This window comes from Astyanax mexicanus, chromosome 8 (assembly GCF_023375975.1).
Source record: "Astyanax mexicanus isolate ESR-SI-001 chromosome 8, AstMex3_surface, whole genome shotgun sequence".
In the NCBI taxonomy this organism is placed as follows: Eukaryota; Metazoa; Chordata; class Actinopteri; order Characiformes; family Acestrorhamphidae; genus Astyanax; species Astyanax mexicanus.
The window spans coordinates 9,607,260-9,668,207 of NC_064415.1; the positions used below are offsets into that span (position 1 = coordinate 9,607,260).

The 60,948-nt window shown below is 36.7% G+C and overlaps 1 protein-coding gene across 2 annotated transcripts; it reads right to left on the reverse strand.

Annotated features, from left to right (window-relative positions):
- Nucleotides 1-22,959: 22,959 nt before the first annotated feature.
- Nucleotides 22,960-46,094, reverse strand: mylk4a (myosin light chain kinase family, member 4a). Of its 2 annotated transcripts, XM_022678164.2 has the most exons (15): nt 45,263-46,094; nt 38,117-38,257; nt 37,720-37,816; nt 36,357-36,729; nt 34,892-35,151; nt 32,981-33,086; nt 31,145-31,238; nt 30,094-30,203; nt 28,502-28,643; nt 27,434-27,504; nt 27,200-27,328; nt 26,904-27,056; nt 25,682-25,760; nt 25,512-25,566; nt 22,960-25,415 (listed from the first exon to the last, which is right to left on the reverse strand). In XM_022678164.2, the coding sequence occupies exons 1-14, from the start codon at nt 45,773-45,775 to the stop codon at nt 25,513-25,515; spliced, it is 2,322 nt and encodes a 773-aa protein (XP_022533885.1). In that variant the 5' UTR covers nt 45,776-46,094; the 3' UTR covers nt 22,960-25,415; nt 25,512. The 2 variants fall into 2 exon arrangements, with proteins under 2 accessions (XP_022533885.1, XP_022533886.1); XM_022678165.2 differs by lacking the exon at nt 38,117-38,257.
- Between the last annotated feature and the right edge of the window lie 14,854 nt (nt 46,095-60,948).

Genomic DNA, 60,948 nt, shown 5'->3' on the forward strand with positions numbered 1-60,948 from the left:
TCACTTGCATGTAATGTGATGTCCAGCACACATTCTTGTCAGTATCTCCTCTGGACACTCTTCCCACTTACGCTCATCCATCACATCACTCCATCAGCTCAGTGAAATACAGCACAGGCTCAGTGATAGAGAGAGAGAGAGAGTCTGGAGCCGGGAACAATGGCGTAACGCAGTGAGGAGAAAGCAGGGATTGTGAGAGGGTGTTTGTTTAGGGTCTTCTGGACACTTTCGGACAGGATGTGTGTGGGTCAGTGCTGGTCACTTGGCACACCGCTTCCTCTACTGTGTGGAGACCACCGGCCCACACACACACAGACAGATTTAGACTGAAGGGGTGATTCAGTTAAATAGATATATCCTCTATAGACAACTTATTTTCTCATATTTTATTACACCTCTAATACACAGATCCTGTTAAATTATGAATTAAACACATTCAGGGAAAAAAATAAGGTTCTACTTTAATAACCATCCATGTAAAAACTGCTAGTGTAACTACTGGTGAATTAAACATTTTTATAGCTATATTACATATAAATGAAACATGTAAATTTATATAATTAATCTGTAACAATCAGTGTACTTCATCAGTAGTTAAACTGTTATTACATGATTGTAAATATGCAACTACACAGTTATTATATACACTTATTATAAAGAGAAAACCAGAAAAAAAAAATGAAAAAAATACGTTTAAAATATTCACAAACATTATTTTCACAGAATGATACTAAATCATTGCATATACTGATTTATTTTATATTCATACTTATGTATTTTCCAGAATTTTTATTGTATGTCTATATTTTTATTGTCTCTATTAAGCAAAAAAAAAATGTTGGTTCAAAATGGGATCTTTAAAGGAAAAGGAAAACAAATCTGTAAGTGTAAAAAAAAAAAAGTCAGTTTAGAGCATTTGTGTAATTTTGTTAAAAAAAATTGAGATACAAAGTTTTACTCTGACAGTAAAAATATACATGTTTATTAAATAATTTCATACACTTTTGTTAGAGTTACACATTTTGTTAATTTTCTGAATCAAAATGAATAAAAATTATATTTGCTAAATGAGTATTACACACTTCTCCATTCATTCTAGGTGGGAAATCATCAAATACATGTAATGCCTATAATATAAGGTTCTATTATGTTTGTACTCACCACATCATTTTAACATATTTTGAAAAGAAAGAATACTAATAATAATTTGCTAAAATACATATTTATTGACCAAAGGCTGATTTTTGCAAAAGGCTGTACTGTATATATGGAGTACAATTTTTGTTTTTTAAATATTTTAATATTTCTATTTAAACTCTTTCACAGTGCTGTCAGACAGAGTGAGAGTTGTTAGATCAGTAATTGTGTTGTGAATGGTTGACTTGTCTGCTGCTTGCTGTCTATTAGCGTTCCTCTCCATTACAGCTTACATTACACAGAGCTCCAGATGTTCCAGTGGTGTGGCTCAATGACGCACAGTATAATTGAGACTCACTGAAAATAAGAAAAGGTCAGTGGCTCCTGAGACACTCTGAAAAAGTCAGAAAAATATGGTTAAATATAGTACAGTATAATATGTGCACTAAAAGAAGTCCACTGGAAAAAGACAGACTATATATATATATATATATATATATATATATATATAAATTGAGATTTATATGCTTATGTTAACCAAAAATCTAAATGAATGAAATAAGACTTAAATCAAGGAAAAATCACATTTTTCTGGCTTAAATTTGGAATTTGTGCTTATTTTGATGTTAAATTACTTAAAATTTACTTTAAATGACTTTAAATGAAACTTCTCTCTGACCACTCATTATTTTACATGTTTAATGTAAATTTATACATTTACAGTATGTTCTGTTTAGCATGCCAAAATACAACTCACTGATGATGATACATAGTTTTAAAACCTGTGACTTTTTATCATAGTAACATATACAACTTTCACAGCGTGTGGTTATGAGAAGTAACATTTATTCTTCATATTGTAAGTAATGATAAATGAAAAAAAGGTATATTTAAATTTTAAATGTAAAAATAATATGTTATGTATAAAAATAATAATGTATTAAAACAAAAATAAGAAAGAGATATTTAAAAAACATATATTTTCTATTTTCTAATCTGCTATACAATCTAATTTAGCAAAAACATCTTTTTTAGCAATAGTTTTTAATAATTATTAATTTTCTTTATGTTTTTTTTGCTTCACGTTTTGCCTAATTAACTGTAATTTTTGTTTTAAAAAATCTAAACAATTGCAAAAACAATTTTGCATTGCAAAGCATTCATTTGAATGATGATATGAACAATTTAATAATAAATATAATATAAAAATATTAAAAATATTATAAAAATACTGTATATGTGCATAAATAAACGAGAATTACAAAAACTACAAAAAGCATATCTTTTGAACTAAATATACCATTACCATACCAAAAAATACATATAATTTGTTCAAAGATTTATTTTTTATGATTAGCTTGATTACATGTTATACTGTATATGATTTCATATACTATTATTATTATTATTATTATTATTATTATTATTATTATTATTATTATTATTATTATTATTATTATAAGCATTTCAACAATTTAGGTAAATTTAATATTCAGTTCTAATCAGAATCGAGTCTCAGAAACAGAACAGCATCCTAACATGCTTATCATCATCATCATCATCATCATCATCATAATCATCATCATCATCATCATCGTCATCATCATTCTGTCCGTCAGTGAGGATATTCTGAAATGCTGTATAACTGTAATCTGTGAGGATAAAAACGATAGCATAATAACTAACAAGGAAAGAGAGAGACGTATAAAACATCACCCGCTCTGACCCGGCTGCAGTAAATCAGCAGGGCTCTGCGGCGGCGCAGCCCGTAAACAGGAGTGTGAGACAGTCTGTCTGTGGGTCTGGAGGAATGAGCCGCAGAGCCGCGCGCTTCCTGTTTTCGCCCGGTCGGCGTGGAGGTGGGACTCGGCCGTACGGGGGAAATGCCGCTCTAGGAAAAGAGCAGCTATGAATCTTTCTGGCTCGGCCCAACATGACAGCGTGGTCAGTGACTGACAGCCCCACACAGGCTAAACGGATCTGTACTGTTATGTCTTTCATCATTTACATTATAGAGTGGTATTAAAACTCTATAAGTACACCTTGCTGGTACCGGGTTGAACCCCCTTTTGCCTTTAGATCTGCCTTAAACCTTCATGGCACAGATGTAACAAGGTACTGGAAACATTCCTCAGAGATTCTGATCCATATTAACATGAGAGCATCACGCAGTTACTGCGGATTTTTCTGCTGCACATCCATGATGCAAATCTTCCTAAACTCCACCACATCGTGTTGTGCTGATGTTCAGAGATGCTCCTCTTCTACAGACCTCGGTTTGAACGAGTGGTTATTTGAGTTACTGTTGTCGTTCTGTCAGCTGATTCTTCTCCATTCTGATGCTCTAATGGTTTGAACTGCAGCAGATCGTCTTGGCCGTGTCTACATGCCTAAATGCATTGAGTTGCTGCCATGTGATTGGCTGATTTGACATTTCCGTTAATGTGCAGTTGGACAAGTGTACCTAATTAAGCATTATGCATTGATGAAAAATAATCATTCCAAAACAAACACTTTACTGCTCCCCACAGTAAAATCTGGTGATGGTTCCATCATGCTGTGGGGCTGTGTGATCAGTGCAGGTACTGGGAATCTTGTTAAAGTTGAGGATCTCATGGATTCCAGTCAATATCAGTAGATTCTTGAGAACAATGTTGAAGAATCAGTGAGAAAGTTGAAGTTTGAAGAGCTGGGGCTGGATACTTCAACAAGACAATGGGGCTGTTCATGATCAGAAACCTGAATCAAACCTGATTGAACTGGAGATGTTTAGTAAAGAAGAATGATCCAAAAATACCTTCAACCAGACTCTCATTGGAAGCTACAGGAAGAGTTTAGAGGCTGTTACAGTATTTCTGCAGAAGGAGGATCTATCTATTTAATATTGATGTATTTGTTTCTGTTGGGGTGCCCAAATTTATGCACCTGCCTTTTTTAATTTAATGAATTATTGCACACTAACTCTTAACTTAACTAAAATATCACTGTATTCATCTGCTATGTGATATTCTGTATTTAACTGAAATTGCTGATTTGAACCAATGATTTATGAAGGAAAATCATGAAAATTATCAGAGGTGCCCAAACTTTTTTTTTTTATACCACTGTAGCAGATCACTTCAGGACCTTTGTGTTGTTATTATATGGACGTATTCATGCATTTCAAGGAGGCCACGTTGCTTGCTACGTTGACAAGCAATAAGCAGACTACCACAATGCTACAAATTGGACACCGCTGGCTTTGTGCCAAAGTTACCACACCAAAGTGAATGTTGATAGTCGACATAATTTGGCCCGCATGCTCTTGTTTGACTGCCGGTGAGAGTTTATTGTGATAAACGTTGATAAAACGCAATTTCCATCTTCACTAAATGGCGTATCATATTTATCACTGTAGTTCTCAACAAATAAAGACCTGTATCGAGTTTATACACAATACAGAAAGCTTTTAAATGATCGCACACTTGAGACAAACACACACACACACATATATACACACATACACACACACACTGATACACACACACACTCACATTCGGGCTCTGTTTTATGGCCTGGTCATGGCGTCCATCCCGGCCGCTGCAGAGAGGCTGTCCGTGCTTGTCTGGGCCGCTTCGTGGGAACATTTCGCACGACAATAGCGGCGCTTTGGGTGCAGTGTGGGGTGTTTGTGTTGGCCCGGGCCAGTGTGTGTGTGTTCTGGGGTTGGGTGGGGGGGTGGGGGTGGTTAGACAGAGCGCAGGCTGCACACACTAGTGGCTGTGCTGAGACCTGGAGCCCCGCTCATCCATCATAGAGCAGAGCCCTGGAATCAGGCCATGACAGAGACAAGAGTGTGTGTGCATGAGTGTGTGTGTGCGTGTGTGTGTGTGTGTGTGTGTGTGTGTGTGTTTTGCAGACTGAGGGATGATGACATGTTAAATGATTGAGCTGAATTGGATATAGAGAGAGAAATCTGTTGTTGTTAAAAATAAAGTGCTGCGATCTGAGTCTGGACTTTGACACTGGGTGTGTTGCTTCTAAATTTGCTGCAGAGTGTGTGTGTGTGTGTGTGTGTCAGTATACATATACAAGAACACACATACACAATATACTGTATACACTGGCATATATATATACACCTGTATAAGAAGATGTGTCAAGTAATTTCTATCACTTCTATCACTTTGTTACCGTACTCAACCTTCATTTAAGTCCCTGTGTCCACATATGAGGACATTACATTTCATTATTAGTGATCTGTACTATGATACTTATTTTTTTAAATTGTTGACCATTTGGCCACACATGGAGACACTGCCCATACCCTCTAGTGGTCACATGATAACACTGCACTCAATAGATTAAAAAACAAGATGGTAAGAATCCCAATCAAAGGTTTTTACAGCCAGTCCAGACAGAAACATGTAGCCATGTGACCAGGTAACAATTCTTATTGAATTGTCTGTTTGAAAGATAGATAGATAGATAGATAGATAGATAGATAGATAGATAGATAGATAGATAGATAGATAGATAGATAGATAGATAGATAGATAGATAGATAGATAGATAGATAGATAGATAGATAGACAGACACACATACATACATACATACATACATACATAGATACATAGATACATACATAGATACATAGATAGATAGTAAATTATATAATCCCAGGATTTAAATTGATCTATCTGGATTTATTCTTGTTTTCCAGCTTTTCATAAAGTTTCTTTGACATTTGTCAGTACAAAACAAAGAACAATGGATCTTTGTATTATATATTTATTTAGTAATGACAAAATGACATTATACAGGTGTTGTTATGAGAAAAAACTTGAGTGAATGTCTTATCAAAGCTCTTCTGATTTATACCGTGTTTTTACACATTAAAGCAACACCACCCACACCACCACGCTGGTAATGAATTTCCACAAATTGGTCCCTCTAGAAAATGAATCGCCTTTCTGAAACATAAATTACACAGATGAATACATCTCATGAAAGAATCTGTGATTTGTATTTTTAAAAGATGTGTTTTTGTTCTTTTCTGAGTTCAGGGAGATTACAGGGTAATCCCCGTACACCAAAGCACAGTAGATAGAGATTCAGATAGAAATTTAATAACATTTCCGTGTGAGACAGTCATTTTTCAGATCAACTGTTCAATTAAAGCCGCTGAAAAGCTGTTAGATTCTGCATCGAGGATCGTAAAGCCTTGATGAAGCCTTTATCAAGCCAGTAGTTGGTGGTTAACTGCAAGTCTGCCTAAAATGCTTATTAAACGCAATTTATACTGCAGATTAGTAGTAGTAGTAAAAGGCTGTTAGTTCAGTTCCTGGCTTCAGTTGTTGACTAGAAGATGATCTTTTTAATACAAATAAATATGTTTAGGATAATGCTGAATTTAGTGAAATCAGAACCCACCAGTCACCAGTGTAGGAAAGAGTGGAATAGAAACAGCAGTGCTGCTGGAGTTTTTAAACACCTCAGTCCCAGCTGAACTGAGGATAGACCACCAACCAAAATTTTTCATCATCCTGTGGTCAGCTGTGGAAGACAGTGAGTGATTAAACACTTCCGATAAGTATAGATAACCATTACTTCATTATTTGCACTTGTATTTGTACTACAGTGGCGTGCAGTTAATATAGTAGGTACCCCTTCTGCAACAGTCGTCTTCAGGTGAAACCTGTGCGTTTTTTGAGCATTTCTGCTTTTTTTGCTTGGTGGTGTTGGTTAGCTAGCTGGTTAGTGTAGCTTGCTTTAGCTCAGCATTAACTTAGCCTAGCCTGGCTGGTTAGCGTTCTGGCTGTCAGACGGCCGAGCGATTTTCTTTCCCTTTTTTCCATAAAAGACAAGCCAGCGCTGCGGGCGAGCGTGCCGTGGTTGAGCGCTAGCCTGTGCTAAGCTAATACTGCTGCTGCTGCCACTGCTAGAGGTAATGATTCAAAACTTCCCTGTGTATATACGCCGTTACTTAGCAACGTGTAGGCAGAGTGATACAGGTTTAGTGTAAGAAGGCCATGATGTTATCCCAAATATCAGCACAGCTAGAACACTTCTCAACCAATCAGATTGTGAGGTCGGAACTAACTGTTGCATAATATTTGATATGACACAATATTTGTGTAATTTCCAGTCGCAATTCCATTATAGTTAGCTAACTATCGAATAACACCTCCATCAGAATGCTGCAGAGAAGGGGTAAGACAGCCATGGCCCTGCCCCCGTAATGAATAACCAATCATGAATCTGATTGGTTAGATTGTCCTATGACTTTATTAATAGCCACAATACCACACCCTTCTCAAAATCAGGAGAAGGGTCCACGCAGACACAAGGGGGCATAAGCCTTTTTAAAAAGCAGTTTTGATTGGTTAGAACCGCTGTCAGTCAGATATGTGTCCTATAGCAACTGAAAAACGCAGAGTAATGCTTTGAATTAGTTGCTGTTTTTTTTTAGTTAATTTATGAAATATACAGTATACTTACAGTTTAAAATAACCATAATATATATATTTCCTAATTAAATATATATACAACACCACTGGTACTTCATTGCTTGACACCTCTGCCACCATCATGCCAGTACATTCACTGCAGTGCTGAAAATTACCTACTGGTGCCGAGTGGTCCAGCGGTCTAAAGCGCTGCCACTAAGTCGCGGGAGGTCGCAGGTTCGAACCCCCGCTCATGCAGCTTTGCCATCAAGCTGCCGGCGCTCAGAGAGAGCAAAATTGGCCTTGATCCCTCTGGGTGGGTAGACGGCGCTCTCTCCCCACATCACTCCTAGGGTGATGTCCGCAGCACAGGGCGTCTGTGAGCTCATGTATCGGAACTGAGTTGCTGAGCTTTCCTCCAAGCACGCTGGCTGCTCGGCAATGCGCGATGCAGCAGCTCGAAAAGAAGCGGTGGCTGACTTCACATGTATCGGAGGAAGCATGTGTTAGTCTTCTCCCTTCTGGTGTGTTGGGGCATCAATAGGGGGAGTCCTAATGAGTGGGTTGGGTAATTAGGGAGAAAATGGAAAAATATTAGAAATAAATTTATAAAAGAAATTGACCTACTACCCAAATAATACCTAATAAAGTCTCTAAATAGATTAGAAAAGGATGTATTGGTTTTAATGTTGTGGCCGATCGCTGTATGCTGTATATATTCAGCATCTATCCAGTGGTTTCTGGCCGAGTACTCCCCCATCCTCCCTACAATTGTCCGAGATCAGGCTCTGGAAGCATGCGGGCGTTTTTTACGGTCCTCCTCCTCATGCTGAGTAATTAATTGCGGCTGTAACCGGACTCGCGGGTCCTGCTGAGCCCCAGCCTCCCACCATCCTCTCCACCATCCCGCACATTCCGCCTTCACCCCATCCGTCAGATGTGACTTATGAAAGCCAAACAGTCCGGCGTGGCCCGAGCCGCCGGCCCAAGCGCTGGAGTCTTGCTGTGCCGCTGTTTTCCTGAGCCCTGATCAAACGGTCCTGCAGGATCTGGACCACGCCGGCCCGGGCTGAGACCCCACTGACAGCCGCCCAGTGTGTGCCTGGAGCAGGACCACAGCCAGCCTGCTGGGGCCGAGCATGTTTACACAGCTCCAGGGGTCAGCGCAGCTCCCTGTGCCCGGGCCGAGGCACCGCGAGATGGGTTGGATGGCTCGGAGGGGCCGGGATGGGTGGGCCGGTTTAGGGCAATAGGCCTATTATTCAGTCATCAATCATAAGATGAGACATTGCAGGTGAACAGGGTTAAACATTAACCGTTAGAGTCAAACCCTGACAGCAAATATATTGATATTATTACACATTTGCCCAAAAGTATTGGGACAGCTACTAGTGCAGTTAAAAAATAATGAGTTTGTTTTATTTTACCAAATTGTAAAACTCCAGAATATAATCAAAAAGGAAGATGGTTGATCACAAGTCATCAAACCAAACTGAACTGCTTAAATTTTTGCACCAGGAGTAAAGCAGCATAAAGTTATTCAAAAGCAGTGTGTAAGACTGGTGGAGAGAAACATGCTAAGATGTATGAAAAATGTACTTAAAAACCAGGGTTATTAAACCAAATATTGATTTCTGAACTCTTAAAACTTTATGAATATTAACGTTTTTTTGGCATTATTTAAGGTCCGAAAGCTCTGCATCTTTTTTGTTATTTCTCATTTTCTGCAAATAAATGCTCTAAATGACAATATTTTTACTTGGGAATAGTTTACAGAATAAAACAACAATGTTACCTATAAATAGCAAAATCAGAAAAAAATGAATTTTTTCTCTTATTTTTGTTTCCAGAGCTGTATTATACAGAGGTTTTAAACACAGAGTGATCTATTTTAAGCTTTTATTTCTTTTATTGTTGATAACGATTATGATTACGGTTTACAGCCAATGAAAACCTAAAAATTGGTCTCTCAGGAAATTAGAATATTATATAAGACCAATTGATACTTTTGGCAGTGTGGGCAGTGTGCCAATTCCTGCTGGAAAACGAAATCCGCATCTCCAAAAAAGTTGTCAGTAGCAGAATACCATGTGTCTGATACATGTTTGTATAAATAGTAATTATGTGACTTTGTTTAAAACTTAAACAATAAATAGATGCACATTTAGGGGGCATAAATTCAGTAAAATGAGAGTCAAAATCTATATATTTTTTTCATCTGCATGTTTCATTGCAAGTCCTAAAAAGGCTCAAGTTTAAAAAAAAAAAGGATCCAATGTTTTTAAACTTTAAAACTGGTTGGTCAAATTTACTTATGATATAATAGGAGGGTCAACAGAAGAAGCAATTCTGTGGAAAGTGCTGTCTATCTTTTGCTATTCTCTATATCTTATTGTTCTACTCTAAGAAATCTATACAGTATCATCTATTCTTCCAATCTGCCTCTACATTGGTCTGGTTCCTCTGTATGGCATCTCTGAGGAATCTTCACCTCACCCACCCAGAGAAGCATCGTCCACGAGAACATAAGCCCCATGCCGGTGGAGGTCCCATCCTGATAGGAACTCCTGCGGTATTTGTTATCTTTACGTCTCGATAAGTCCATCTGGATCTGATTGTGCTTTCAGAGATCACCCCTGGAGATGGAGTGAGAGAACGGCAAGAGAGAGAGAGAGAGAGCGAGGGTGGGGAGGATGGAGGTGGAGGGGGTTAGAAAGATACAGAGAGAGAGAGAGAGAGAGAGAGAGAGAGAGAGAGAAAGAGAGAGAGAGCAAGGCAAAATTGAATTTCTCACCATTTCAAACTGGGCCCTGGACCAGGGCAGGGGGGCCAAAGCTGTCACACAGAACTCCATTTAGTTTGAAGGCCCCGGGGGCTCCCAAAAAAACCCCGCAAAATGAAAAAACGAGGGGGAGTGGGAGAGGTTAGGGAGCGAGAAGGTCTTTGGCAGAAATCAGTTTCACCTGTTTGGCTAAACGACTGCATGTTCCGAGTAATAAGGACTATTAGTGGGATCGGGTTCTCTCGCTCGGGTCGTGTGGGAACGCGGGGACAGCTAAACTCGGGTTGACCCCACAAGCCATCACTGGCCTCTCTGTTCCACCGGTATGAATCTAAAGCTCTCATTCATACTGCATTCACTTTAGAACTGCTACAAAAGTAGTGTATATGCCTAAGACTATAGTGTACTGTAACAGTAAAGAGTTTGGACACACGTTAAATTCAGTGGTTTTTCATTATTTTAAAATGTTCTGCATTGTAGATGAATACTAAACTCATCCAAGGTATGATGAAAACCGTACAAAGTTATTCAGTAAACATTTCCATTTCCTCAGTCAGATTTATGAGGTAGAGTCACCTGGAATTCAGTCCAATAATTCATGATGCCTTGCCATGAACATGCTGACCAATGTTCAACTTTACTCACAAGATTAATCCTCACAACTTATACAGGTGTGGATCCGGGCCCAAAAAATTCAGCCCTACCTAGCCCGAGCCCATGCACGTTCTTCCCAAGCCTGACCCGATCCGCCCTAACTGTTTTTGTCAGCACAAGCCTGATTTAAACCTAACTAACTGTTAAAACTAGCTATTAAAAAAAAAAACATTTTTAGGCTGTTTAAATGAGCAAAATCTGTTCAGAATAATGTTAATTAACATTGCAACACTAAAGAAGCATTTACCTATTATTTAAGAAAAATGTTTATTAAGAACTGATCTCCCAATCTACTCCAATATAATTAACAATGTTTAAGAATACAAAACCTTACAACACCTTCTGAACATTTTTTTTTTTTTAAACATAGCCTTAGTACTAAACACATAAAATAACAATAAGGCTAAGCACTGCACACTTATTAAACCGAAATAGACCAAAAATAATAACATAATTTACAATGACTTCCGTCTACTCTAATGTATTTAACAATGTCTAAGAATATAAAACACTTTCTGAACAAATTATTATTTTTTTTTTTTATTTTGAACATATAGCAAAACTCATAAAACAACAATAAGGCTATGCAGGGATACGTAGAGGAGCTGTGTGATTATAACATTCTTGTCACGCCGCCTCATTCTCCTTCCACATTACCGGACTCCATTTCCCAGAATCCTGTTGATTATGACACCAACAGTATCCGTTCTACTTCACCCAATCACATTTCGCTCCGACGCTCTGATTCACCTGTGTTCTGAGTTAGTTCCGGTTCATACCCATCTAGCTCCGGTATTTAAGTCTGCAGTATGTAAACAAACACCGCGAGGTATTGTTAACTTATGTTGCACACTAAGCGTTATCCTATTGTTTCTCGTTTTGGCTTTATGGTTACGACTCTCTTTTTGGATTATTGGTTTATGTCTTTTGTCTTGCCCTTATTGGATTTATGGCATGGTTGGACTGATACGCGGTTACGAACTCGGACTGTACTTTCGACTACGTCTTTGGTTTTCGGTGAGATCTTTGTTTGCCTGGCTTTACTGTTTTCTGTTATACTGCCTGTTAATAAACCTGTTTGCTTATTTCACTCGGCTTGCGTCACTCCTCACTACCTGGCGTTACAATTCTAACTTGTGCAACCTTTTATTTAAAACACAGTTTGATTTGTCATATACATTGTGATTATCATGCCATAGCTTTATATAAAATAAAAATAGTGTTAAGAAAAGTGAAGGGAAATCTTCGGGTATGGTCGGGCCTTGGGTCAGGTTGGGTTCAGGCAGAGAATCTAAGCTCTAGTGTGGGCATTTCAAAGTGTTTCCCTGAGATAACACTTCATGATAAATTTATGTACTGCTATCTAACAACTGGTCAAGGGTTCAACTGTCTAATATGTGCAGGTTTTAGTCAGTTCAATTTAAACTGGCTATCCAAACTATTTCAGTATGCATTTCTGCACATTGTGTTTTATCTGTCATGTTCTTTCAGGCATCCACTCGCTCAGTTTGCTGCAAGTGAGGCTGTCTGACCCATAAAGATACTGGAGTGACCAACAAAAGCAATTTGGAAAATGTTTTAAAACGTTATTTCAAAGTTTTAAACCATATATCAGGATAAATGTGTGCCGTATTAAACACACTGACAAAGCTGCGATGACATAATGTTCACTAAATGCCATTTCTGCTACTGTATATTTGGCCAAGTATGCTTCCACCGAGAGACCCTCTCTGCTTTGAGTTACGACCACCCACAGCAGCTAATATCCACACAGCGCCTCGGCTCAGACCAGACTTAACATCTCACAACAAACAGTACATTAACTCCCATCCAGCTCTCTCTCCCATCTCTCTCTCTCTCTCTGTCTATCTCTCTCTCTCCCGAGGTGTTCTACTTTAATTTAATCAGTGTGTGCTGACATCACTGCAGTTCTTTAGTTCACAGTCTAATCAGTAGTGTCTGGGGAAGGGACTCTAGCTGTGGGAAATTTTAGTTTGAGAAAAACAGAAGAAACTGTGCTGTTTTTGCCTCTTAGTAACTGCTGTGTATCTCCTGATATGACTGTGTAAATTATATACAGCACTAGAGATGCCATAAAGAATCGGCCTGAGTTCGGCTGGTGTATATGGCAGCATCATATGATCAATTGAACTAAGCATTAACCATGCGGAATTGGGACAAATATGGTTTATACTCAGCAACCGGGGTGTTGACACAAGTATCTTTGGTCAATTCCTATACTATACTTAGCAACTGGGGTGTTGACACAAGTAGCTTTGGCCAATTTCTTCAATATACTCAGCAACCAAGGTGTTTAAGTACCTTTGGTTGATTTCTATATTATACTCAGCAACCTGAGTGTTGGCACAAGTTACTTTGGCTTATTCCTATATTACACTCAGCAACCGGGTGTTGGTACAACTAGCTTTGGCAAATTATTATATTATACTTAGCAACCAAGGTTTTGGTACAAGTAGCTTTGGCCAATTCTTATATTAAACTTAGCAACTGAGGTGTTGACACAAGTAGCTTTGGTCGATTCCCCCATTATACTCAGCAACTGAGGTGTTTATACAAGCAGCTTTGGCCTATTCCCATATTATACTCAGCAACCGGGGTGTTGACACAAGTAACTTTGGTTGATTCCCATATTATAGTAGGCAACTGGGGTGTTGGTATAAGTAGCTTTGGCCAATTCCGATATTATACTAGGCAACTACTAAGCACCTGTAGGAATGGACTCTGAAGAGTGACTGTTGTAAGGGTTTATTTCAGTCAGTGGCGCACCTGGGTTTTCCATCGTCAAAAAGAAACGCGCCAGAAATTTACCTAGACACACCTCACTTCCAGACCACCACACCCATCAGTGTAGATTTATTCCTAAACTCCAATGCTATTTTAAGAAACACGAGGGCAAGGCGTGAAATTAGATAGTTGATGCAGTGGAAGATATCAATGAGCATCGTGATGCGCCTTGCACAAGACCCCATATGTCTAAAAAAAACGGTAGATACGGGTATACTATGATATGTATAGAACATCCAAGAGCTTAATATATATGGATACATTGTTAAAGAAAATGGAATTGTGTTACAATGTGTGTGTTGTGTGTGTGTGTGTGGTGTGTGTCTGTGTGTGTGTGTGTGTGTGTGTGTGTCTGGTTGTATCTCCCTCTCTTGACTCCTGACCCTTGTCTTGGTGTTGATTGTTGTAGTTTGGGCTGGGCTGTGTGTGTGGTATGATTAAAGAGGGATTGGTGGGCTTTGGGCTGATCAGTCCATCATAATCCCACCAGACTTTCTCACACACAGACACACACACACACACACACGCCACGATCCCCCACAGCAGCAGCACAGATCACTAACACGAGGAGTGTAAGCAGTGCTGATTTACCTTATCAAAACAGCTAACATGGTGGCACGTTATCAGGTTACATGAGTTGAGCTGGATAAACATTTATGGTCAACTTGAAATGAATTAGTTTGATAAATAAAGCATTATGGTAATATGGCTTTGTCACAACCAGCCACACACTATCTCTATGTAATTCATTACTTTCCAACTCTGGTCACAACACATTCAAAAATACATTGTAAATGAATACTGAAGTGATCTGGGGAGCTGTTAACTTGTGGTTTCTGAGGCTGGTAGCTCTGATATGAACTTATTCTGTGCAACAGAGGAAACTCTTGCTCTTCCTTTCCTGGGGTGGTCCTGATAAGTGCCAGTTTCAACATGCCATTTTTAATAATCTTTGCGACTGCATGTTAGACTACCTCAGATGTTTTTGAAAGGTTTCAAAGACTTCAGGGGGATAAATTGCCAGATTAAAGCTGTTAAAACAGGTAAGTCTGTTGTTAAATGAGGCTCTCTCTGAAGCTTTAAATGCACTAGCTCCTCTAAAAACCAAAACTGTGTCCTTTTCCACCCCTGCTCCCTGGTATACCCGTGAGCTTCGTAGTATGAAGCAGGTCGGTCGCCGTCTGGAGTGACTTTATAAGAAGTCAAAGCTCACCGTTCATGGTGAGGCTTATAAACAACATACATCTAAATACAGAGACGCCTTACATACAGCTAAGTCAACTTATCTTTCCAGCCTCATCAATAAACAACATAGCACTAACTCCCGTCATCTTTTTTCAACAGTCACCAAGCTCTTTAAACCCCCTGATGAGAATGTAGCTGCTTCCTCTGAACTTTGCAACACATTCTTACATTTCTTTGAATCCAAAATTGCAACTATTAATAGCTCTCTGACAACTGCTACTTCTGCTACCCCTCTTCAATCTTCTCCTTCTACTCTTCCTTCTGGCTCTAAATCATTCACTTCCTCTCTTTCTGCCTTTAACACTGTCAACTCTTCCTTCATTGCTAATATCATAACTACTTCCAAGAACACAACCTGTTCTCTTGATCCACTTCCTACATCCTTAACTAAAGCCAGTCTACCTGTCCTGGTCCCTCACCTCACCATCCTTATTAATCAATCTCTGCTCCTCGGCCAGGTTCCTTCAATCTATAAGATTGCCGCAGTAACTCCTATCCTTAAAAAAACGGGCCTCGACAGATCTGATCTAAATAATTATCGTCCTATCTCTAACCTTCCCTTTCTGTCTAAAGTTCTTGAACGTACTGTTGTCAGCCAGCTACAGGAGTACCTTTCTCTTAATAGTCTTTTTGAACCCTTCCAGTCTGGTTTTCGTCCATTCCACAGCACAGAAACAGCTCTAATCAAGGTCACTAATGATCTCCTTGTGTCTGCAGATGCTGGTGCTTTAAACATTCTGTTACTTCTTGACTTAAGTGCCGCCTTTGACACAGTGAGTCATTCCATTCTCCTGTCTAGGCTGCACGAACTGGGAATTGATGGTACTGCCCTCGATTGGTTTACATCCTACCTGACCAATAGGCAGCAGTTTATCACCCTCTCTGGTCACACTTCCTCTACCTCTGTGGTCTCTCAAGGTGTCCCTCAAGGATCTGTCCTTGGACCTCTCCTCTTCATTGTTTATATCCTTCCCCTTGGGCACATACTTCGTCGTTACAACCTGCATTTTCACTGCTATGCTGATGACACACAGATTTACCTTGACACCAAATCACTTAAAAACCCACCCCTTTCTCACTTAGAGGCCTGATTGTCGGAAATCAAGAGTTGGATGAATCAGAACTTTCTTATGTTAAATAGCTCCAAAACTGAACTCATTCTCATTGGATCCAAGTCTATCCTTAAGAAAACTCCCACTCTTACTCTTTGTATCGATGGTGTAGCCATATCTCCCTCCTCACTTGTCCGTAATCTAGGTGTTATCCTTGATTCAACCCTCTCATTTAATGCTCATATTAACTCTATTGTCAAAATTTAATTTTTCCACCTGCGCAATATTGCTAAAATCAGATCAGCTCTCTCTCAGTCAGCTGCTGAAATCCTTATTCATGCTTTCATTTCCAGCCGTCTAGACTACTGTAACTCTCTCCTTTTAGGTATCAACTCTTCCTCCATTCACAAACTTCAAATGGTTCAGAACTCTGCCGCCCGTCTTCTCACACACACTCGTGCACATCACCACATCACCCCTGTCCTCCAGCGTCTCCATTGGCTTCCTGTGCAATATCGCATTCAGTTCAAAATTCTTCTGCTCACCTATAAAGCCCTGAATAACCTCACCCCTTCTTACCTGTCTGATCTTCTTTCTCCCTATACACCCTCTCGCTCTCTCAGGTCATCCTCAGCTGGACTTCTCACCATCCCTCCATCTACCCTCCGAGGCTTTGGTGACAGAGCCTTCTCAACATCTGCCCCTAGACTTTGGAACCATTAGTGGTTAAACAAACCACCTCACTCTCCATATTCAAATCTAATCTGAAATCTCATCTCTTCTCACTTGCCTACAACCTCCCTCATGCTTTCAATGTCTGACTGCCATTGTACAGTGTTCACTCTGTAAATCGCTCTCTTATCTCAGTCTGTTTGTTCTTCTATTTAATCTGTCCACATACTCTCTTGTATTCTTGTGTTTTTGTTGCTCTTGTTGATTGTAGTGTGTGTTCTACGTACCCTGTACTGTAAGCGTCTTTGGGTTCTTGATAAAGCGCTATATAAAAATAAAGAATTATTATTATAAGTCATGTATTTGACTTTATTAATACGTTCAATTATTATCTTGAACTCTTTTAGAAAGTCTCCTAGTTTCATGTAGATTTGTAAAAATTCCGATGAGTTACGGCTGTTTAAATGTGGTGCTATGGCTGAGGGGCACTATTTTTGGGTGCAATATCGCCCAATTTACGGGTCTGTATCTCAGGTTCCACAAAACCTGTACTTTACTGTACTTACTGTGGAATAAATGTGTTTAAATTTGGAACACATATATCATATGTAACAGCAAAGTACTTACACAGTACTTACATAATAACTACACAGGAACAGCCCACTTATTTTAAAGTGTTACATTTAATGTACTTACTGTGGAATAAATGTGTTAAACTTTGGTACACATATATATCATATGTAACAGCAATGTACTTACAAAGTACTTACAGAATAACTACACAGGAATTGTCCACTTATTTCAAAGTGTAACATTTACTGTACTTACTGTGGAATAAATGTGTTTATATTGAGTAAAAATATATCATACGTAACAGCAATGTACTTACACAGTACTTACATAATAACTACACAGAAACTGTCCACTTATTTTAATGTCTAACATTTACTATAGTAATTAAACAGTCACTATCTAATAGATCACTTCACATACAGACACACAGAACAAATTAGAAATGTTTATTACAATAGAATTAATATATTATAAATAACACATTTCAAATGAATCTCTATTTTTTCTACAGCAAAAGCGGCAAACTAAAAAAAAAAAAGCTCATGAATTAATTTAAAGTAAAACCAACAAGGGCAAACAAACAAGGTGGTGTTGAAAAAAGCTCTTTAATAATCAGTTTAATTTTGTCATTTTAATTTTCCGTTTGATTAGATTTTTCCAGTGAACAAATTTTGAATTTAATCGATTTTGAATTAAAATTTAAATCAAGCTCCACAGATGGAAAATTCAACACACTCACACACACACACACACACATATTTATACTGTAGACACATACCCCCACCCCCCCCCTTCACCAGCCCTTCTCCTGACCTTGGTGTATAATCCTCTGACCTTGCATTTTTCCCAGCATAGCTGAGCTCCGGCCCGGCCTCGCCCGGCCGCCCCTCCCTCCCTCCTCCAGCGTCTCCGTTTATTTTTCCAGGTGAACAAACTGTATCGAACACGCCGGCCGCCTCAGTTGCTTTTAATTAAGCTTCTGGAACCTTCTGTGCTTTCAAGTGCAGACCGGGGGGCTGCCGGGGGGCTGCCGGTTGCCCGTACGTCCATCCTCCGCCGGCGAGTGCGAGCGTTTTAGGCTGAGGGCTGGAGGTGAGGGCCAAACGTCAGACGCAGCTCAGATCCAGGCCTAATTGAGTCCCACTGCACGAGCAGAGGTCTCTGGAACAGAGCCCTGATTATACAGACCTTTAACTGCAGCCTGGAACATTTAAAATGTCAGCAGTCAGCCTACACTGTCCAAGGCACGCGGCACCGAGGCGTGTGTGTGTGTGTGTGTGTGGTATACACATGTGCCCATGTGTGTGTGTGTCTGTGTGTGTGTTCCAGACTTGTTCCTGGAACAGGAGAAACCCATGCTTTCCTCTTTAGGAGGAGGAACTGCAGACTTGTATGGTTTTGGATGTTATAGATCCTCTACACTGAGGCTGCTGGTGATGATGCCTTTATATGGGAGCTATAGTATTACTAGTGTACATACAGATACAGACAATTAGCAAATTATTAATAAGTTTGAATAGCAGTTATATTTTTTGATATCTAAACATTTTTTTTTACATTGTATCAAACTTAAAAGACCAATAGAAAATAAAAAAAATGTCCTACGTATTTTTTTCCTTGCAATTTTTATATTTAAGATTGGTTTTAGTATGGCACTGACAATTTACTATAACTATGCAATTTAAAATATAACTATATCACAATCTGAATACTGTAAATAAATGGGAGATATTTAAACAAATAATCAATAAATCCGACAAACAGTTATCAATAATTTCTTCCTTTTCTGAAAAGTTTAGATTTTTTTTTTATGTTTTTATATGGGAGCTAGTATTACTAATATCGATATAGATACAGATAATTAGCAAATTATTAATACGTTTGATGAGCAGTTATTTTTGATATCCGATACTTTTTAATATTTTTTTACATTGTATCAAACTTAAGAGGGCAATAGAAAATAAACAATTTCCTACATATTTTTTTTTTCCTTGCAATTTTTTGATTTAAAATAGATTTTAGCATGGCATTGACAATTTACTATAACAATAAAATTTCAAATATAACCATATAACAATCTGAATACTGTAAATAAATGTAAGATATAAAAACAAATAATCAATAAATACAACAAACAGTTATCAACAATTTCTTCCTTTTCTGAGAAGTTTAGTTTTTTTTATTTATGTCTTTATATGGGATCTAGTGTTACTGATATCGATACAGATACAAATAATTAGCAAATTATTAGTTTGATGAGCAGTTATATATATATATATATATATATATATATATATATATGTTACCTTTGAACATATTTTGCAATGTATCAAACTTAAAAGACCAATAGAAAGTTAACAATTTTCTAAGTATGTTTTTACCTTGCGATTTTTAGATATAAAATTTGTTTTAGCATGACATTGACAATTTACTATAACTATACAATTTACAATATAACCATATAACAATCTGAATACAGTAAATAAATGGGAGATGTTTAAAAAAATAATGACATTTTTTTGGACATTTTTGTTAAATAAATAAATTATTAAATAAATAAATACATTGAGCTTTACCTAGGTGTTTATTTCCTCATTCATTAACCTACTAAAATGTTGATAGATCAGTTTATGTCATTCGTATGTATGTTATTTGTTGTAAGGGCTCATTTAAGCTAATTAAACCGTTAATATTGCAATAATTTTACCACCTACATCCAAAAAAAAGGTTAAGGGTGCAGATGTTTTGCTATTATTACATAGTAAATGAGTAGGAATAAAATGATATTACTTAGTAATGAAAATCTATCAAAAATAACCATAACCTTTATATTCCTGAATTTCTTTTCTGTTATTTTTTTGCTTTTTGGCTGTGTCAAAATGTTGTGATCAGCGGAAGAATAGAAATGCTCCAAAATGATTTTTTTCATTCTACTGTAAATTTGAATAATTTTGGAGATTGTATGTTTTTGCATCACATTAATTATACATACATTTTACTTGAATAAATGTATTTCTAAATTTTTCACATTTCCTCTTAATTTAGCTAGACCAATTGTCCCACCCACTCAGCCACTCACTAGTGATGCCACAACACAAGGAGGGTGAAGACTAGCACATGCCTCCACCGATACACGTGAAGTCAGACTGACGCAGCATTGCTGAGTAGCATCACAGCGCACTCGGAGGAAAGCGCAGCGACTTGGTTCTGATACATCAGCTCACAGACGCAGCCTTGTGCTGATTGACATCATCTTTTGGTGTGATGAAGGGAAAGAGAGTCAGATGATGGTAAGCTGCATGGCTGGGATTCGAACCTACTGTCTCCTGATCATAGTGGCAGTGCTTTAGAGCGCTAGACCATTTGGAGCACCAATAAATTTTCACTTTGAAACAATTTGAAAATTATGGACGTATTTGTTTTGCTTGTTGAAAACAATGGACTAAGAGCAGAAGCTTTGTCCAGAGGGACGTGGTGGGTGTAGTTTTACGATCTCTATATAAAACGAGTGGTTTCACAAGGTTACATTCTTGGCTGAAAAGCTCCATGTGTCCCAGAGAGCGCTGCTGTTTTTCCCTTTCAGTCTGAAGTAGGAGTGATACGCTCTTAATGGCCACCTCAGTCCTGACCTTACACATAACAGTAGCCGAGGAGGAGAGTGATTAAAACCAGTCCACTATAAAAACAGACTGACCTGTTTACTGCTGCTCTTACTGCCCTCTGCTGAACACACTCACACACTACATCTGCCTGAAGCTAAAGCCCTGTCTACGACCAATAAAAATCCTTAAGCTTCAGTAAATGGAATACAGTATGATTACCATCTACACCATGTACTCACTGTATATAACATGCATTTCACCTGATGAAGAGGAGACTGAAGGGAGTAAAACCCCCAAACCCCCAAAACAAACTCCTGAAACAACTGAAAGAGATTACAAAAAATAATTAAAAGGTTTAGTGATGTAAATGAATTGTACTTTTCCTAATTATGTTTATTTTTAGTAAAGACTACACCATTATTATTAATGAATCGGTATACATTTATATTTAAAGATTTACAGAAAAACAACCTGTTATAATCAAGATTTTCTATGGTTAAATATATGTGATTTGTGATGCTGCGCATAAATGATTTTATTTGGCTTGAGTGTTTAATTGTTATCTGGCATTCTTTACTTACTATGTAATTATAACCCATATTGGCTCAACTGAAGTGGAGACTAAAGGGAGTAACCCCCCCCAAAAAACAAACATCTGAAACAACTGAAAGAGATCACAAAAAATTATTAAAAGGTTTAGTGATGTAAATTCAAAACAAACTCTTGAAACAACTGAAAGAGGTGATGAAAAGGTAAAAGCCTAGAAAAGCATCACAAAAGAAGAATTATTTTTAGCAAAGAAAGACTTATAAAAAACTAGTGTTATTATGCATTTATCTTTATACATTTATATTTAAAGAAAAAATACCTGTTTTATAATCAAGATTCTCTGAGGTAAAATATGTGTGATTTGTGAAGCTGCATGTAAATTATTTTATTTGGTTTTAGTGTTTATTTGTTATTTTACTACAGTAATCAACAAAATACTGTAAAGGCGCAATGCCTAATATAACTAATTCTGGCATTCTTTAAAACTATGTAATTATAACTCTATATTGGCTTATAATGGCATTCCTAGAGCATCTATTATTGTGATTATGCCAAAGTCTTCGCTGTTTTAGTTTAAATACTTTTTGTTGCATGAAAAGTTATTTTATTTCAGTAATTTAGTTCAAATTGTAACTCATTTATTATAAAGATGTATTACACACAGAGTGATCTATTTTAAGTGTTTATTTATTTTATTGCTGATGTTTATGGCTTACAGCCAATGAAAATTAGAATATTATATAAGATCAGTTGATACTTTTGGCAGTGTGGGCAATGTGCCAAGTCCTGTTGGAAAATGAAAACAGAGGGAAGCATGAAGTGCTGTAAGATTTTGCAGGAAAACAAAACTGCACTGACTTTAGATTTGATAATAAAACACAGTGGATCAACATCAGCAGATGATCAGCATGTCTCTCCAACCATCACTGATCATCAGTAAATTTTACATTTTATTTGTAAATCAAGGTAGCAGAGTCTGGAGGAAGAGTGGAGAGACACACAGTCCAAACTGCTGGAGGTCTAGTGTGAAGTTTCCACCAATCAGTGATGGTTTGGAGAAACATGTCATCTGCTGGTGTTGATCCACTGTGTTTTATTATCAAGTCTAAAGTCAGTGCAGTTTTTGTTTTCCCACAAAATCTTACAGCACTTCATGCTTCCCTCTGCTACTGACAACTTTTATAATGGAGATGCGGATTTCATTTTCCAGCAGGACTTGGCACACTGCCCACACTGTAGCCAAAAGTACCTAATTATAATAAGTCTTTTTGGGTTTTCATTGGCTGTGAGCCATAATCATCAACAATAAAAGAAATAAACGCTTAAAATAGATCACTATGTGTTTAATACATCTATATAGTATATGAGTTTCACATTTTCAACCGAATTACTGACATAAAGTAACTTTTCAAAGATGACGTTTAAAGCTAAAAATGTATAATAAATTAACAAGACAAAATAAGACTTAAATGACTTTAATGTATTGTAAAAATGTATATATTTTTTTTCTTCGTCATTCATTCACACATAAACAATATGGAAAGTTACAGAACTACTGGCTTACAAAACACACATCCTCTAAAGTGTATTGGCTTTTACAATCTATCTGATCAGTCAGTGGACATCATCTGTTAAAAAATAAATAACACAGTAAAGTGCACAAAATGCAGCATAATAGGTGAACACATGCAGGTATGTCTGTAACATTCACAGAAATCATATATATATATATATATATATATATATATATATATATATATATATATATATATATATTGGGGTTATGAATTTGTATGTATTGTCAGTTCACATTGCAATCTTTCTGTTTTTGTGCCAGATTATATAATTATTGATCAGACAATTTATAATCCAATGTGATTCAGGGCAATACAGAGATTCCTCCAAATTATTTTTAACACCTCAGAAAAATGACATTCGCTTATTAATACTATAATTCTACACCTGTATCAGATTTAATGCTTCAGTCAATTGGAAATACATGATTGGTAAAATCAACCGTTACAGTACTCTCAGTCGAGTCGACCCTTATTGGACAGCTTAACACAGAACTGGCAAAATTGGGGTTTTAACATAAGGCAAAATTACAGAACTAAAGAAAACACAAATTATATTATATTATATATATATAAATATGTATGTATATATTGCTGTACGTATATATACACTGCAAGAGATCATGCTTCCCTAAAACATCTCTAAACTGTTAACTATAATCTGCTCTGTTCTGTTATAATATTAATATTTATGTACATTTATAAAACTAGAAGAGATCCCATCAGAATAAACATATAAACATATTATAACTACCGTACCTAAACTACATGAAGGTTCTCTCATAACTCTCTTTGGCAGTCCTTTTGATCATCAAACCTGGGTTTACACACAGAACTAAAGACACAATACTCTGCAATACTCACACACAACATCATTAAAACACCTCAAAAAAAAAAAAAACAAGCTCATCCTGCTGCACAGTGGCGTTCTCTTCACATCTAGACAGTCTATCAGTGGAACAGACCCATACGGTGCCTTCTGGTCACTATTACAGTCACACGATGTCTGTAAATCATTTATACTACAGTGATGATACTAATAAAAGTGTTTAAATGCTAAAAATCAGATCTGAACAGTAATCAGATCAATGAGTTTACTTACACTTGGGTAATTAGATAATGCACTGAAAAAAAACGATGAGTAAAATTAACTTAGAAAAAGTTTCGCAACTTTCTGCATTTGCTTTTTTTTAAGTAAATTTAATTTCAGATAAATTTAATTTAACTTCAACTCGTTTTCAAGACTTAAATGTTACAAAGAGTAAATAAGTGAACTGAACTACAGTCAATCCTTTCTTTTAGTAAACTTTACTTCATTTCTGCATACAATATTACCTAATTACATTTACTTCATTTATACAATATTGCTCAAATAATGTATGATACATAATATATTATAATTCCTGAAATTTAAATATTTTTTGGTTAAAACACACATATTACACTGTCTCAGCACATGGATGGACTGTAACACATTCTTTAAAACAATATTTAAATTTCCGGAATTATAATTATATTATGAATACAATTATTTGAGTAATATTGTATACATTAAGTAATTGTAATTAGGGAATATTGTATGCAGAAATTAAGTAAATGTTATTAAAAGTGACTGAAGTTCAGTTAACAAGTCTTGAAACCGAGCTGAAGTCACTTAAATTTATCTGAAATTAAATTTACTTAAAAAAAAAACAAATGCAAAAAGTTGCAAAACTTTTTTAAAAATAAATTTTACTCATAATTTTTGGGTGTGGTTAATTTTGCGTGTAACGTGAAATCAGTGTGTTGGTTGTCATTCTCTTTAAGAACCAGGTGAGCTCTGACTTTGGCGCTTTCATATCTTTACAGCGTGGGGCTTTTGTGCATCTTAACAGAGAAGATACACTAGCTGATCATTTAAGAGACCAGCAGTGTTATTTTATTCTTTATATTGTTTATTGTTGATGTAAAAGCTGGATTTGCACTTTGTAGCACATTTATTTGTGTGTTTAACAAGTGGGGGTGTACATGGTTTTAGTCAGTCAGTGGCGCACCTGTGTTTTCTGATACCAACATAGAAACACGCCAGAAATTTACCTGAACACACCTCACTTCCACTTCAGACCACCACACCCATCAGTATAGATTTATTCCTAAACTCTGACGCTATTTTAACAGTGCAGGCACAAGGTGTAACAAGCAAAGTGACTGCAGTTACCAGGAAGGCGATAAGTTGTGCGATTACTGATCCAGACAGTGTAGCTAACAGGTAGGTAAATGTGTACAAGTAATGTCCAGGCACAGCAGGCTTGGTCCAGATGGCCTCGGCTGGTAGTTAAAGCTGGCCAGGGCGCTCCTTTACCTACGAGACAGAATGAAACCTGTTAGTCTTGTGATATTAACTAATAAAACTGATTTACAGTGTTGTGTCTATTGTAGGGGTGGGTGGGGGTCTTACATTAGCTCTCGGGGAGAGGAACGCAGGAATTTCTCCGCGATCTGCACATGTTCTTCTGCATTACAAACACAGCACACAAGTGAATTGACTGGTTACGTTGTGTTTGTGAGTGTGTGAGTGTGTACAAGTGTGTGTAACTGTGTGTGAGTGTGTGTGTAAGCAGAATGTACCTTCATGCGCAGGCGATGATGGACTGCTGGGTCTGAGAGCCAGGGGTGCTTCAGAGCTTCAGTAGCCCCTATTCTCCAGCTGAACACACAACCAAACACATAATTAGATCAGAGAGATGGATGGATGGATGGATGGATAGATGGACTGGTAAATGATTGACTAGACAGTGGAATGAATTGGTGAATGGAATAATCAGTGGGTTGTGGATGGATGGACAAATGGATGGATGGATGGATGGATGGATGAATGGATGGATGGATAGATGGACTGGTAAATGATTGACTAGGCAGAGGAATTAATTGGTGAATGGAATTATCAGTGGGTTGGTGGGTGGATGGATGGATGAATGAATGGGAGGAGAGATGAATTGCAGAATAGATGGATGGATGAATGGATGGATGGATGGATGGATGGGAGGAGGGATGAATGGTAGAATAGATGGATGGGTGGATGGATGAATGATCGAATGGATGGATGCATGGATGGAGGAATCAATCAGTGAATGGAATGCACGAAAGGTTGGTGAGTGGATTGATGGTGATTGGAATGGATGGCTAGATGGATGGCTGGCTGGATGGATGGATGAATGCACTGGTAAATGATTAGCTAGACAGGGAAATAAATTGAATACATTAAATGTAATGATCAATGGGTTGGTGGATGGATGGATGGATGGATGGATGGATATATGGATGGATGGATGCACTGGTAAATGATTGGCTAGACAGAGGATTACATTGATGAATGTAATGATGGATGAATGGATGGATTGATGAAGGTATGAATGGATGGATGAATGTGTGGAGAGATGAATGGTAGAATAGATGTATGGATAGATGGATACATGGATGGATGGAGGAACAATACGTGATAGGAAAGCACAACAGGTTAGTGAGTGGATTGATGGAGATTGGAATGGATGGATGGACAGGTAAATTATTGAAATTGATGAATGGAATGATCAATAGGTTGGTGAAAATATGGATGAAGGTATAGATGAATGAATGAATGAATAAATGGATGGATTGAGGTGTGGGGTAATAAATCAATTCATGAACTGCACAATGGTTTGATAAGTGGATTGATTGATGGGTTGGTGTATGAATGTACAGATTGATGGACATGTGTAGGCATGAATGATAGAATAGATGTATGGGGTAATCAATCAACTAATTGAATGCACATATATGTATGTATAGAGATAAATGTAAAGACAGGCACCCTTTATTGATGAGGAGCAGTTTGGAAATGAAGTCCTTGGCCTCCTCTGAAATCCCCAGAAACTCATCTTCCTCAAAGTTCCACTGGCAGGACAGGATGTTGTTCAGGGTCTCGTTATCGTCGTCTCCGAGGAAAGGCGACAGACCGCTCAAACTGTTACACACAGTCAGGTGTGTTATTCAGTGATACTTTAAATATCATTTAATATTTAAAAATTTTATATCTTGTTTTTTCATTTAAATCATGTGTTTTAAGGCAGTAAAATGTGTATATGTGGTAATAGTGCTGGTTCTTACAGCATGTATGCGATCACTCCCAGACTCCACATGTCCGTGTTGAAGGACACAAAGTCGTAGTTGATGACCTCCGGAGCCAGAAACTCCGGAGTGCCGAAATTCACCCGTAACTTCTCTCTGGGCTGATACCTACCAGACCACAGGAACCAGAACACTCATTTCTAATACTACACAGTATTTTTAATTACTAATAAAATTTTATAGAACTGAAACTAAACAAGATGAAATACGTACTTCCTTGCGAGCCCAAAGTCGATGATCTTGATTTTGTTTGTCAGTCTGCTAACACACAGGATATTCTCTGGCTAGAAAAAAAAAAAATATATATAAGCATTTTGTTAGTTGTTTTAACTCATTTTATAATAAAAAAAAAAACAGGAGTGAGAAAATATGTAGAAAATGCACTATAGTAAAAATATGAATAGTTTGCCAAAAGCTTAGTATGGAACCAAAAATGTAATTAAGTACATGTACAGTACAAAACTTCTTTTCTTTCTTTTTGTGTTTTTTTTTACATTGTTTTGGTGTCTTTTTTAATATTAATCTACAATGTAGAAAATAAATTAAATAAAAAAAGGATAAAGAAAAGCATTGAATGAGAAGGTGTGTCTAAACTTGTGATATATATAAAATAGTACTAGATATATTTTATAGTCTCCCTAAATCCTTGTATTTCCATTATTGCCATTTTTTTGCTTTTTGACATGAAATAAATATGAAACAATTCAAAATGCTTAGAACATATTCTAATTGACTTCTATTAAAATGTAAGTTTTTTCCCCTCTTGAAAAGTCATTTTATTGAGATATGAGGTTCTTTTGGTGATGTTCTTTAATATTTTATTAAATAATTGTGTAACATATATACAGTATGTTTATATGTATTAATATGTGGCCGAAATATGTCATATTTGAAAATATACATATTTATTGTTATTTTATTTATTTATTTATTTTATTAGCCAGTTTTTTATAACTTTACATATCTGTCACATACATTTCCTTGTGTGATTATTATTATTTTTTAATACAAGTAAATCCATATGTTATTTGTATTCATAAAATATTTGAAAACTGTATTTTGCAAAAAAAAAACCCAAAAAAAACTGTGTAGGGTAAAACACAATAAATATTAGTACTCATTTTTTTTAAATAATTAGTGTTTTTTTTCTTTTTCTTTAATTAAATTGCTATAAATAGACACAGACAATCTGAACATCTGAACCTAAAACCATGTTAAAATCTATTCTACTTAGATTAGCTCTAATATTATTATATTCTCAGGGTTTTGAGATAATCACACCTTCAGGTCCAGGTGAAGGATATACATCTTGTGCATGTGGCGCAGACCCTCACAGATCTGTCTGATGAACATGACTGAGTCCAGTTCAGTCAGCTTATAGTTCTCATCAATAATCCTGTCGAAAAGCTCCCCGCCGTCCACACTGCCAGCAAACAGCACAGAGAGACAGATATTTAAAACCATCTAAACATCATTTATAACATTTAACGTATGATTAACCCTCCTGTTATGTTATGGGTCAAATTGACTTGTTTTAATATTGAAAGATATAGGATTTTCTTCATTAGTGTAAATAACATATAATATAAAAATGGCTAATCTCACATATTTGCAACCACCCTCTGTAAAAACTAAAATTAAATCAAAATTGCAATATTTAATGTTATGTAAAACTATTGTGTTTTATTTGTTGGTCTTTTAAAAGTAAAAACAAAGTAGTGAAACATTAAAAAAGTTTGAACAGTTTTTTTTATAGAAATGAGTGAATTATACTAATTGAACCATTACCTGTTAGAGGTAAGGAGGTCCCACTTTATAATAAGTGTCCCTAAGTACTATGTAGTTACACGGTAACAATCCATGTAACTACAGTGTAACTACTAATGAAGTACACATTGTTACAGATTAACTACAGAGGTACAGGTTATGTAATTACTCATGTGTAACAATGTGTGTGTACTTACACATGTGTAATAGTGTTTGTGATAAGTTGAGTATAAACTTATCCAACAGCTATTGTCTAGTATGTAATTAGGGCTGATTGAGTACACACACGTTGTTACACATGTGTAAGTACACTTGCTCTATTACATGTGTAAGTACACTCTATTACACAAGTCAAAATTAACCTTAATACACATGTGTAATTACATAACCTGTACCTCTGTAGTTAATTTGTAACAATGTGTACTTCATTAGTAGTTACACTGTAGTTACATGGATTGTTACAGTGTAACTACATAGTACTTAGGGACCGGTAAGGAACACCGTTGCAGTAAATATTGAAAGAATAACTGGATAATTGGATAGTAATGGAGTTAATAATTAAATATTCACACTGCTTGTTAGGATTTTTTTGGTTTCAGACATCTTTTGGATAGTTAAACATGAACCGGGTCAAACTGACCCAGGAACATCATTGCTGTCCCTGAAAAATGAAAATAACAGGAGGGTTAAATTAAGTACAAAAATAAATGGAAACCTACAGTATATACTGGTATACTGGTAAATATGGCCTCAAGTGGCAATTCCAGGGGCCCAAGCACATTTTAGCTCATTTTAGGCTTAATGCAGTGAGTCAAGGAGTAAATGACCATTCATAAAATAGAAGCCACAATATGTACAGTAGTTTGTGTGCAATAAATAATATAGTTCCAATAATCATGATTTACATTTTGCATTCAGTATATTCAGTACATCCAGTAGAGTGGCCACTAGAGGACACCACAGAGTCTTGCAGATGCTCCAGTCTAGCCAGGGCACAATTTAAGATGCCAGAAAGGTTGTTCATAGAAAGAAGAGACAAGTGCTTCTGTTCTCACTCTTAAATATAGCCATACTGCTGTAAAAATAAGCGCATGGCTTGTACATACTATTCAAGGACGAGGATGATGTCGTTCCGGGACTCGTAAGCTGCGTAGAGCTGGATCAGGTTGGCATGGTCCAGTTGGTTCATGACCAGAATTTCATTCTTTACCACCTCCTGTTAGAGTAAATAGCACATAACATGGTGAGTCTGGACTCACGTTCTGCTTACTAAACTTGACAGTGGTTGGTTATCAATCAGAAGGTTGTGGGTTTGATACCAATATATTTTAAGCTTCCTGGAAAATTTTAAGAGAGCACTTCAGTTTCTGAATCAGTTTCTCTGATTCTACTATTTATAGGTTTATGTTTGAGTAAAATTAACTTTTTTTTGTTTTATTCTATAAACTACAGAAAACATTTCTCCCAAATTCCAAATAAAAATATCGTCATTTAGAGCATTTATTTGCAGAAAATGAGAAATGGCTGAAATAACAAAAAAAGATGCAGAGCTTTCAGACCTCAAATAATGCAAAGAAAACAAGTTCATATTCATAAAGTTTTAAGAGTTCAGAAATCAATATTTGGTGGAATAACCCTGGTTTTTAATCACAGTTTTCATGCTTCTTGGCATCATGTTCTCCTCCACCAGTCTTACACACTGCTTTTGGATAACTTTATGCCTTTACTCCTGTTGCAAAAATGCAAGCAGTTCAGTTTGGTTTGATATTATATTCCAGAGGTTTTCAATTTGGTGAAATCAAAGAAACTCATCATTTTTAAGTGCTCTCTTATTTTTTTCCAGAGTTTTATATAAATCTCAAGCTGTCTACTCTGCTCTTTTTAGTAGCTTTGCTGATCATACTTAGTAGCGGTAGATTAGAATAGGTTTGGGTCATTGATTACAGGGTTGTGGGTTCTAACTAAGTTTTCTAAACATCTGCAAATATTCAGATATAAGTTACATTAAGTATTAATTTAATATTTAATATTGTTTTTAGAATGGTCTTGTTCCTTTCTGATGTGTAAAAAAACTTCAATAAAATAAAACCCCTGTCTTTAGTCATATTTAAAGACTTTGCATGTAATTCAGATGTAATAATTAAAGGTTGTTCATACCTTTTCCTTCTCAGACCTTGCTTTGATGATCTTTGCTGCCAGTGTGAGTCCAGAGGAATTTTCAATACACTTGTGAACCTGACCAAAACGGCCTCTGTGAGACAAAAATCAAAAGAAAATTGGAGAACCGGAAAAAAGAAACGTTACTCAAATTCTCTGCATAAATCTGACATTTCCTTGGCTAGAAATGATAAACTATTATATGTGTCTACATTACCTTCTGGCCCCTTTCTTTTAGTAAAGCTGTTATAGTCAGATGTGTTTGATAGCTACACTTTGACAATCTGATCTGATCAAATTCTCAGTACTTTATAAATCCATTTAAAACTATCATATCTGTCATATATGTACTTTTTACCAAGTTATATGAATATCCTCCTGTTAAGTGGGCAATTAATCAAATGATAGATTTGATTTGATATCCCAGTCTTTTGTAATGGTCAATCTTTCTAATAAAAAAAAACAAAAATCAATCTGTTGATACCATAGACTGTGTATAGCTGGACAGAGCATCGTCTCTCAAAAGTGAAGCCACCACAGGTCGGGCGCCCCCTGCTGTTCGGTTTCAGAAAGCTGTGTAACCCCACCCATCCCCATAGGATTCAATGGCAAAACAGACAACTTTCAATCACGTTTTTTTTCTAATATACTGTAATTCTACCTCCATTATTTAAATGCAGCAGCTAGTGTAACCTCTGCTTATATTGTACAATTTTTATATCCCCACAGAATTCGTTTTTTAAAGCGTTATTCAGCTCTATTCAAAAAAGGTGTGGTTATTGTAAAAGGGCTGGTTATGGGCGGGACTAATAACAGACCGTCAGCTCCGCTCCGCCCCGCTCTGCAGCCTGTGACCTCGAGGCAGCCCTCAGGGGCGGGGTTATTCAAATGAGTAGGCTGTCTCTCCACAGTCTTTCTCCCTCCTCTGGTCTCTACTGCGCTCTACAGACTCGGGTATCAGGATCGTCAACATGGCGGAAGATTTTGGCTTCATTTTCATTGAATGAATGGGAACCGCGACACGGCGTCCATCTTTTTTACAGTCTCTGGTTGATACTATTTAAAGTTATTACTTATATCTTATTAAGATGAAAAAACATACATGTTTTACCTACTCACAGTGTGCATACTGTCACACAAAACTTTTGTATGTCCAAAAGAGTAATTTTATAGAAGGAAAAATATCAAATCTAACTTTTTAATGGGAATTAATTGATTTTTTTTTATTTCAAGTAGTTTTGAAGCATTCCTTTTTTTCAATTTCTCTTAAAATGTTGACACAATGTAAAGAACATCAGACAGATTCATTATGTCAAAAAAATAAAAATAGCAAAGAGCAAAAATAGAGATACAACATTTTTGCATGACAGGGACAAGATGCTAGATCTCACAGTGATGCTCAGCAATAATAATAATAATAATAATAAGCTCTGAGAACTCCCACAGTGGTGCATCTGTAGTACTTTTCCAAACTGTTCCATTAACAGCAAGTGGGGGCGCCTGTTTGAAGCACTAGATTAACACTTAGTGATTAGCCTCCAGCTGGCGGGGGGGTTCAGTTTCACATACCCAGAAAGCCTGAGGTAAAAATAACCGCCCCTGACTCTGTAGCTATGAATGGGGGTAGAGGAGAGGAGAGGAGAGCAGGTCTCAGCGGTGGGAGGGGGTTATGCAACGCCTCTCCGCCAGGATTAGAGGACTTTACTTTCTGCTGTCACACCGTCTCACCGTCTCACCGCTTCATTTCATACATTCTGTCCTCTGCTTTTAATCTGATTTCCACAGTCGAAGGTGAGTGAAATGATTAGAAAGCAGAAGAGCATTAGCTGAACTCACCCTCCCAGGACTTCCTGCCGGTTGATGGTGTAGAAGTTGTTGATTTGGTTGGGTTTGGCTGAAACCACGCGGTGGTTGAAGGGAGCTCCTGGCGGTGGGGTGCAGTCTAAATAATAGAAAAGCAGAATAAATAACAAATATATACATTTATATAGTTTACCTTGTATCTCATGCTACGTTCCATTTAATTCAATAATTAACTTTATTAAATTTCAACTGGAACGTCCCCACAAGTCAGAAGCACAAAATCCAAGTACAAAATCCAAAATGGCTACTGAACACATCAACTTTAATAAAGCAGTAGAATTATCCAATTTATTATCACTTATATCTATGAGTGGCTAAAGCTGGACAATACTAGTGCATCTCAAAAAAAAATAATTATCATTGAAAAATTACTTTATTTCAGTAATTCAGTTCAAAATATGAAACTCATATACTATATAGATATATTAAACACATAGTGATCTATTTTAAGCATTTATTTTTTCATTTTATTGGTACTTTTTGCAGTGTGGGCAGTGTGCCAAGTCCTGCTGAAAAATGAAATCTGCATCTCTATAAAAGCTGTACGCAGAGGGAAGCATGAAGTGCTGTTAAATTTTCAAAAAACATTGCACTGACTTTGTGGAGCATAAACACTTTTTTAGCTGTTTAATAAGTAATTCCACATGTAGAAAATAAATTAAAAGAAAAAAGAAAAACACTAATTGAGAAGGTAAAACCACTGAGAATGTCACGGTTGTGCAGGGAGCAGGGAGAAAATGCGGAGAGCAGACGAAAATGCGAGTGATTTTGTTTAAAAATGAAGAAAACAAACAAACAATATACCAAAACAAAGTAATAAATAAAGAAAGAATCACTGAGAACATAGGAATACGGAAAACAAAGAAAAACCTACAACCTAACAGACGTAAAACGTACAAGAACCGACAAAGAAAACGGGAAACGCTGGGGTATAAATACACTGGCGTAACAGGAAACAACAGAAACAGGTAACAAGGGGGCGGAGCTTCAAATGAATACAGGTGAAAACGCTTAAGGCAGAGACATATATACATATATGACATATATATATATATTAAAGTAGTAAAGTATGCTGTTCTTAATAACAACTCAACTCGTCTCACTGACTTCAGCAGATACAGTAGTAACTCTATACTCAATGCCGCTAACTCAATTAGCTGCCTAATGCTCTGTCACTTGTTCTAGCAGACCAGGCACAGTCTGTAAACAAGTGTCCTGGATTTTCAGCTTGCTGATATATAGCTCTGGACAAAATAAGACTCCACTTAAAAATTATGAGTTTCTTTGATTTTACCAAAATGAAAAACTCTGGAATATAATCAAGAGGAAGATGGATGATCACAAACCATCAAACCAAGCTGAACTGCTTGAATATTTACACCAGGAGCAAAGCAGCATAAAGTTATGCAAAAGCAGTGTGTAAGACTGGTGGAGGAGAACATGATGCCAAGATGCATAAAAACTGTGGTTTAAAAATCAGGGTAATTCCACCAAATATTGAGTTCTAAATTCTTAAAACTTTATGAATTTAAACTTGTTTTCTTTACATTATTTGAGGTCTGAAAGCTCTGCATCTTTTTTGTTATTTCAGCCATTTCTCATTTTCTGCAAATAAATGCTCTAAATGACAATATTTTTATTTGGAATTTGGGAGAAATGTTTTCGGTAGTTCATAGAATAACACAGCAATGTTCATTTTACTCAAACATAAACCTATAAATAGCAAAATCAGATAAACTGATCCAGAAACTGAAGTGCTCTCTTCATTTTTTCCAGAGCTGTATTTCCTTCAGATCCTCAAGGACATAAAACTCCAAAAAGCATTTTAATATTATTTAAAATTAATTTACAAATATTTCATTCAAACATTTAAATGATGCTCACCAATGAAGAACTGTTCACACTCCGAGTCGTCAGGTATGTCCTCCTGCTGCTGCTGCTTGATTTTGCTGAAATCTAAGTGGATTTCCACCCCGTCCGCTTTAAAAACACCCCGCAGATCTTCAGGCACCTCCACTGGGCTTTCCTCCTCCTGTTCACCCTCTTCCACCCTGCTCTTCTTGTGGTCCTCCAGCTCCAGGTCCTCCTCCGTTACTCGCCGCTTGCTGCTGGTGGTCGTCTCGTCCACTTGTTCAGATTCACATCTGAAGGATTTACATAAGAGAACTGTTTTAAAATTCTGTGTTGCAGCATATTTGTTTAAATTTCATGCAAACACTGTGTAACGATTTACAGCTCTGGAGAAAGAAAAAAAAGAGAGACCACTTAAAACGATGAGTTTCTTTGATTTTAGCAAATTGAAAACCTCTGGAATATAATCAAGAGGAAGATGGATGATCACAAGCCATCAAACCAAGCTGAACTGCTTACATTTTGGCACTAGGAGTGAAAAGCATAATGTTATCCAAAAGCAGTGTGTAAGACTGGTGGAGGAGAACATGCCAAAATGCATAAAAACCAGGGATATTCCACCAAATATTGATTTCTGAACTCTTAAAACTTTCTGAATATGAACTGCAAATAAATGCTCTAAATGACAATATTTTTATTTGGAATTTGGGAGAAATGTTTTCCGTAGTTTACAGATTAAAACAATGTTTATTTTACTCAAATGTATATCCTATAAATAGCAAAATAAGAGAAACTGATTCAGAAACTGAAGTGGTCTCTTAATGTTTTAAGTGTACATAAATTTATAAGGTACATTTTCTACATTTTCAAAGGTGTCAAGTAATAAAGGACAACTCTAAGTAGAAATGTTGGTTATTTATACTTTACTTTTTACTTCTAATCATTATATTTTCACACAATTATCTGTACTTTATACTCCTTACATTTTAAAAGTAGCCTCCTTACTCCTTTTTTATTTCAGCTTGCTTTCAAGTTTTGAAGATTTTTATAACTAATTTAGGCAATCCATTTATTAATTCAGCTATTTTCGTGTAAATATCAAGTTAAGATTTCCCTGTTTGCCCTGTCATATTTGGATAACTCCGCCTCTTTAAGAAAGTAACCTTTGACATCACTGACAGTGAAGACACTCACTGCATGTTAAAATATAAAGCAAATAATAATACAAATTTCACTCAATTTTTCTCATATTGTGTCCATATTAGGCTGAAGTCTTCCCTGTCGTGGTAAAATATAAAGGTAATCTTTTAAACCCCATTTTTATTATAAACCAATTTTCATAATAAAATCAGCATTCAATGAAAGTGAAAGTGAAAATAAAGTGATTTAAATGGACAATACGCTGCATGTGTATAGTCTAAAATATGATATATGAATCTTAAATCACTTTTTTTAAGTTTTAAAGGCCAAAATATACATATTTTCTTAAGATGTATACCTCTGGACTGTGTTCTCAGCCTCCACCTCAGGAACGCCGAAAGGCTCCTCCTCCTTTTTCTCCTCCTCCAGCACCTCTGTGATTTCTGCCACCTCCTCTTCAGCTTTCTCCTCAGGTTCATTCTCCTCCTTCTCCACCTTCTCCACCTTTACTTCTTCCTCCTCCTGTTTAGGCTCATCTCTGGCCTCCGGTTCCTCCTCCGAGAGCTCCTCCTGCTCGGCTATGGGAGCCTTGGGCTCCTCCAGGATGAGGTCCTGAACAGGCTCCTCCAGAACCTCCAGCTCCACAGACACGGTGGATCGCTCAGCATTTTCTCGGTTTAGTTTCTGAACCTCCTCCAGCAGCAGGGCCTGCTTCTTCAGAGAGGTGACGTCTGTGTAGGAAACATCAAAGGCAAAATCAGAAATTTATGAACTGAACTAAATTAATGAAACTCTAATTTTCAAGTCAATGTTTTTTTTTTGTGAGATTGCAGACGAAAGCCTCAGGTCTGAGGTAAATTAGCAATCAATTTTAGCCCCAATTTGCATCAGAATGTAATGAAATGTTCCGCCATCACACCACAGGGCTTTTAATTTGAAATGAAAACTATGGGAAAGAGGGGAAACATTACTGCATTAAATTAAAGCCATATCGAGAGCACAGAAAGCCACAGAAGAAGACCTTTCAGTCAAATTTACACCAATAAACAAATGCCAAGGCTGAGTTAGCTAAGCTTACATTACTATCCTAGTCCTGTACAGCTTGTATCTTTTTTATTTTATTTTATTTCTAATTTTTTATCCCATTTTTTTCCAGAGCCAATTACCCAACACACTCATTAGGACTCCCCCATCACTAGTAATCAGCCAACACCAGGAGGATGAAGACTAGAACATGCTTCCTCCTCCGAAAAATGTGAAGTCAGACGCCGCCTCCTTTCGAACTCCCAGAGTTCATTAGAGTTCAACCCACCCAGAGAGAGCATGGCCAATTGTGCTCTCTCAGGGCTCCGGCAGCTGATGGCAAGCTGCATGAACAGGATTCGAACCGGCAATCTCCTGATCTCCTGTGGGTGTGTAATTGCTTGTGTATAAACTTCTCCAACAGCCCTTGTCTGGGATGTAATTAAGGCTGTAATTGTTTCGGAATAATACTATTTTAAAAAAGCATAATTCAGATTTTATCATGGAATTAAAATATTAAGATATTTGTTCTAACCAACCTTTTTATACATGCGTAATTAAAGAACCTGTACAGCTATAAAAAATCTGTAACAATGTGTACTTCACCAGTAGTTACACTGTTATTAAAAGGAGTGTTATTGTGAAACTTAGTGTGACCCTAGATTTTAGCAAAGTCTTTTTTTTATATATATATATACCTGTAGTGTCTGGGGGCTTCTTCTTCTTCTGTGCCTTCAAGCCCTTGAGACTCAGACGAGACTTCTCCTTCCCATCCTTTGGCTTATGATCCTTCAGCTTTAGTAGAAAGGACAATAGAAAAAAAATGAAAATTCTTATAAAAAAAATAGAAAAATTAACTTTTTAATGAACTAACACTCATTTTTTTCCTCATTCTATGAATGATCAGCCAGCATAGAATGTTACTGGGCGTCTACTGCTTGCATCTAAAAGCGCAACTCAATTTTAGATGAATTAATTTTAGGAAAAATACAGCAAACTGGAGACACTGCATGTTACAGTACATAAATACACCAGCCAGCCATACACCATCATTAGCACCACGGACGACACTGGCGACACAACAGATAAACGTACAAGGTTGAAGGGTTTCTTTGAGGAAAGGTAATGCTTTGGTCCGTGTAGTTTAAACTTGTGCGTAGACTCCAGGCTGCTGGGTTCCTCACATGCCAGGGTTAACTCTTCTGTCCCTTTAATGGCTTTTATAGAAGTGGATTTCTGTTTCAGACACAATACGAATGCAGGAATCAGACAGGAGGACATGATGATAGGGGTTACAGAGCGATTATAACAGTGAACACATGAACATACAGGTGAAATGAATGGATATGGTAATGATGGATGAAACACTAAAGACAAATGCTTAAAAATGACTTATTAACACATTATAGGGGTGTCACAATAACCAATTTTTGTTTGTACAATATATTGTTTAAGAAATAAGTGTAATAAAACATAAAAAAATGTTTAAGCCACTGATATAATGAAAAAACACTAGCACAATAATACATTTACAGATGACTTATTGTCTTATTCATGTTAATAGGCATTAATAACATAGTTATTGTGATATACCTAATACTGTATTTTTCAGACTATATATGGCACACCGGATTATAAGGTACACTATCAATGAACGTCTATTTTTGGTCTATTTCCACACATAAGGTGAACCGGATTAATAAAAAGTGTTAAGCGACACTAGAAGTCAATCTTTAAAGATTTCTCACCTAAAACATGTTAATTCGTTAATTAAGAGTGAGTTTTCAGTGGAGTTTGCAGTTGTTCAGTTCAGTTGGGTGCAGCAGCATTAGCATTAGCCGCTAACCGCAGCACTAGTGGGGTGTAAATTTCGCCCGATAGCTTATTTGAACATGGCAAACAGTCCAATATACTTACCTCTGAACTGAGAAAGAGCTAGCGCTGTGGTAAACGGTTAATGCTAATGCTAATGCTGCTACTCCCAGCCTTAGTGCTGAAGGAACTTCACTGAAAACTCACCCTCAATACACTGTACTTCATTGGAGTGGCTTTACTGCTACCTTAATACCTGACTGGTAGAATTAATAAACAATGATTTTGGGGAAAATTAAAGGATTTTAAATGCGCCTTACAGTCCAAACAATAGGTTAGCATGAATAAAAATGGACGTAGATGAAGAACAATAATAATGATAGCGGATTGTGACTACTTGCACACATATCTGTATTTTTTATTTTATTTTTTTAAATAAACAAATAATATAATATATAATCCCAAATTACACACCCTAAGTATTGCAGGACACAAGTCAAAAAACATAGAATTTGTAATATATTTGTTATAGACCTATATAAACATTATTTACATTTATTCATATGTGGGAATCTGAAATCTATTCCTGGCTGTTTATAGACTCTGTGGTTTTATGACCTACAGTATATAGAGCACTATATAGGGACCAATGAGGTATTTGAGATTCAGTCAGTGTTTATATAAATCTCTGGTTTATCTGTATACACAATAATAGTGAAAACAGAACTTTCAAAAACAGTGAAAAGGGCCATTTAAAGGGGCCTTAGACTAGTGTTTATGAGTTAAATGAGTCTGCCTATCTTAAAACATGTATTAATGTTCTATATATGCTATAGCAGAATACTGTATATCAGGTGCTGATCAGTCTGGCTGTTCTGTAGGTTGTGAACACGCAGCCTGTGCCACGCTATATTAGACCTGGAATGTCATACCATTTCAGACATATGAAACTTCAGACATAATTTATAAGAATAACAAAGGTCCTCTAGTGACCCCCTCACCTCCCACCTCCTCCCTCCAAGTCCTAAATTAACCCAGAACCAGGATATCCAGCTCCGTCCACCACAAGAAGATGGTCACTACTCAAATCTGTTAGTGGTTACCATGGTTGGTTAGTGGTTAGCATGTTCACCTCCCAGTGCTAGGGGTCTTGGGTTCAAGTGCATATCTGGTTGTTCTGAGTTTCAACGTTCTCCTCACATCTATCTGCACGAGTTTCAACACATGGAGATCACGTAAATTCCTCTAAAAGACTCTAAATTGGTCTGTGTGTTGCATACAGTTTTTGCGGTGGTTTTCGGTTGAGAGTGCGCTGTGTGCAATTGGCTACTGCTTTTCATTGGTTTGTGTGTTTGGATGAGGTGCTATATAAGTGTAACATTTGTAAATTCACCCTCAGGAGTCAGAATAAAGAGTGTAAAGAACTGGTGTGATTGGTTTGCTAGATTTGAAGTTGATTTCAACAACAATAATATCAGAGTATCTCTATTTAAGACGATTTGTCAGAGACACAATTAAAGTCGTTCATATTAGTTTTAATAATCCTTAAGACATTAAGACAATGAGTTAGGGCTTCACAATATATCATTTAGGCATCGTTGATGCAATGGATGCCAGTGCAATAGTCATATTGCAGGGTATCTTTATGGCACACAAAGCAAATGCAATCTAATGTAACAACTTTTTAAAAATAACAAATAAAATAAAAATACTGTTCTTATTTCGCATGACAACATCTACCTGAGGCAGACGATATCCAACTATATGTTCAATACCATTTATTTTACGCCAAACTGCTATAATCATAGTGCATTATTAATATCATGAAATGTCGGATTAATGACCTCTCAATTGAACACCTCTGTATGTTTTAATATCACAGTATACAATATATTGTAGCCAAAATATATATATTGTGATTAGAGGTGGGCGATATGGCTCAATATTTTATAGTATTTTTGGATAAACGATACTCTTGGCGATATGACAAAATACTGAATTAATCAATATATATATAATACATATATTTACATTATTTTATTTTATTATTGCAAATGATATGATATGGCACGCCCCTAACTGAGATATTAAGAATTTTATCATATAAAATTAACAGAATTCAATGATCCAGAATATCATGATACTAATAATGCACTCCATATATCTCCATAAATCCAGGATTAAAGTAAAATAAATGATACTGCACAAATACAATCTGTCTCTAGTAGATAAATATTGGGAAATGAGAACAGTGTGAATTTTTATTTAGCTAAAAACAGTAAAAAGTAGTAAAAAGTAGTACCCTGATGTGATAATTAGGGGTGGGTAATATGGCAAATATTTCAGTGTATAATATCTTTCAAAATATTCAAAAATGTTGCCGATATTATTGCGTATGATTGTGATGTCAGTAAGATGACCTATATTGTGTAACCCTAGTTAGAATCACATTTTTTGTTTAAATATTGTTTATATTTTATCCCAACTTCAAATGTATTTATGAGCTATCATATATCTTATCTATTATTTACTTTGTATTATATTACCCAGATTTATTTCAGTGTGTCAGATGCTACTATTGAAATTGGGATCATTCATTTTTATTATTATTATTTTTTTTTTATTTGATCAACCAAAACCATTGTAAGCAGTGTAGAACCTGGACCCAGACCAGCACTCTATCCATGCTAGTCTGGGATCAGTGTTTACCATTCGAAGATTCCCATTCCCGGGATGTTTTCCGTGTTTCTGAGGCGCGAACTTTCCTAACCAACAGGTTGTATTTTGAATGACGGACAGACAGACAGATGAAAGGAGCGGGAGGATGGACGGATGCCAGTGGATGCGATGGTGGAGGGGCAGATATCTCACACCCCAGATGGCGAGAGAGATTAGCGTGAGTCTCTGACGTGAGCACTGACGGTACCACACATTCCTAATCACTGGAATCACGATCACCATCCTCTCCATAAAAGGCTATCAGAGCTGGATTTATACTGGTGTTACAGAGCTCACCTACACACAGCTCATACTGCATCCAGGATACTCCCTGTACGGCATCATTTACATTACATTACATTTGGCAGACGCTTTTGTCCAAAGCGACTTACAATAGTCAAGTACAATGTAAAATAAGTTTAAAGGTAAAACATCTTTGGATAGGGATAAAAGGAGGTCAAAGGGGAATAATAGGATAGAGGAGTGAAGGAGGGGAAGAAGGAAATGGGGTTAGAAGTAGTTAGTGTGTTAGAGGTGTTAAGAGAGTAAGTGCTCTTTGAAGAGCTCTGTCTTCAGGAGTTTATTAAAGATAGCGAGAGATTCTCCTGATCTGGTAGTGGAAGGTAGTTTGTTCCACCATTGGGGAACTCTGTATGAGAACAGTCTGGATTGCTTTGTGTGAGTGTTTGGTAAAGCGAGGTGACGTTCATTGGAGGAGCGCAGCGGCCGGGAGGTAGCGTAAGCCTTCAGGAGCGAGTGCAGGTAGGAAGGAGCCTGTTCTGTCATCACCTTGTAGGCGATTGTAAGAGCTTTGAATTTGATGCGAGCATCAACTGGTAGCCAATGGAGCTCAATGAGCAGCGGGGTGACATGTGCCCGTTTTGGCTGGTTGAAGACCAGACGTGCTGCTGCGTTCTGGATTGCAGTTTATATGGATCATCAGTTTATATGGAGCTCAGTTTATATGGATCAACTGAGCTACTGTATGAGTGTACAGTATATTATATTATATTATAGCATATAATAGTGTATCTGACTGGAAAAAGGCAAGATGTTTGAGTGTGTCCTTAATCTGAGACTGATACACTTTGAAGCAGTGCTATGGTTATACCTGTTATTATAATACATTGTTTGGAGTGTATATTGTTTCAGGAATAATTAGGCTAAACAGTATAATTGTCATTTTAAGATCATTTTATTTTAGTGACATAATGATAATATAAAATCATAATAATGTTATTACATAGTAACATCAAAGAGCATTGAATTTATCATTTTTAACAATAGTCTGATGTTGGATATAGAATATAAAAATGTGTAAATCATCTCAATTTTTAGTCAATTTTTAGTGTATTGCATAATTTAAACACACAAACCGTCTCTTTCATTGTGATAAATGTCTTTTCTTAATGAAAACATCCTTATAAATTCTCCAAAATGACCTGAAATAACTATTTTACATTGACGTCCATTAAAAATGAAGAAGGTTGTACCTCCCTTCTGTAAATTTGCTGTCATTTGACAGTGATGAAATATTCTAAATTAATGTAATTAAGCCATAGCTTATGAAACATAATCAATATGTTTTGATTTAGTATTAATAATTTAATCACATTAATAAAATATCTATACTAATCAAGCACAATGAGTAATACAAATGAATTAAGGTAACATACATTGAGAAAGCATGAAGAGAATTTTCACGTTTTATTAAATGATTAATTAAGTTTCCAAAAAGTTATACGAAGCATTTTATAAGTGTTTAATGGTGAATTTTATATTATACTTTATATTGTGTGTATTTAGCTTGATATCTGTTTTATATTGTTATATTGCAATGCATATATAACTGGTTTAATAAGACACTAAAAGATAAAAAAGAAAATACACTGTGCAAACCTACTGCTTTTACTACTGTTGTTGTGTGTGTGTGTGTGTGTGTGTTTGTGTGGGGGGTGGGGTGGTGGTGCAGCCATATTGGATTCTGAGCTTGGAATTGGTAAGGCTCTATTGACTTTCAGAGTACGAAATCCGACTTTCGGGGGCTTCAGATTAAACATATAACCATTCATTAAACCAATTTATAAATAAATTGGTTAACAAAATAACAAATAACAAAAGTAAGAAATATTGGAAAAATATTAGTAAACTAAACTGTTGGTGCAAAAAGAGCTATGAAAAGGGTTTCAATTTGTCTAATACTCTGATTAATCACTAGAATTCTGCCCAGAAAATGCTTAGAAAAATGCCAATAAAGTGGCACTTTTTCCGTAAGTAGATCAACAATGGTCTGCTATCCTCTTGCCATCAAATTAATGGCTTAAAAATTTAGTCTAGCATCTGTCTATACTTTTGTACTTTGAGTAACTTGCCCAAATAACGTGTACAATATTCAATATTACTCTCTAATTGATTAAAGATAAATCACTATTTCAATATCTTCATCAATATCTCAGGCATTCAAAGCCCTCTGTGACTGTATAGAGCTATAATTAAGGATGCTAAAACTAGAGCTAGCTTCCCACCAATGGTTTTGCACAAGTGCTACCATTACCCATCACCTCCGGCAGCACCAAAAGGGGGCACCAGAGGTAAAGTTCAGATATGTGGTTGCCCTTTCACGAGAAGAACAAGATACAACACAATCCCAAGAATGAAACTTGGACAGTGCATGACGGCTATTCAACTTGACTTTTACGACTTTCATCTGCTCTGAATAGATACTTTGAAGATATAGAGATGGTGAAAGAGGTTAGAGTTCCTGTGGGTATTAAATATGACTTAACATAAATATTGCTGATGTCCAATGATGTCCAATTTAACCCTCCATCATTTAAAAAAGACCAACAGAAATACTCTAGAATGACTTGTAATAAACTCTTAATTTCTATTAACTTCCATTTAAATTTGACAACATTTTGCCATTATTTTAGAAATAATTTGCAGATCCATATTTTTCATTGGACAGTGATAATATACATGTATTAGATTGTTATTTACAGGTTTCAAATTGTTAATCCAATGTTAAAGATCAGTTTGAGAACATAAACATCCAAACAGAGTCATTGATAGTAGAGTAGAATTACAGAGAGGGAATGTTTTTAAGACCAGGAAATAAAAAAATATACATAATCTGTTTAATGGTACAAGCACATTGATGGTACAGTACAGAATAATTTATGTTCACTAGTACACATATGACCCTTCAGGTCCATTAAAAGTAGGTAAAAACAACTCCAAAGACATTAAGTGTAAATGTAAGGGTACCACACACATAGCCTTGAGGGATACTCCCCAAGTGATGACGCTCTACCACCATATTGACAGTTTTGAACCATTTTGAGTGTGAACCTTTCCTAGGTCCATACAGAGTGTTCAAAGTACTCAAAGTACTCATGGCTCTCGCACTCTGCGAGCCGGGACATTCTGCATATTTCTGGAAATGGTGCACAGGCAGTTTCCTGGGGCCCACTTGCTAAATTTAATTTTGCACACCAAAGCAATGTCCCTTGAGGGACTTCTCCAATTAGAGACCATTGGGAGCCATTGGTTCACTATTCTACAAGCTCTACAAGTTAACTACAAGAATACCAATCCGTTGATCCACCATCTGAAGCGAATCTCTACAATGTACACCTCAAACTAGTTCTCAAAGACAACCAACTACCTCACAACACAGACGTCGCTAATCCCACAGCTCATTGGACTCACCTTGCCTGGTAGACCTTCCCCAGAGGCCTGTCTCTTGGCAGGTTGCTTGCCCTTGCTATCCTTGTTCTTGAGCCCCTTGCGAGCCGCTGGCCCCTTAAACATGAGTTCCATGACTTTGGAAGTCTTGACGGTTTCCCCAATGAAGCTGACGACCTGCTGGATGCTCAGCACCAGCCTCTCCATGCCCTCGAGCTTCTGGTTCTGCTGCTCTGAGCGCTGGTTCACCTCCGTCATCATGCTGCTCATTTCTTTGCACATTTCCTTCACCTCGCCTCTGTTGTCTCGAGATGGTCCATCAGTGGTTACTCTTGGAGGCAAGTGGATCTCCTCCTTGTCCAGCTTCAGAGTCTCCATGTCCCGCTCTATTCCGTCCAGATCCTGGGACATGCTGTCCAGGCGGTTCAGGACCTTCTCCTGGATGTCTATTAGCGTGTCGATTTTGCTGCTGAGACCCTCGATCCTGACCTGAATGAGGTCAATTCCAGGACTATGACTAGCTTCCAAAGTCGTCATAGTGGCAGTGTGAAACCAATAATCAAAGCAGGACCAAGTCTAACGCCAGTCCAATCTAACGTCCGCAAAAAAACTGAAAGACAAGCTTCTCTGCACAATGTAGCCAGCTTTGTCTTCGTGATAAAATACAGTTAATGCAGTAACAAAACCAAAAAATATATAACCAACGATACCTCAGAAGATGAATGAAACTGTACCTCAAAAAAAACTCAAGCAACAAATCTGAAGTCCTGCAAGTCCTCCAAGTCCTACAGTGACAAATGTGCCCTTCGTTCTCTCCACACTCCTCCAACCCTTCCAGCTGGAGATAGCTTTAAGAATAGAATGAACCTGCCTTGCTAAATGTAACTGTGGAGGTTGGGGAGGGGGTCCTACGTCAACAGGACTCTGGGGGGAGGGTCGGGTAGGTGGTGGACCGACAAGAGCTGTGTGACATCTGAGATGCTTCAAATGCTAAACTTGAGAAGATGCCCAACGACCAGGTGTCAGAGAGCGCCGGTACACATACACTCACATAAATAAGTACGCTAAATGGAAAGAAATCGTATAAACTTTTTCCACCTCATGCAACTTCAGAGCTGACTAAGTGGAAAATACTAAAAATGGAAGATATCCCATGTCATCTCAAGAGGGCAAATAGGGGGCAAAGCTAAGTCTGCAGTTTCTTATTAAAGAAAGATGATCATACATGTCATAAATGATGATAGATGACTGCATTTGGATCAAGTGTAAACATTGTTGCAACCAATCCTTAAACTGGGCTATAGTTTATAGTTTAGGAGCAAAATTCAACTAAACACATGGATAAACAGCCAACCAACACACTTCATGTGTTCTTACTATCATATAATGCTTAATATCATATATAATATTTAATTTAAGACAATCTAGCTTACTAGAATAGTAAGTCTATGTCCCAATACATACAATGCATACTATACACCAATATTAGAAGGTATAAATACTATATTCTTACCTTAATAGTGTGTTGAATTGAATAAAAAAACTAGTTATTACTCGTAACTAATACACAATTGTGATGCATTATAAACATTAACTGGATTGTCTGCAGAAAAATAACTAATCCTAACAGCATAATCAATGCAAAACATTTTAAAAAGTAAACTAAATGCAACGTTTCAACTTAGAGCTAGCCTAGCTCAACATTTAGGGTTAGATTTGAGGTTTAATTTAAGGTTTGGGCTAGTTTTAAGTTGTAGGGTTGATTCACGGTTGTGTAGAGAATCAGTCACTGTTAACTGAGAACTCGTTAAGTTGCATTAGTAGATATTCAGCTGAATGTTAGTTGAGCATCTATGAGGCATCTGCAATTAACCATCCAAATAAACTGTTACCCAAATCACCCATCTCCAAACTTTTGACTTTTACTGTATTTGAGTTAGGACTCTGCATCAGCTCTGTTGAAGTACAAATATATAAGAAAAACTTTAAACCATTTCAACGTTTGCTGAGACAGGATAGAACAGGAACAGGAGAGAAAATCCAAGATGGCAGTCGGTGCAGTGTGTTCTTTCCTATGTTGTGAATGATGCCAGATTCGCAAAATAGTACAGTTTGTCTTCTGATTTGTCAGGATAGCGTTACACAACAACTAGACTAAATTTCACATCACTGTGCTTATAAAAATAAATATATATAAATTAAATATATACTGAAGTCATTCAGACTATAAAGAAACACATAAGGAATCATATAGTAACTTAAAAAGTGTAAAACAAACTAAAATACTCTTATCTGGGGAGCTGTCAACCTACAGATTCTGAGATTTCTTCATTTTTTCTTAAAGTCATTTTTTTATTCACTTAATTGACTGATGCTCTCAAACACATTAAGAAGCAATATATTTAAGTTATGAACCTCAGTTTCTCTGATTTTGCTATTTATAGGTTTATGTTTGAGTAAAATGAACATTGTTGTTTTATTCTATAAACTATAGACAATATTTCTCTCAAATTCCAAATAAAAATATTGTCATTTAGAGCATTTATTTGCAGGAAATGAGAAATGGCTGAAATAACAAAAAAGATGCAGAGCTTTCAGATCTTAAATAATGCAGAGAAAACAATAAGTTTATATTCATAAAGTTTTAAGAGTTCAGAAATCAATATTTGGTGGAATAACCCTGGTTTTTAATCACAGTTTTCATGCATCTTGGCATCATGTTCTCCTCAACCAGTCTTACACACTGCTTTTGGATAACTTTATGCTGCTTTACTCCTGATGCAAAAATTTAAGCAGTTCAGTTTGGTTTGATGGCTTGTGATCATCCATCTTCCTCTTGATTATTTTCCAGATGTTTAAAATTTGGTAAAAAAAAAATAAATAAATAAATAAAAATAAAAAAATTCTTATAGATTGAATGACTTTGAATGACTGCAGAAAATTTTAAAATAATGAAAAAAAAACACTGACTTTACGTTGTGTCCAAACGTTGTCAAAGATCAGTTTGATGACTCTATATAGAATTTTTATTGGTCATCCAGCACAGCTGATACAGTCATTACCTACACTTGCTGTACAACATTACTGCATGAGTCAGTGATGAGCTGTTACTCTGTTACTCCAGCAGATCCGTACACGTTCGCTTATTTTCAGAGCGGAGAGTCGTTCCGTATTGTCACCCCACAATGGAATTCCCCTGACTCACCAAGCGCCGGGCTGCAGGAGGCCCAGCCTGTCAAAATAAGAGCGCCCCTGCCCCTGCGAGTCCCCGGCCCGTAACCGGAGAAGGCCGGCGCCCGTGATTTATGTGGTGTCCCTCTCCTGACAAACACATCCACACAAATGCTGTGAAGAAGCTTACTCATCCACAGTTATGACAGATCTGGATCAACTTTAACTCAGAGGACGAAATCTGAGGCGGCGCTCGGTACCCTATAAACCTGCCATAAAACAGCACTGCACTCGGACATGTGCATCTCCAATCAAAACACACGACCGCTGGCATGCCATCCTGTGCATCCTGTTAGCCAGAGAGCGGTCAGGCTTTATTATTTCACCATATAATTTATTTATTTATTAAATTTCAGAAATTTGTAGCATTCAAACTAGGCCTGCCATGATACTTATAGTACTGACCGATCATTAGAACTAGGCACTGCGAAAATAAAATAAAATAAAATAAAATAAATAAAAATAATCTTGGCAAGTTATATTATCTCATTTCAAGGTGATATATTTCTACATAAATTTGATATTTGACTATATTTTTTTTCTAGTGTAGGGTTTAATCCATCTCACTTAGATATTTCACCTTATTTTAAGGATTTTTCTCATAAGACAAGCCCAAAATGTCAGCAGTCAAGTTATTCCAATTTTTGTTTTAGCCAGAGAGTGGTCACACTTTATTATTTCACCATATAATTTATTTATTTATTTAATGTGCAGCATCCAAACTAGGCCTGCCATGATACTTACAGTACTGACTGATCGTTAGAACTAGACACTGCAAAAAAAAAGAAAAAAATGAATAAATAAATGAATGAATAAATAAATAAATAATAATAATAATAATAATAATAATAATAATAATAATAATAATAATAATCTTGGCAAGTTATATTATCTAATTTCAAGGTAAAAAAAAATATATATATATATATATATATATATATATATATTTTTTTTTTTTTTTTTTTTTTTTTTAAGAAAAAATTGCTTACCAGACTCTACATTTGAATATATTTTGTCCAGTTTTTGCAAATGGATTTTCTTTTTACAGTGCAATTATTAAATATCGCATTGTAAAAAGTTTCAATAAATGTGATATCATTACATCATAACCTGGCAAATCAGTTTTTTATAACTTTGTAGGTTAAAATATTAAGTGTGGGTTCCTTGACACCTTTACATCAGCAGTGTTGTCTTAATAATAGGTTTACATCAGCAATGCTCTGCTGATCATTACTTTATTTCAGCAGGGCTATTCTATTGACACATTTACCACGGCAGTGCTATTTTGACAATACATTTACCTTAGCAGTGCTCTGCTGATCATTACTTTATTTCAGCAGGGCTATTCTATTGACACATTTACTACAGCAGTGCTATTTTGATAATATATTTACCTTAGCAGTGCTCTGCTAATCGTTACTTTATTTCAGCAGGGCTATTCTAGTCACATATTTAGTTAAATTTCTACCGCAGGGAAAGGCAGTCAAGACTTTTGATAAACAAGCTAATGCTAAGTTAGCTCAGCGAAATAAGTGATGCTGAACACTTTATTAACACTGAGAAAGTGTTTAACTCCAAAATGCTAACATGTAGACTAAAATGCACAAAATCTGCTGTATACTGTAGTGCAGAGACACCAGGAGTATTGCTCTAACAAATGAGATCAAACAGAGGTCTATAGCTGAACGGTGGTCCAGAGAGATGGTGGCGGGGGAGAGGGCTAGTGGCTGCACCTGTTCCTGGGTGCCAATATATGACAGAGTGGAAACATGGAGTGTGTGGGTTCCTCTGGACTGCCAGTGTCAAATTAGGACCTTCACACAGTAGCAGCTCTAACACTGCTGAAACTGAAACGCTGATACTGTTCATGGAAGGAGACAAAATAAGCCCACCTGTCTACTTCATTAGGGCCTGCCTAAAATTCATAAATACTTCAGTATTTATTTATGTTAGCTGGTTGTTTCTGGTTGGCCTTGGATGTTTGAATTCACTGTATGGACACTTACTATAGAAAATACCAGCTATCTCCTGTTTGGATAGACAAAATGCATTAGGTGGATTAATTCGAATAAAGCTCATCTCAGTTCAACTTGCCATTGAAAATAAATATGTAATAAATTGCATTGCATTTTTAACTGCATTTTAACTGCATTGCCAAATCCAAGACCTAAAGGCAAAGCAGAAAAGGGATAGCAAGGCACTCAGTACCAAAAATGACCAAATTCTGAATATTGAAAACATTTTTTGCAGGTTTGCATGGGTTAAAAAGCCTATGGGCCCTAATTTAGCAACCTTTAGGTGAGCCATCAACCTTGCAGCTGGATTAAGGGCACGTCAATGAATCTTCGCTATCGTAACGACGGAATACGTACACCTTCCTCAACTCGAAATGCGCAAAGGGTATTTCATTTAAATTTAATTTCTTAATTAATCACGGGTGTGTTTCAGCGTGTTGCTTGCCATTTCCTTACAGAGCCAGATGATGATTTCTATTTTAATGGTGCATCTACCTGGATTTAAACAACTGTACTACACAACTATACAAATATTTATTGAACATTTATTGATATATTTTTTTGGTAACACTTTACTTGGATGGTCCATTTTATGGCCTTGTTGATGCTCAACTGACATTCAACTAACACTGAATTGAATGTCCATTAAATTTAACTTAACCCTATGTTGAATGTAAATTATTTAAAATAGAATCCAACCGTACACCTAACCCTAAATCAACCTTAACCCTTAATCAACCATAAAATCAAACCCTACACATAACCCTAACCTTAACCCTTAATCAACCATAAAATCTAACCCTAACCTTAACCCTTAATCAACCCTAAAATCAAACCCTACACCTAACCCTAACCTTAACCCTTAATCAAGCATAAAATCAATCCCTACACCTAACCCTAACCATAACCCTTAATCAACCATAAAATCTAACCCTACACCTAACCCTTACCCTAACCTTAACCTAAACTTAAAATCTAACCCTAAACCCAATCCTAAAATATTAAGATAAGCGTTTGGGTTAGAGTTGAATAGTTGAATGTCAGTTGAGCATCAAAGAGGCCATCAAATGGACCATCCAAGTAAAGTGTTACCATTTTTTTAAATGGAAGTCAATGTAAAAATATTGTGCTGCAGGTAATTTCTAAATTCTGGAGCATTTCTATCAGCCTATTCAATTTTTTATAAAAAATTAAACACAACATGAATAATAAATACCAGGCTCAAATTGTATCAAAAAGTGAAAAATGCAAAAGAGGCAAAAGTGAAGAAGCAATGTTTTGTGAGACAAAAATAATGTCAATTTAAATCGATGTAATTTCACTTAATAATAGTTGATGCCAGAATGTGGGCAAGACAGTGCAGTGCAGGTCTATGATTAGTGTGTCCCCACGACATATCCAAGGAAAACACATTAGCTCCCAATGACAGGGAATGAAACAGGAGCGGGGCGGTGGGCACAGCCTGGAATGGGAAAGGGCCTGCTCCATTTGGAGACAATAAAAGCGCGAGGCTGGGAGTGCATAGTTACATAAAGCATGGCATGGAGTCTGCACTGCTGGCAGTATCCGCTGAAACTGGAGAGACGGAGGCCTTGTGGGACCATACTTAGCACCTTACTCACTGCTGGCAGGGGTCTCGGTATGCGGGAGCGGGGTGCTGGTACGGTGGTCCGATACGGTGTGGTATACGGTACAGCGGTGTGGTAAGGGGGCTGCTGAGAAATGCCGGACCCCTGCCGGGCTCAGTTCAGAGTACTCATTAATTAATGTGAGAGCAACATAACCCACATTACCCCTCCAGCCATCCATAAACACAGAACCCGAGCCCCCCGGAGCGACCCCCAGCCCCCCGAGCCGAGCCGAACCGAGCCTAGAAGAAGGTCAGGTAGGGATGACTGCTCTCCTTTCGCCTCCTACAGCCTGAACCCTCTGACCACTGCTCGGCGGTGAAGCTCCGGAGCACAGATTGTTCTTTTGGCACCGCTGGAGGACTGTAGCTCGTAAGCGGATATGCACACGAGGCCTATCACTGCCAGAACAGACGTGCTGCAGGCCGGGGCTCTGCGCTGGCAGCGAGATGAAAACAATCCGGTGGAAAATTTCTGCGTAGGTATCTGGATCTGCTGCCAGATATGTTGTACACTTAATGATGTCAGTACTCTCTGGAGCTTAGCGGTGTATCGCCTGTATCGGATAACCAATAATACTGGGCCTTACCTAGCAACCCTGCTAAAGCGTAATTGAGCCCGTTTCTACAAAAAATAAGAAACCACTTAAAAATTTTGCTTTTTTGATTTTACTAAAAAAAAAAAACTCTAGAATATAATCAAGAGGAAAATGGATGATCACAAGCCATCAAACCACCAAGCTCAACTGCTTGGACTACTTTTTGCACCAGGAGGAAAGGCATAAAGTTATCCAAAAGCAGTGTGTAAGACTGGTGGAGGAGAACATGATGCCAAGATGCATGAAAACTGTGATTAAAAAAACAAAGGGTTATTCCACCAAATATTATTGGTTACTGAACTCTTAAAACTTTATGTACATGATGAATATGAACTTGTTTTCTTTGCATTATTTGAGGTCTGAAAGCTCTGCATCTTTTTTTGTTATTTTAGACATTTAAATAATAAATAAATGTTCTAAATGACAATATTTTTATTCAGAATTTGGTAGAAATGTTGTTCATAGTTTATAGAATAAAACAACACTGTTCATTTTACTCAAACATAAACCTATAAATAGCAAAATCTGAAAGAGAAACTGGTTCAGAAATTAAAGTGGTCTCTTAACATTGTAGTTTTGCTATTTAAATGTCTAAATGTCAAAACACATAAAAAAAACCCAAAATAGTACAAGCACTTACTGGAAGACTACACAGTTCTCACTGGAGTCTTTAAAGAGAAACCAGTCATGTCAGGTATGTAAGACATTCTGGTAACTGGTGCAGTTAGGAGAGAGGCATCCATAAGGTCACACAACACCTTCATAAGTCTTCCATGACAACTCACATAAACCTGCATAAACATTTATGAAGCCTTATTCCAACAAATACAGGCTGGCCTGAAGGGGACACTATGGGGTGTCAGACAAACATTTGATTATGTCAAAACTACAGTTCTATACGAGTTTATACAGACTTATTAGACTTGTTTCCAAAAGCCTTGTATCTAGATTTTGGCCAATGCTGACTTTTTAAAGGTTGAATCCAGCAGTTTTTATCTCTATTTCTTATTTTCTCCCATTTTTTCTACCAATTTGATTGTCCAATTGTCTCACCCATTCAGCTACTACTTAGCTGTATATCTCCCATCATTAGTGATGCTTCAACACGAGGACGGTGAAGACTAGCACATGCTTCTTCTGACACATGTGAAGTCAGACTCCGCCTCTTTTTGAGCTGCTGCAGATGCAGCATTGCTACGTAGCATAACAGCACAGTGTGCTCGGAGGAAAGCACTGCGACTCGGTTCTGATACATCAGCTCACAGATGCAGCCTTGTGCTGATCGACATCACCCTTTGAAATGATGAGGGGAAAGAACATCATATACCCACCCAGAGAGAGCAAGGCCAATTGTGCTCTCTCAGGGCTCTGGCAGCTGATGGCAAGCTGCATAACCAGGATTCGAACCAGCAATCTAGTCAATCTAGTCATTGTGGCAATGACTTAGTCCAGGTTTAACTCTTCTAAGAAGGCTTTTCAGAAGTTTAGGAGTGTGTTTATGGGAATTCTTGTCCATTCTTTCAGAAGCGCATTTGTGAGGTTAGACAGTGATGTTGAATGAGAAGGCCTGGCTTAAAGACTCTGTCCAGCCAGTAAAGTTCTTTCACATCAAACTCGCTCATCCTTGTCTTTATAGGGCTTGCTTTGTGCATTGGTTAGCAGTCTTGTTGAAACAGGAAGGGGTCAGCAAATTGCAAGAAATTGCCCAAAATCTTTTGGTATGCTACAACATTAAGAGTTCCTTTCACTAGAACTAAGTGGCCGAATAAAATAACCCCACACCATTATCATTATTAACCCTCCTCCAAACTTTACACTTGGCACTATTTCACTTCAGAGAACACGTCTTCCACTGTGTTCTAATATCACTGACAGTTGGCTGTGGAATATTTAGTAGTGAGTAGTGAAATTTCACGACTGGACTTGTTGTTGCTGCACAGGTGCTGCATCCTATCACACGGTACCACAGTGCTGGAGTTCACTGAGCTCCTGAGAGCCTGAGACCCATTTATTCACTAATGTTTGTAGAAGCAGTCTGCAGCGTGACTAGCTGCTGCTTCTATTATTATACACCTGTGGACATGGAAGTGATTGGAATACCTGAATTCAGTTATTTGGATGGGTGAGTGCATACTCTTGTATTTTACTGTTTTACTGGTTTGACTAGAGCAATGAGGGGGTTTTAAAATATGTATTATTTTTGCAAAGGAAAAGGAAACCATATGAGGTGTTTGCAAGAAAACAATGTTATTTATCAAACTCTAACAAAATAACTACTTCTAACCTAATTTCCTTCTCTATGTCACACCTTAGCCTGTGTCTGTCCAGTGTCTTTCCTTTTTTTGGTTCCTTCCTGCTCCTGTCCTCTGTTCTCTTTTGTTTACCTGTCACGTTTCCCAGCCATGTGCTACTGTTGTGTTTTATGTAATGTAGAGGAGGCAGGATGCAAGCGCAAGTCCATATTAGAAAAAGTAAACAAACAACAAAACACTACGGAATAATATAAAGAAAAGGTGACTGAAACAAAACACTATGAAACAGAGGATAAACTAAAAGACTTAAACAAACAAGCAAAAATAACAAACAAAAAAAACAAACTAAATAAAGCAAACCTGGAATACTGAAGACAAAAAACACAGCAGGTCTGAGGCTAAAATAAAACAGATATACAAGATCCGGACAGATTAACAGGACACGGTCAAGCAAAAAGCGCGACAGAGAACAAAGGAGCACATGGGGTATTTATACACAGGCACACACTAGGGACACCTGTGGACTTAATGAGGGGGGCGGAGTTACAAATGAGACAGGAGGGGTTACAGATGACAAGGCAGGGCTAAGGCGGAGACAAGACCAAAACACAACAGTAGCACATGGCTGGGAAACATGACAGGTAAACAAAAGAGAACAGAGGATAGGAGCAGGAAGGAACCAAAAAAAGGAAAGACACTGGACAGACACAGGCTAAGGTGTGACACTCTATCACATTATTTCCCTTTGACCTTCTTTTAGGCCTAGTCTAAAATGTTTTTTACCTTAAACTTCACTACTTTACTACCCTAAACCTCACTATTTTAAGTAGCTTTGGACAAAAGCGTCTGCCAAATGTAATGTAATGTAATTTAGATGCTATGCTGCCTTAGATGCTATACTACCACTACTGGAAACAATTTGATCAAAAATGTATAAAATTTAATAATACACACTTATTACTTATCTTAACTCAGTATATTTGCAAAGCATCGTGATTTTTAATGTTTCCCACTACAAGACAGCCAGCTTATCAGATGCTTCCTCAGCTAAGTTCTAATATTCTGTGATATTAAACAGCTCTTTGCTGGTTGAGGGAATGCATAAAGCTCTTGATAACCGTTATGAAACATCTCCAGGCTGTAATACTGCGTCTCGGGTTTCGACTCGTCTAAAGAAAACACTGCTCGATCTGTGGAATAGAGCAGAGCATCTTCGCTCATCTCCTCTCCGGACGCTCATAAACACAGATAGTGTGAGTTAGTGGGCGGCAGGCGTGGGGCTGTGTGATCTGAGTGGTATTGCAGTGATGATGTGGCATTGGCCGGGTGCCCTCGCTGGTTCTGCTGTGGTGCAGCAAGAACACCCTGTCCTAGGACACGTGGGGACGCAGGGACCGGGGGGACGGGGGGTGGGGGGGGGGGGGGTCCCAGCACCCTGCTGGGTCTGGAGACTTCAGGCCAAATGGTGTGCTTTCCTGTGACGAGCCAAGACCAGACACGTGCGGAGGATTCTGGAAACGCGACACCTCCAGTCCCGTCTCCTGCCAGGCCCAGCGGAGTAAATAGCATCTCCCAGTAACTGAGCTGGATATACACTATATACAGCCTGATGCACACGTTTTAGCACCACTGGTAAAATTACACGTCTGGTCTGTTTTAAATGTTTGTTATGTTTGTATAAGTCTGTTTTATGTTTAGAGGGGAAATTTGCAAATTGCATATATTTTGTGTTGTGTGCAACATCAGCTGTGGTGTGTGCAGAAGTAATGGCACAGTATGTATATTATGTATATCTGTGTTTTCCACGCTGTAAAATGTGAAGTTGATCTTACTTTTAAAAAAATGAGGAAACTGGTTGCCTTGAAAAAGTTAAGCAATTATAACTGTTATTTTCAAGTTAAGTTCACTTTATGCTTGCTATTTAAGTGTACTCAAATCATAGTTAAATCTACACAGTTTGAGTTGTTTCTACTTTAAATGGCCTGTAAATGCAAGTTGTTTTTTTTAAGTGTGTAAAACCCGATAAGTCGACTAAATACTAAACTTTTGTTGTAATCGATTACCTAATAAAATTTAAGTTCATGTAATATAATTTTTTAAGTACAGTGAACTTAACAAACACATATACATATATATTTAAAATTAATATTTTCCTGAACTTCTTTTTAGTCTTCTTCTGGTTTCATTCAACTATTTTTTAAAATACTCATAGAAAAGTAGATGAAAGAAAACAGTAAATTAATAAAAGTACTGAGAGCACAGCGAGAACACAGAGTTACTGCAGCTCAGTAAATGATGCTTGAGACCAAGCATTTTATTATAATATAATCTACAAGTTTACCTAACCTAGCCTGGGAGGAATCAATACACACTGATGCTGAGTGGCAGAAATTGGGGGACACACCCAGTATGCAAATCAACAGAAGCCAATAGAAAAGAGGCTGCCAATGGCAACAGACTAAACTCAGTTATTATAAGTTGGTTCAACTCAGTTTGAATGTATTTGTGCCCACAAATGTTCAACTAACTCAAAATAGTTGAGTATTGTTTAGAAATCTCCAATTTTATGTAAACAGTCTTAATTTATTTGAGTTCAAACAACTTCTGGGTTTACAGTGCAATAGGTCATATTGAGAGATTAATTCAAAATTGTATCTCAAATATGCAGTTTTTAGCTTATGTTATTTTTCCCCTGTCTGAACAAGAATTTCCCTTAGATTTTTTTAATATTATAAAATGTTTTTTTTTTTTTTTTGTAGAAAAAGTTTTTCCCCCTGTACAGGATTTACTTTTAGAAACAAATGTTTTAAATATATTTATATATTATATAAATTTAAATATATTTATATAAATATATATATATTTATATAAACTCCCTCAATATTTAAGTGGTTACATTTCGAGAGTCCAGAGTACTTATTCTTTACGCTCAAATGATTGCTATCTCCTCAATGTTCCCAAAATTCGCACTGAATTCGGCAAACGCTCCTTTATGCATTCTGCACCTGCTGCCTGGACTTCATTGCAGAGTACTCTGAAACTGAAGGAACTTATTTCCCTTAGAACATTTAGAAATTTTGTAAGAAACCTGGAATCAGCCTCTTATTGTTTCTGTTCATGTTTTGTGTGAAGGTCCTGTTATTCAACCATATTGACCCATCCAGACTGTATATTGTACATTACTGTTTGATTCCTTATTGTTTGATTCTTTGTTTTATGGCTTAACTGTGAACTGTCTGTTTTAAATGTTGAAACTGATGTTTAGGCTGCTGTCTTGGCCAGGCTTCCCTTGAAAAAGAGATCATTGTGTCTCAATGGGACCGATCTGGTTAAATAAAGGCTAAATAAAAAAAAAATAAATAAATATTAAAATGTTTTATTTATCAACCCTATTTAAAAATGTTTTATGCCATGTTATTTCTCTCCCCTGTACATGGTTTACGTTTAGAAAAAAAGGTTTAAAAATATTATGAAATGTTTTATTTTTAACCTTAGTGAAACAAGTAGCAGCCTTTTATGTTATGCTATTTTCCCCCGGTACAGGATTTACTAAAAAAAATACAATTTTTAAATGTTATACAATATGAAGAAAAAGTAGCAGTTTATTTTCCCCTTTATATGATTTACTCTTGTTTTAAAAAATGTTATAGGTTGTTATATACTGTATTATTGTTTAACCTTAGTGAAAAAATTAACTCATGTATGCTCAAATTTATTGTGCTAAATTGATCTAAAGTGCTAAAAAAGAAAAAAAATACTTTTAAACATATTGTACTTTGTTGTACAAAAATCAAACCTATTTTCATTTTGTTCTATTTTTCATTTTGTGAAACAATGGAACGACAAAAAAAAAAATAATAATAAATAAATAAATAGTCCAGTCTTTTTGTAGTGTGTTTGCTAGTATATTCACAACAAAGTTAGTCTCAGTATGTATATACATACAATTACAACTTAAATACAATTACATTTTTTTTCCAGTTGGGTACACTTATTAACAACATACTAAACAAAATATAATAACACATATACTGCAATCATTTGCACAAGACTCTTGTCTATGGAACGGGGACTGAATTCCTAATTAAATCATAGTGAAATGTCACAGGTTTTCATGGTGAGCAGATGACATTTTAAACTTCTGTATATAAAACATTAGTTAATTATAAAGCAGTTTTTGTTTGTGTGGTGGTGATATATGATTTTAAGAAGAACTGTGCTCTAGTTTTGTTGCTGTGCTGCTTTTCCATGACCAAAAACAGGGTTGCCAGTTGCTGCAGCATGGCGGGCACTTTCAACAGTCCATAAATCTTTACTATGATGATATTAATCCATATCTAAACCTCAGCAGCAGACGGCGCTGCACGGCCACCCAAGAAACAACAGCCAGACACTTCTGTTTGCTGCCGGTGTCATTTTAACACTGTGTCCTATATAAAACCAAATGTCCTACTCTAACCAAGTGAAAACGCCTATAAAGGTACTGAAAAAAATAATATATGACTTATGACAATAGTAGAACCCTTTCTAATGCTATATATACACACTGCAAAACATTATCATTATATAGTAACAAGTGAAATCCTCTTAATTGTAGTCCAATTTATTATTGATATTAATTATGATAGTAATACTGTAAGATGTATTAACTTGTATTTTATTTGCTTTAAGTGAGTTTATCTACTAAAAGTGCTTTATTCTATTGGCTGCTTATGTTGCTAAGCTAAGCTATCTGCTAATGGAATAAGAATAATAAACTTTCTGTAGATTAAATTATCACATATAACAAGTAATAATCATTTGGTAGGAAGCTAACAAAACTTAACAAAAAAAATATTTAAAAAATAATGTTTAGCATAGATTTAAAAAATATTTCTCTTGCCATGATATCAAATTATATCAGTTTTGGCAGTCTACTGTATTAACTAGTGATGCCAACTGCAATATATTATATTATAAATATCTAGATTAATCACATGTGTGTTCCGGGTTAGTACTGACAGCACTATTATTAACTTATATAAAAAGAACCACTTAAAAAGGAAAATAGACACATATGCTATGTTATATAGTCTAATCATTGCCTACCATTTACTAAAAATCTAACCTTTTTTAATGGTGTGAAACTGGTCATTTAAAACAAGTTCAGCACAGCTGTTAACTGAAAGCCATTCCAGGTAACTACCTTATAAAGCTGACTGAGAAGATACAGCCAATTCCTTGTGTTTTCAGTCATAGTTTGGGTGACTTTAGTATTAATCTAGAGTGCAAAACGTTTTAAACTTATGAAAAACGAACTAAAATGAATATGCATCCAAATGTTTTGTTGGTACTGTTTAAGAGGCAAACCTTTACAGAGAGTGTGTAAAATAGACAGTTTTAAATAGACAGAGATAAATAATAAGGAACAAAGTGCATTTTTTCCAGCAAACCCAATTTTTAACTAGATCTGACCCCCTCCATCCATTCAAACACCCTAAAAGTTGTAAAAAATTCCCAAATTTAACTAATAACACGACATATTAATTCTGCACAACATCAGACCACAGCCTGGTCTCCAGATGCTGCAGCTCTGCTCAAAGTGAGCTGTAAGCTGGACTGTGAGGATGTTTGCTTTGGCCAGACACAATTTCATCTAATTACCCTCCCACTGCCTTCCAACCCACCCCCTCAGCCAATGAGAGAACAAATATATTTTGTTACAACATTTAGATTTATGTGAAAGTTTCAAGACCTCTGCTTAAAATGACTCAGTTTTCTGATTTTCTATGCGGAAAGGTGAATGAATTCTCTACACATTTAAAATATGCCATTGTTCTACAGAATTCAGAACACGTTTCATCTTCTGGAGAACTCAATCACAAGCAGGTATCATGATCATCATCACCTGAGTGCTGATCTGTTTCAGCTGTTTCTCATTTAACCCTGTCCATTTAAAACAGACTATTTTATACACTCCTTGTAAAGGCTTTGTACTCAGTTCTCA

Coding starts and splice junctions, on each gene's coding strand:
- mylk4a (XM_022678164.2), bottom strand. CDS start 45,775: ATGACGACTTTGGAAGCTAGTCATAGTCCTGGAATTGACCTCATTCAG. Junction 35,152..36,356: donor GCTGAGAACACAGTCCAGAG/GTATACATCTTA, acceptor TAAATCCTTCAG/ATGTGAATCTGAACAAGTGG. Junction 28,644..30,093: donor ATCATCCTCGTCCTTGAATA/GTATGTACAAGC, acceptor GTTTGCTGGCAG/TGTGGACGGCGGGGAGCTTT.